The following is a 56,171-nucleotide window of genomic DNA, read 5'->3' as shown; positions in this document are numbered from 1 at the left end:
ACCAGATTCCTTCACGGGGGAATTCTATGAAGTGTTCAGGAAAGAGCTGTCATCAATTGTACAAAGACTATTCCAGAATATTAAAAAGGAGCAAACTCCTAAACTCATTCTATGGAGCAAGCATAATGCTCATGCCCAAACCAGGCAAAGGCCACACAAAGACAGAGCAACACAGACAAATATCCCTCCAGAACACAGATGCAAAAATTCTCAACAAAATTCCAGTCAATAGAATCCAATAACATACCAAAAAAATAATTCATCATGACCTGGTATAGTCATACCAGGCATGCAACGTTCTATAGTTCAGCAGTGGAAAAGCAGTCGATGTAATCCACCACATAAACAAGACAACGAATATGAACGACATGGTCTTACCAATATAAGCAGAAGGCATTTCATAATATTCAACAGTGGTTTCTGATTTTTAAAAAAAAACACTCAATAAAATAGGAATAGAAGGCAAATCCCTCAACATAATAAAGCCCGTATATGAAAACTCAATGGCCAATATCATGCTTAATAGGGAAAAACTTTTTAAAAATCCTCTGAAAATGGGAATGAGACAAGAGTGCCCCTTACCACCAATTTTATTCAGCATCATGCTGGAAGTCTTAGGCAGAACCATTAAACAACAGAAAGAAATCAAGGGAATACAACTAGGCAAAGAAGTGAAACTCTCACTATTTAAAGACAAATTGATTTTATATGGAGGAGATCCCAGGGACTCCACAAAAAGACTTGGAAACAGTTGAAGTATTTAAGTAAAGCAGGACACAAGATCATCAAGCAGAAATCCATCAGATTCCTGAGCATCAAGGAAACAATGCCATTTACAATAGACACCCAGCAGATGAAATGCCTAGGGACAAACCCAACCAAAGAAACAAAAGACCGATACAAAGAAAACTACAGAACATTGTTCTAGGGAACCAAAAGAGACCTCCACAATCGGATAGCCAAACCAACCTCATGGCCATCAAGTCCATGCTGACTCAGAGTGACCCCATAGGGCAAGGTAGAACTGCCCAGTGAGTTTCTGAGACTGGCATGCTTTACCAGAGTAGAAAGCTGCATCTTTCTCCTGAAGAGTGGCCCCGTGGTTTCAAACTACTGACCTTGTAGATAGCAGCCCAACGCATAACCACTTTGCCACCAGGGCTCCTCTGTTGATACTATTGAAAGCAATCTACAAATACAATGCAACTCCAATCCATATACCAACTTCATTATTTTAAAAAGTAGAATAATTAATTATTGAGTCCATCTGGAAAGGGAAGAGACCCAGTAAAGCAAAGAACTCAAAACAAAGAGCCAAGCAGGAGGCTTTGCACTACCTGACCTTAAAACCTAGGCCACGCAGCTGTGGCAACTGCTCCGATGCATTCAGGGACTCTTGGTCTCTGCTGGACTTGGACTCACAGATGGCAAACGGCAAGCAGAAAGCCAAGTTTATTTGGAAAGGAAAGAAAAGTGCCTGACACAGCAAGTGGGAACTCAAGTGAGCTGCAGCTGGATGAACTGTGGCTAGAGACTTTTATCAGATGTGAGGCATTTGGCCTGCCTGTGTCTCCAGGTTATGAACAGACTAATCTGGGTCTGGTCCTATTTCTCAGATCCATTCATAAACCTGATCAGCCCTGTCTTGGCTAGGTCTTGCACAGGCATGGATCAGCCAAAAAAAAAGTCTCCCGAGTTTGCTGATTTGGGAGTTTAAAATCAGCCTATCAGTCTGACATCTGCTGGCTTAAGATTTAAATTATCATAGGTTGTTGAAATCACCCCTCCCAAATATCCTGCCACTCACAGTGCTTCCCACCAGGCTTCTTTGCCCTCACTGCCTGCAGGCTCTTTGTCTTCTATCTCTCACAGTCACGTATGCAGAACAGCTTGGAAGTGATATGATAGCTACATGGTCCAATGGAACAGGATAGAAAACCCAGAAATAAGCACATTCATCTATAGGCAAATGATCTCAACAAAGGACAAAAAAAATTAAATAGGAAAAGGGCACAATTTTCGACAAATGGTGCTGGAAAATTGATCTCCATCTGCAGAAGAATTAAACAGAACCCATACCTTACCCCATGCACAGAAATGAACTTAAGATGGACTAGAGACATAAATGTAAACCTCAGAGCTATAAAGACTACTAACTATAATAAAGGAAGTGCATACAGTGGAAGACAACATAGATAACTAGGACCCATTAAAAATAAAGCATTTATGTATTTCAAAAAACTTCCATAAAAGAGTAAAACAAGAGTCCATGATTTGAAGAAAAATATCTTTAGCATTGACACAATGTCCACAGATCTATAGAATTTCAGAACACATCAATAAGGAATAACACCCAAATAATTGAATTAATAGATGAGCAAAGGAAATTAATTGATACTCACAAGGGACAACACTCAAATAGCTAACCAACATATGAGGAAATGCTCATGATCACTAGCCATCTGGGTGTTGCAAACTAAAACAATAATAGCCCAATTTGAAGGAAAAGAAAAAAAGAGAAAGAACAATAAATGCTGGAAAGGGTGTGGAGAGATTGAAACTCTCATACACTGTTGGTGGGTTTCCAAATATGTACAACCATTGTGGAAAATAATATGGTGCTACCTAAAACAACAGGGAACAGAAATACCATAAAACTCAGCAATACCTCTGTTGGGCATATACCCCACTAAAGTAGGAAACAGAACACAAACAGACCTATGCTCTTCCTGGTTCATTGCACCACAATTCGCAATAGCAAGATTCTAGAAGTAGCCCAAATGCCCATCAGTAGAAGAATAGATAAAGAAACTCTGGTACATACACCCAATGGAATACTATGCATCCCTAAAAACAGTGATGAACTCATGAAACACCTCATGACATGGAGAGATCTAGAAACCATTATATGAAACAATCACAAAAGAACAAATACTGTATGCATCCACTACTATAAACATAAACACAAACACACAGGCAGGTGTCTGCTCTCAGGTCATATAATCTACTATTCTGGTCATCCAAGCCAAGAGGTAGAGAGCCTGCCTAGTACCTATATCATCCCCTTTATATGTGCATTTTAAAGACCACTTCAACAGAGAAGACCTCACCTCAGCTAGGGTCAGTTAATCAACATGGGGGGAGAGGGAGAAGAACATTCAGTTGCTGCCATACAACATTGTAGTATGCTCACCCCAAGTCAACAGACAATCCTCTTAGAGAGAGAAATGAACTTTACTGGAATTTCAAGTCAAGATTGGGGCAGGGGGCATATATGTGCCAGAGAAGGCAATTACATTTATGTTGGTAGATAATCTAGGTGAAGCAACCTCCCACCAGGAAAGAAAAAAACTATTAGCAGAAACATGGACCTCGAGAATCAACTAGAGGATTCAGAGAACCGCATCAGTGACTTGGAGGACCGCCAAGAAGATTTTAACAAACGCGTACAAAATCTAATAAGATCATCAGAGAAGCTGAAGAAAACTTAAGAGCTGTGTCTGATACTATGAAGCAGAACAACATTAGAATTATTGGCTTACCAGAGGAAGACACAACAAAGAAGTCATCTGGGACAATGGTGAGAAAATTCTTAGAGGAAAAGTTCCCCAGCTTAATGTATGAAAGTCAGGCAACAATTCAGGAGGCTGAAAGAACACCAGCTAGACTGAATCCCAAGAAGCCACCAAGGCACATAGTAGTTAAACTATCCAACTTTGAGGGAAAGGAGACTATCATGAGGGCAGCTAGGGAAAAACAAGCAATCACATATAAAGGTTCCCAAATAAGAATATGCTCAGACCTATCAGCAGAAACTATGAAGAAGAGGAGAGAGTGGAGTAACATATTCCAAAAATTGAAGGAAAACAATGCTAACACAATAATACTCAACCCAGCCAAATTATAGATCAAGATATATGGGGAAGTAAGAGTCTTCCCAGACAAGGAAGAACTCAAAGAATACATTAGAAGAAACCCAGCCCTACAAAAGCTCCTTGCCGGCCCAGTATGGGCAGAAAAACAACACTGACCAAGCATAAATAAGAGACCGCCACATAACCCAGAGGGCAACAAAGATAAAACAGAGCCCAAGATAGCATTGGTTTAAGGATGGAGAGAACTCAAGGTCCCTGGGGTAAGCTTTAAAAAATAAAATGCAAAAGGGACATAGGGAAAAATCTACTGTATACTAACATTCCTAGGGTGAGGACCAGGTAATATGGCAGGGACCAGACCAAATACAGGGATACACATGGAAGACTAAAAAGGAGGTGAGGAGAGGAAAAAATAATAATAATAAAGAAATAGGTAGTAGAGGCACAGGGCACTAACCCACCCAAGGGGAGGGTATTGTTTATATCTCCACAGGTAAAGAGGGACCAGAATTCAACCCAGTGCTCCAAGATGTGAGTGCAACATGCTGGCGTGGAGTAGGGAACCAATGGAGAGGTCTGGGGGGTCGGCCCCAACCCCAACTACTAAGTGGACACCTGCCCCTCCCCCAAGAATAATTTATTTCAAAGGATGGCATTGAGTCTACAGCTCTGGGAGAGGGACATATCTGATTGGAGCGCGTGGGAACAGATGAAGGGGAGGAGGAGAGAGTAGAGTACATCCTGACCCATGAGGCCATGGGGACGATGTTCCTGATTAGAGCAGCCAGTCCACAGAGAGGACCACATGGCCAGCCCCACTATGAGACATGACGCCCCTCACTGACTCATAGCCCTAGATGGGACAACACCAGAGACACAGTGTGGTAATTGCACCCTATCTGATCCTGCCACACTGTGGCAAAACATTGAGGGGGTGCAACAGAACAGCAAGGGAATGGAGCAGCAAGATCCCCAGTGAATGCTGAAGGTGAACTTCGGGGCCAGAGGATGGTGCCCCAACAGACTGGACTGGAAAACACTCCTAAAGTCCAACAAACAGTCCTTGAACTAACTACAAGCTTTTCTTTCTTGTTGTGTTTTGTTTTGTTTCGTTTTTTGTCATTGGTTTGTTGTTGTTTTTGTGTATATTGTTGCTTGGTTTTGCTCTGTCTTGTTTTTGTGCATGTTATTATCTCCGCAGGTCTGCTAAATAAGATAGGCTGGATGAACAATCTGTAGGAGAAAACAATGGGACCAACAGTTCCTGGGGAACATGGGACAGGGGAAGGTGGGGGGAAAGGTAGTGGTGTTAAGAAACCCAGGGACAAGGAAACAACAACTGATCCAAATCGGTGGTGAGGAGGGTGTGAGAGGCCTGGAAGGGCATGATCAAGGGTAATGTAACCAAGAGGAATTGCTGAAACCCTAGTGGGGACTGAGCATGATAGTGAGACAGGAGGAAAGTCAAGGGAAATAGAGGAAAGAGCTGGAAGGCAAAGGGCATTTATAGCGGTCTAGATAAAGACATGTACATATGCAAATATATTTATACATGAGGATGGGGAAATAGATCATTGTGCATACATTTATAGGTTAAGTAGTAAGGTAGCAGATGGACATTGGGCCTCCACTCAAGTACTCCCTCAATGCAAGAATACTTTGTTCTATTAAATTGGCATTCTATGATGCTCACCTTCCCAACACAACCACCGAAGACAAAGCGGGTGAACAAGCAGATGTGGTGAAGAAAGCTGATGGTACCCGGCTATGAAAAGGTATAGCATGTGGGGTCTTAAAATTTTAAAGGCAAATAAGGAGCCATCTAGCTCAGAAGCAACAAAGCCCACATAGAAGTAGCACACCAGCCTGTGTGACCACGAGGTGCTGAAAGGATCAGTTATCAGGCATCAAAGAACAAAAAACTGTATCATGGTGTGCACTGAAGACAAATGGGTGCATAAGCAAATGTGGCAAGCAATGCTGATGGTGCTCGGCTATCAAGAGATATAGCATATGGGGTCTTAAAGGCTTGAAGGTAAACAAGCAGCCATCTAGCGCAGAAGCAACAAAGCCCATATGGAAGAAGCACACCAGTGGATGTGATCACGAGGTGTCGATGGGATCAGGTATCAGGCATCATCAGAACAAAAAATTTTCCCATATTGAATGAGGGAGGGAGTACGGGAGACCCAAAGCCAATTTGTAGGCCACTGGACATCCCCTTATAGAAGGGTCTCAGGGAGGAGACGAACCAGTCAAAGTGCGATGTAGCAACGACGAAAAATACAACTTTCCTCTAGCTCCTAAATGCTTCCTCCTTCCTATCATGATCCCAATTCTACCTTACAAATCTGGCTAGACCTGAGGATGTACACTGATATAGATAGGAACTGGAAACACAGGGAATCCAGGGTAGATGATCCCTTCAGGGCCAGTGGTGTGAGTGGCAATACTGGGAGAGTGGAGGGAGTGTGGGGTGGAAAGGGAGAACCGATTACAAGGATCTGCATGTGACCTCCTCCCTGGAGGATGGGCAATAGAAGAGTGGGTGAGGAGAGACATAGGACAGGGAAAGATATGACAAAAAAATAATTTATAAATTATCAAGGGTTCATGAGGGAGGGGGAAAATGAGGAGCTGATGCCAGGGGTTTAAGTGGAGAGCAAATGTTTTGAGAATGATGAGGGCAATGAATGTACAAATTTGCTTTACACAATTGATGTATATATGGATTGTGATAAGAGTTGTATGAGCCTCTAATAAAATGATTTTTAAAAATCAAAAGGGCAGCATTTACCCAAGGACAAAGTGCAAAACGGTTAGGCAAGAAGGAGAAGTGGGAACTCCAGGAGGAAATAGGATGACATTGCATTGTGGGGATTACTGTCAATGACATGAAACAACATGTGTATGACTTAATGAGTGGAAAACTGATCTGCTCTATAAACCTTCACCCAATTTATAATGAAAGGTTGGGGAGAAAACTTCATGTACCTTTATGGATATTTTGTCTATCTCTTCATCACAAAATTTGATCTTGTTGTCTGTTGATAGACATCTGGTTTGTTTCTACCTTTTGGCTACTGTGAATAATGCTGCAATGAACGCTGACATACAAGTGAGAGGGAAAAAAAGAAACCAAATGGTACTGGGTTATGAGAAAGAATAGTATCTGGGGTCTGAAAGGTTTGTCTTCGAACAAGAAGTCATCGAAGTGAGGCGTCAACTAAGTCCACATGGAAGAAGCATACCACATGAGTGATTCGAGGATCATAAATAATAAAACCCAGATCCAAAGTAGGGAATGGTACCAGAGCTTAAATTGTAAGTACATGGTTTGCAGAAGGCTGTAGATGATGGTGAGAGCCAAAAATCTGTTTGCAAGATCCATACTTGGCCTAACTTCAGAGAATCTCTCTGACCATGGTCTATAGTTGTGAATAGACTTGCTATCAGACATTGGGCAGTGTAAAGTCAATCATGTCAGACACAGTTAGGTAAAAAGATAATATCTTATTTTATCTCCTTTTTGACCCGGTTTTAAGTTGTTTTGGTTTTTTGATATTTTAAGCTTTCTTTTAGATTATTTTTTTCTAGTCATGGTTGTTGGGTTTTCTTTTTGTTTGCTTGCTTCCTGATTGTGTTTAATATGATTTTTTGTATATGAAATCCAGGATAGGGAAATCTGTAGAGACGGTAACTATATAATCACCTAGGAGCATGGCAAGGGAGCTAACCGAAATGAATAAGAGAAGAAAATGCTCTCAAGTTGATTATGGTCATGATTACCGTACTCTCCTTTAAAAGGACTGAATGATTAAATTGTATGCTATGTGAGGTATATGCCAATAAAATTATTAAAAATAAGTAAATTTTAGAATAGTCTATGTTTATAAATAGGAAGGCTTAATGTTTTGAAAATTTCAATACTACCCAAAGCAATCTACAAACAGAAGGCAATTCCAATCCAGAAATCCCATATGATCCAGCCATCTCTCTGATGGGTATATGTCTTTTAAAAATACATGTCATAACACAAACAGACTTGGGCACAACCATGTTCAGTGCAGCACTGTTCACAATAGGGAGAAGATGGAAGCACCCTAAATGCTCATCAATAGAAGACTGAGGAAAGGCCGGTTCAGACACACAATGGAATACTAGGCTCCACTAAACAGCAATGCCGTGTCTGGAAGTACCTTGTGCCATGGATGGACCTGAAGAACATCCATCACGCTGAGTGATAACAGCCAGTAACAAAAGGACATACATTAGATAAGACGCGTAAGCCCCACCTAATTCACGGTGAAAAGGTACAGTGATACACCTGCATTCGTTTCCTGGAGCTGCCATAACAAACCGCCAGAAACCTGGTGACTCCAAACAAGGAAAATGTCTCTCTGGAAGTTATGGAAGGTGAGGGTCAAAACGATGGTGTCAGTAGATCCATGTGATCTCTGAAGACTGAAGGGAAGAATTCTGCCTCTTACTAGACTCTTGTGGCTTCAGCAATCTCTGGTCCCTGACTTCACAAAACCACAGTCAAAGAAGAAGAAGAACAAGAAGGAGAAGAAAGAGAAGGAGGAGGAGGAAGAGGAGAAGGAGGAGGAGGAGATAAATAAAGAAATACAAATTAACATTAAGTATAGTTTGCTTACCAAATTAATAGAGATTTCAGTTGTGAGGGTTCCCTTTACTTCTGGGCAGATGGTTGAGACTCTGTAACCTCAAACCAAATCCACTCCCTTCAGGTAGAATCTGATTCAGTGACCCTAAGCTACAGAACAGAAGTGCTTAGTAGAATTTTCTTGACTGTAATCATTATGGACAGAGATAATGGCTGCATTCTTCTGTGGCAGTACTGGGAGATTCAAACCGCCAAAATTTAGGATAGTACAAAACCCAAACCTCACTGCCGTAGAGCAGACTCCAACTCACAGCGGTCCTGTAGTTGGTAGTAGACACCAACTGTTTGCACCCCTCCAAAAAATATACACTCGTACAATATAGTTCTTTGGAACAATTGGCATCCTGTATCAAAAACTTTAGATAATGGCATACATGTTTTTATTCAGCAATTCCTTGCCTGATAATCAATTTCATGAGAAATCTGAACTATGGGCAAACATTATCATGGCATCAATAAGACCATTAAAATCAACAACAGATTATAATCTGGTTGGTTACATAAATCATGGCACATTTATGAGATCAAATATTATGAAATCATTAAATATTATCCTTACAATGAATTTTAATGACATGGAAAAATCACTAGAGCATAAAATTTCATGTATAATTACATAAGAATATGTTCCTAGTGTTCTCTCAATTGCATAAATATGAATATATAACAAACTATTGACAATAATTTTCCCTGGGATATGAAACTATTGGGTAATTTTTATCCCTGATCTAAATTTTCCTTTATTTCTGACTCATTTTGTTTTTTAAAAAATCATTTTATTAGGGGCTCATACAACTCATCACAATCCATACATACATCAATTGTGGAAAGTGCATTTGCACATTCATTGCCCTCATCATTCTCAAAACATTTGCTCTCCACTTAAGCCCCTGTCATCAGGTCCTCATTTTTTCCCTTCCCTCCCCTCTCCCCCCTCCCTCATGAGCCCTTGATAATTTATAAATTAATATTTTGTCATATCTTTCCCTATCCAATGTCTCCCTTCACCCACTTTTCTGTTGTCCATCCCCCAGGGAGGAGGTCACATATAGATCTTTGTAATCGATTCCCCCTTTCCACCCCACCCTCCCTCCACCCTCCTGGTATCGCCACTCTTACCACTGGTCCTGAAAGGATCATCCACCCTGAATTCCCTATACTTCAAGTTCCTATCTGTATCAGTGTACGTCCTCTGGTCTAGCCAGATTTGTAAGGTAGAATTGGGATCGTGATAGTGTGGGGGGAGAGGGGGAGTAAGCATTTAGAGGAAAGTTGTATTTTTCATTGTTGCTACACTGCACTGACTGGCTTGTCTCCTCCCCGCGACCCTTCCGTAAGGGGATGTCCAGTTGCCTAAAGATGGGCTTTGGGTCTCCACTCCGCACTCCCCCTCATTCACAATGATATAATTTTTTGTTCTAATGATGCCTGATACCTGATCCCTTTGACACCTCGTGGTCACACAGGCTGGTGTGCTTCTTCCATGTGGGCTTTGTTGCTTCTGAGCTAGATGGCCGCTTGCTTACCTTCAAGCCTTTAAGACCCCAGACGCTGTATCTTTTGATAGCCGGGCACCATCAGCTTTCTTCACCACATTTGCTTATTTACCCACTTTGTCTTCAGCGGTTGTGTCAGGAGGGTAAGCATCATAGAATACCAATTTAATAGAACAAAGTATTCTTGCATTGAGGGAGTACTTGAGTGGAGGCCCAATGTCCTTCTGCTACCTTAATACTAAACCTATAAATATATGCACATAGATCTATTCCCCCATACTTATATAAATATATTTGCATATGTACATGCCTTTATTTAGACCTCTATAAATGCCCTTTGCCTCTTAGCTTTTTCCTCTATTTCCTTTGACTTTCCTCTTGTCCCATTATTATGCACAGGCCTCCTACACCCTCCTTACCACCGATTTGGATCACTTGGTTCCCTTGTCCCTGGGTTTGTTAACACCACTCCCTTTCCCCTCACTTCCCCCTCTTCTCCCCACCCCACCCCCCGGAACTGTCAGTCCTGTTGGTTTCTCCTACAGATTGTTCATCCAGCCTATCTTATTTAGACAGACCTGTGGAGATAATAACATGCACAAAAACAAGACAGAGCAAAACCAAACAACAAAAGAAAACAAAACAAGCCAATGACAAAAAACAAAACACAACAACAAGAAAGAAAAGCTTGCAGTTAGTTCAAGAACTGTTTGTTGGCCTTTAGGGGTGTTTTTTGGTCAAGTCTGATGGGCCAATAAGCCTTGGCCCCAAAGTCTATTTTTGGTATTCCCTGGAGACTTAGTTGCTCTGCTCTCCTTGTTGTTCTGTTCAACGCCCTTAGTGTTTTGCCTCAGTGTAGTGGGATCAGATCGGACAGAATTCCCACACTGTGTCTCCAGTGTTTCCCCTGTAGGACTATGGGTCAGTGAGGGATGTGGTGTCTCATATTAGGGCCGGCCCTGGGGTCCTCTATGTGGATTGGATGCTCTGAGCAGGGATATCGTCATCAAGGCTTGGTGGGTCAGGATGTGCTCCTCTGTCTTCCTCCCCCTTCATTAGCTTCCATGTGTTCTGATCAGATATCTCCCTCTCCTGGAGCTGCAGATTCAGTGCTGTCCTCTGAAATAAATTCTTCTGGGGGAGGGGCAGGTGTCCACATAGTTGGGATTAGGGCCAGCTCCCCAGACCTCTCCACTGGCTCCCTACTCGATGCTGGCATGTTGCATTCACATCTTAGAGAACTGGGTGGAAGTGTGGTCCCTCTTTTCCAGTGGAGATATAAACAATACCCTTCCCTTAGGTGGGTTAGTGCCCTGTTCCCCTGCTATCTATTTATTTTTTATTTTTTTTCATTCCCCACCCTCCTTTTTAGTTGGCTACCATATGTATCCCTGGTTGGTCTGACCCCTGCCATACTACCTGGTCCTTACCCCAGGTATGCTTGTATACAGTTGCTCTTTCCCTATGCCTTTTGTATTTTTTTGAGCTTACCTCAGCAGACTCATGTTGTACTTGTCTTTTGTGCTTAGCATGATTTCTTCCAGTTCTTCCCATGCAGCGATGTGCTTAATATGTTCATCACTGCTTTTTAGTGATGCATAGTACTCCATTGTATGGATGTACCACAGTTTTTTAATCCACTCATCAGTTGATGGAAATTTGGGTTGTTTCCAACTCCTTGCAATTGTGAACTGTGCCACAATGAACATTGGAGCACAGATGTCTGGACGTGGTTTGTTTCTTGCCTCTTCTGGGTATATGCCCAGTAGGGGGATTGCTGGGTTGTATGGTAGCTCAATTTCTATCTGTTTTAGATATCTCAAAATTGATTTCCATGATGGCTGTGCATACCTACATGTCCACCAGCAGTGGATGAGAGTTCCTGTCTCCCCACAGCCTCTCCAACACTTGTTGCTTTCTGATTTTTTGAATTGGACTATCTTTGAGGGTGTTAGGTGATACCTCATTATTGTTTTAATTTGCATTTCTCTTATGGCTAATGATCAGGAACATTTCCTCATGTTTATTTGCATTCGGATTTCTGCCAATTTAACAGAAACTTCTGTTCAGGTCCTTTGCCCACCTCCTCAGTGGGCAATTAGTTTTTTTTCTTTTTGGAAGATAGCAGAGTATTGTAGATATTAGTAATAAGACTTTATCTGATGTGTCATTGATAAAGATGTTTTCCCAGTCCATAGACTCTCTTATTACTCTCTTGGTGAATTTTTTCAATGTACACGGATGTTTTATCTTCAGTATATCCCATTTGTCCATTTGTGCCTCCTTTGTGTGTGTGTCCTTCCCTATTTCTGATAGCCTATGTATTCCCTGGGCCAAAGTTCTCAAGTTGGTCCCAATTCCCTCATTGATGGTCCTAATAGTTTGGGGTTTAACTTCAAGGTCTGTGATCCACCTTGAGTTTATTCTTGTGCATGGAGTGAGATAAGGATCTTGCTTCATTTTTTTCTGCAGGTAGATATCCATTTTTCCCAGCACCACTTGTTAAAGAGGGCATCTGCTTCCTATTTGATATTTTTTGGGCCTTTATCAAAGATCAGTTGTCTGTATGCTGATGATTTTATTTCTGGGTTTTCAGTTCTTTTCCATTGGTCTGAGTATTTGTCATTATAGCAATACCTTGAGGTTTTGACAATTGTGGCTGTAGAGTGTGTGCTAAAGTCAGGTAAAGCAGGCACCCCACTGTGTCCTTCTTGGAGGAGTCCTCTGCTAATTCTGGGCTTCTTCCCTCTCTATATGAAGTTAGTAATCAGTTTTTTTTAATTTCTTTGAAGAAAGATGAGGGAAACTGTATTAGGATTGCATTAAACTTATATACTGCCTTGGGCAGAACTGACATCTTTACTATATTGAGTCTTCAAATCCATGAGCATGGGATATTTTTCCATTTGTTGAGGTTACTCTTGGTTTCTTGTTATAGTGTTCTGTAGTTTTCCTCATATAGATCTTTTGTTCTTTTAGTCAGGTATATCCCTAGATAGTTCAATTTGTGCTTTGTTATTTTTGAAAGGAACAACCTTTTTGATCTCTTCTGTGGTCTTAGCCAATATGTATAGCAGATCAATGGACTTCTGTTTGTTGATCTTGTGTCCTGCCACTATGTCAAACTCCTCTACTGCTTCTAGTACTACCCTTGTGGAACTTTATGGATTTCCATATATAATATCATATCATCTGCAAATAACAATAGTTTCACCTCTTCTTTCCCCAGATGAATACCTTTGATATCTTTTCTTTGCCTTAGCTGTTAGCCAAAACCTCCAGTACGATGTTAAATAATTGTGGGGACAAGGGGCATCCTTGTCTGGTCCCGTTTTTCAGTGGGATTGTGTACGTCTTTTCTCCACTGACTACCATGTTGGCTGTTGGTTTTTTCATATATATCTTGTATTGTCAATTTTCCTACCATTCCTATCTTCTCAAGTGACATAAACAAGAATTGGTGTTGGATGTTGTCGAATGCTTTTTCTGTATCTATTGATATTATCATGTGGTTCTTATAGTTTTTCATGTCATTGTGGCGAATGATACTAGTGGTCTTTCGATTGTTGAACCATCCCTGCATCCCTGGTATGAATTCCACTTGGTCATGGTAAATTATTTGTTTTATATACTTTTGTATGCTATTGGCCAGTATTTTGTTAAGAATCTTTGCATTGGTGTTCATTAGGGATATTGGTCTGTATTTCTCGATTCTTGTGGAATCCTTGTCCAGTTTCAGTATCAGAGTTATACTAGCTTCATAGAAGGAGTTCAGGAGTTTGCCATCTTTTTCTGTGTTCTGGAAGAGTTTGTGTAAGAGTGGTGTGAGTTCTGCCCTAAATGCTTGGTAGAATTCTCCTGTGAAGCCATCTGGTCCAGGGGATTATTTTGTTGGTAATCCCTTGATAACCTTGTCTATTTCCTTCTATTGCTAGGGGTCTGTTGAGATTCTTGACATCCTTTGGGGATAGTCTATGGAGGGATTGTTTTTCCAAAAATTTGTCCATGTCTCCCAACTTGTTGAATTCATTGAAGTACAATCTTTTATAGTACTGTGTAAGTATCCTTTTTATTGCATTAGGGTCTTTTGTAATGTCCCCTCTTTCATCCCTCATTCATGCTATTGAAATTTGTTCCCTCCTTTGGTTAGGTTTGCCAGCGGTCTGTCAATTTTGCTTATCCTTTCAAAGAACCAACTTTTAGCAGCATTTTTCCCATACTTTTCTTATTTTCCTCTCCTGAATCTCAGCCCTGGTTTTTATTATTTCTTTTCTTTTGCTGTTAGTGGGATTGTCCTGCTGACTCTGCTCTCGTTGTTGTAAATGTTGTGCCAGCGTATCAGTGACAAGTCTCTCTTCCTTTCTCAGGTGTGCATGCATTGCTATGAAACTTCCTCTGGTGACTGCCTTTGCTGGGTCCCATAAGTTTGGGTACATCGTGTGCTCATTCTCGTGGGTTTCAAGAAATTTCCTAATTTCATCTCTGATCTGTGCCAGTACGCATTCCTTTTGCAGTAGAGATTTAATCATCCTCCAATTGTTTCCTCTTGTTTTCCTCATCTTCCTTTTGTGAGTTTTCCAACCTTATGGCACTGTGGTATGACTCGTTTTCAATGAAGCTATATTACACTTATAGTCATATAGATACTTTTATGCTCATAAGAAGTGACTATAATCATAGAAATTAATTGATGAAAAACCTCATGTTAATGTATATATCTTTGTGTTTTCCCTAATTAATTTGGCATGTGTGTTGGCATATACTCTTCAAAGAGCTTCCCTTCATAGAGTTTGTCTAAAGGAGCTTAAAGAGGTATTCTGATCAAGGTGATTCTTAGCTTGGTATAAAAATGGGAGTAATTACCAAGAGAACATGTCAATAAATTTTGAACTACTTGTTTAACAGGAGAAAAATACTTGCTGAAGATCAAATTTAATAAATGAACCACCAAAACGCTGAGTGTGTTTTTTATAACATATCCTTGTGCTTTCTAGGTTCTCCAGGGAAACTAAGAGATGGACATCTACAGAATTTTAAATTTACCCACCAAGTTACATCAGAAATAATTTCTTACACTTTCTTAGAAACCAACAGAGACTACCAATACGCTCTTCTTTGGAGGGATCATACTTAATTATGCATGATGCTCTCCAACTCTGATCTTAAAGTAGGGTCCAAACGTTCCACCTTCCTTTTTGTTCCCTGATGAGCTTAAAAACCAGTCACTCAAAGGAGGTGGATCTCATGCTGGAGATTTGGGCGGGACTTGAGAGAACTGACTACTGGAAATAGTGACAACTGCAAACAGGTGTCACATGTCTTCCACTAGTCCTGCAGCAACATGTTTCCGTGGGCAGGGATCAGCAGACAAAGCCAGTAAAAATATACGATCTTGGGTGGGATGTTTCTAGGCTGAACTGTTGTGAACCAAATGAAGCCACTTTAAAGAGACTTACCTAAATCTAGGTTGTTGGGGCGTCTATAACAGCCACCACAGTGCAGTCTGCTGTCCTCTGTGAAGAAATGCTGACCACACCCACTCCTCAGAAGAATCGTTTTCAAATACCTTCACTCCACCCTCATAAGTCCTGACCTGTCTTATTACATGCCTAATCCTCACCTCGCTGAATCATTAAGATTCTTCCTTATTATCTTCACTGAGTCTCTTTATTTGCCCAACAGAGCGTTCAAGCTAATATATGTGTCTATAGGTGAAAATATATCCTGTCAGAAAGATTAATAGAAAGTAACGACTAACAAGAAACTTGAAAAACCTGAAAGACTGGATTAAGGTAAAACCACAGAAAGCAGCCCAAAGTGTTTGTGTGTCTTTCATGACACCTCATCCTTCAAGGGAACTACAATTGAGAATCGGTGAAATATGACCAAAAAGGAAATCTTTCCAAACACCCCTCTATTTTTGCACGTCCAACAAGTAGTAATTGTATATTCTCCTACACTCTCTCAAATGCATGAGGGTCGAAAATTATGTGGCTGCCTAATATTTAGCAATGGCTGAATAAAAGCGGATGCCCCTTGCCCTTGCCTGGCCGACCCCTCAGCTAATTCTGTGGGCCTCCTTTCTAATAACAAGGAAAACAGAGGCACGCAGAAGCGACACCTAAAAGATCTCAGAATTCTAGCCCAACCCCGGAAGCCCACGGGGGGGAGCTCAGAATCATTAGCCCCAGCATCCTTCCTAGAAAATGAACTTTAGCTAGAAGATGCCTCAGCATTCCAGCTTGAAGCTTTATAATTACGTAGGTAGTTCAGCCCATGGTTTTTTGATGTCTGAAAAAGAAAAATGTTCCTAATCACAAAGCAGCCTTGATTTCTCTGAGAGCCCCACCAAATAACTTCAGGCTATTTTTAGAGAACAGCCCCAAATGTTCCACAAGTCATCACTGCAACCTTCAGAAGAGCCGAGGATGAATGGCCTTCAGTTCCCGGAATATGCCAAGTTCTCTAACTGAAGCCCTTCCACCAGTCATTTTCTTTGTCTGGCCAACTTTTCTCACCATTTTCCTCCCTCATCTCCACTGTAAGAATCACTGCACCCACATTATTCTTTCCACTATTCTTGAGTTCTCAGAAGCTGTTAATTTTGTTCTAAACACTGTCCCCACCACCACTTCCATCTAGAACTCACTGCCATCGAGCCAATTCCTACCTAGAGTGACTCTATAGGACAGGGTAGCACTGCCCATGTGGGTTTCTGAGAGTGCAAAGCTTTGTGGGAAATAGAAAGTCTCACTTTTCTGCCAACAACCTGCTGGTAATTTTGAACTGATGACTTTGACAACTACGCCACCCTGCTTATCTAAGACACAAGGAGAGTTCTTCATTTTCTCATCCTTTCTACTTAGTCATGCCAAGGGATAGAGCCACGAGCCAATGTGGTTGCCCAACTACAAAATGTGTGTTTGTGTGTAGTATTCAGATTCATGTAGAGAATAGGTCAGATGTACTCAGAGTCTTTCTTCCACATACACACAACAAATCCTAAAGGATTTGTAAGGCTACCGGCAGGATCACAACACTCTGGTCTTGAGCTAGTCCAATGCTACAGAAAGGAAACCCAGAAGCCTATATCCATCGTATAATAAGAATATGCTTTATCAACAATTTGGGTAGATGCTTACCAAACTAAGAGGTATCCCAGGCTCCAGGTTCTGGAAGATCCTTCAACTGTACACAGGCAAAGCTACTGAAGTTAGAGAGATGCCTCTGGATCAACTTGGAAGCAGGACCAGTCTTCGTGGTCTGCTGTTGCTTAACTTTTTGTCTATCATCACAACCCCTTCGAAGCCGTACTCAAGAGCTTCTGTCAAGAGGGCGTTAGCTAGACTACTGCTTCCGACTACTTCTGCTTCATTGGCTCTTGACTGATCTCACTTCAATACAGTTTCTACAAACTGAAGGTCTTGCAGATAAGACAGCTGTGAGTTAACTTCTCCAAATGTCTACAATCCTTTCTTGCCTCCGCACCCATTCTTGTGATTAAAAAAAAAAAAAGCAGACCATTTCAAATTATTCTAACACTTTGATCCTAATATACCCCAAAGCAAACCCACTGGAATTAATCAAATCTGCCTTATATGTAGGTTCTCTAAGGCTATTAATCTCTGCAGGTCCGGACAATCTCTTCTTTCTATGGAGGAGCCGCTGGCGTGTGAGAACTCCTGGCATTATAGTTCGCAGTCCAACACTTACTCCATAGTGCCACGGAAGCCTCTTTCCTCGTATGCAGCACACTTTCATTTCTAACTCACACAGGGCCGGCAACGATGGGCTCAGACACAATGCAGTTGAGTCTGGCACAGGACCGGGCAGGACTTTGTTCTGCTGTCCATTGAGTCCATGTGACTCAGATTCAATTCATTGGTACCTAATACAACAAGGCTTCTTTTATTTCTACTGATAACCTTCATGCCTTCTTCTCAAGCAACATATTTTAACCAATTGTTTCCATTCCATATGATTCTGAGGTTAGCCTATAGCAAACATTGGCTATTTGCCTATCTTAAATACAGGAATAATTTTTTTATCATTATGTATTTGGTCCAGAAAAAAAAACACTTATCAAATTGATTCTGAATAGGAACTGATAGCATAGAACTGCCCAAGACTGACTTTTTTATGGAACCTGATTACTACTTCCCAGAGGGGGTTACGAGTGCCAACGAGCAACCTTTCAGTTAGCAGTCAAGCGCTTAACATCTGTGCCACCAGGGTTCCTTAAAAGGATAACAGCCACTTTGAAGACATCATTGGTTCAGAGCATTCTAAACTGTGTTTAGCCCATAACTGTATGTTGGTGAATTAATAATTCTTGAAAGGCATTTGGTAGTAACTAATTATTTTATGAGAAAAAAAAGAGTGAAACAGTATTCAAGAATTACCTGCTGAAGGGAGACATTGGACAGAGTAAGGCATGACAAAATAATAATAATTTATAAATTACCAAGGGTTTGTGAGTGGGGGGGTCAGGGAGAGAGGGGAAAAAACTAGGTACTTCCCCTCCCTGATGTGATCACTGAAGACACATGGGTACATAAGCAAAAAATGGTGAAGAAAGCTGATGGTGCCTGGCTATCTCAAAAGAGATAGTGTCTGGGGTCTTAAAGGCTTGAAGGTAAACAAGCGGCCATCTAGCTCAGAAGCAACAAAGCCCACATGAAATAAGCACACCAACCTGTGCGATCACGAGGTGTCGAAGGGATGAGGTAACAGGCATCATCAGAACAAAAAAATCATAACAATGTGAATGAGGGGGAATGCACAGTGGAGAGCCAAAACCCATCTGTAGGCAACTGGACATCCCCTTACAGAAGGGTTGTGGCGAGGAGACGAGCCAGTCAGGGTGAAGTGTAGCAACGATACAACATACAACTTTCCTCTAGTTCCTAAATGCTTCCTCCTCCTCCACTATCATGATCCCAATTCTACCTTACAAACCTGGCTAGAGCAGGGGCTGTACACTGATACAGATGGGAACTGGAAACACAGGGAATCCAGGACGGATGATCCCTTCAGAACCAATGGTGAGGGTGGCAATGCCAGGAGGGTGGAGGGAGGGTGGGGGAGAGAAGGGGAACCGATTACAAGCATCTACATATAACCTCCTTCCTGGGGGACGGACAACAGGAAAGTAGGTGAAGGGAGATGTCTGACAGTATAAGAGATGACAAAATAATAATTTATAAATTATCAAGGGTTCATGAGGAAAGGGGAGCAAGGAGGGAGGGGGGAAATGAAGAGCTGATGCCAGGGCCTTACGTGGAGAGCAAATGTTTTGAGAATGATGAGGGCAATGAATGTATAAATGTGCTTTACACAATTAATATAAGTATGGATTGTGATAAGAGTTGTATGTGCCCTAATAAAATGATTTTTAAAAATCAGGAGCTGATACCAAGGACTCAAGTGGAAGTAAAATGTTTTGAGAATAACAATGGCAGCAAATGTACAGATGTGCTGACACAGTGGATGGATGGATGGATTGTGATAAGAGTTGTACGAGCCTCCACTAAAATGATTTAATAAACAAAGAATCACCTGTTCAGCCAACCTGTGCAAAAGGAGCATCCTACTCACCCACATGTGTGGGCTCCTGCAGCCCAGCCTACCTCCTCAAGGGTACTCACCATGGCCCACGCTGTTTCATGGTCACCAATGATGGTGACTTGTTTTTCACTTCACTTTGTGGCTTTCACCTAATGAACAGGTGATGTCCCCTGTGCTGCCTCCATTGATTTTATGTTTATTTCCTAACAACTGAAATTGCTGCTCAGCGAGAGGCTGCATCTGCAACGACTGTCGGCATAGAATGGAGAGGGACCAAAGATGTCAACATTGTCTTATAAAATAAAATCCTGCTCATGAATCAGGGAGATCGGATGTGCACTGGATATCAGATGGACGTTTGGAGGCATTGTTCGTTGGTTGTGGTAAAGGGTATTTGGGTTGTTTTTCGGTTTTCGTATCATAGATCTAGACTGAGGTATTTATGAATAAAGTATGTGAATGCTTGGATGTGCTTTGAAAGGACCCAGGGAAAAGAGCAGACTGGGGTTGGGGTAGATCGAGGTCAAGCAAAAGCAGCAGAACCTTCCTCATAGGTGAATCTAAGTAATAGGTACGAGGGACCCATGATGCTGTCCTCTCTACCTTGTATTTGAAATTTTCCATAATAAAAATTACTTACAGTGCAGTTAGTCATTATTAACTAATGAGCCTTGTGTTTGATATCATGAACCTTGCAATAAACACATTGCTGTTCATTCCGTAACACCGCTGGTCTGAAATTACGGAACCATAAGCTGTGTCACTTCTTCAAAAGAAAATGTAGGTGACTCATTATCCTGTCATTTTGTTTTTTGTTTTGTTTTTTAATATGTAAGATCCCTGAGCTTAATTGCTTCATCCTCCGAAGTCCATCACACTTTGTACAGACCTCCATGAAACAAAGACATTTTCTGTACATATCAAGGTCAGTCTTAAACCTGGGCATGCCCAGTGCATGCAGCAGCCCCAGAATGGTGGCACCACTAAACAGTTTCTATGAACCTCACCCAGGCCAGTGTTCTTCCTCAAGCACAGAAATGGCTGGGTGAAAGATTAACTATCTTGACTTGAATTTTGGAGCTGATATTATGGTGGCGTTATCTCAACGATGTTTGGGCAGGGGCGCGATTTCAGCATTTGCCATAGGAGCCATTCGCTGTCGACACAACACTGGCCATTCGGGATTCATAGAATCCGCTCCAGGGACCCCACAGTGAGGGCCAGTGCTACGCTCTGTACTTCCAAAACAAAAGCACCAAACTCATGGGTTCAAGTAGGTTCCTACTCATAGCAACCCTATAGAAGAAGGTAAGTTGGTGTAAGATATGAAAACAATAGTAATTTATAATTTATCAAGAGGGCACCAGGGTGGGAGGTGGAGAGGGAAGGGAGAAAAGAGGCTCAGATAGAAAGTAAATGTCTAGAAAATGCTGGTGGCAACATATGTACAAATAATACTTGATACAATTGATGTACAGAATGATAATAAGAGCTGGAAGAGCCCTCAATAAAATGATTTAATTAAATTTTTAAAAGAACAGAGTAGAACTGTCCCTGTAGATTTCTGAAACGGTAATTCTTTATGGGAGTAGAGAGACTCATCTTTCTCCCGCCCTACACCTGCTATATCCTAAGGACACCTCAGTGCACCTCTACTGGTTTAGGAGCCTGTGCATCTTCAACGTAGAAGTCCATTTCAATTGTGTGGACTCAGTCATTAAAACATCCGCAGCCAAACCCTACTTTCCATCCCTTACGGGTCACATGGCCTGCAGAACCTGATCAAGGTGTCTACCCTCTCCGGGCTTTACCTTTCTCACCTGTGTAATGGGTCTCCTCCTGTGCTTCCCACGAGGGTTAAAGGAGTCACACACATTATGAATAAAGAATTTACAAAAGTAACCCATTTTAATGAATCAAATATATTTCTTAATAAAAATGCCACACTAACAGCTCATGAAACTTTTTCTTAAGCCACTTAGCAGAGCTGGACTAGAGGTGACTTCACAATCATATTGAAAGCAAAGCTCTTCTAAGGTAGGGCGTCAGTCCCTACGGAACCTTGCTCTAAACAGACTAATGAGACATCCTGTGAATGTGGTGGAGTTGGTGCCTCAATGTCCCTAAACTTCTTCCATTAAAGAAGAAAGGATGGGACTAACACACATGCACTACCAAGCACTTGAGGCAAGACTTGAAGAATACTTGGGTCTTGGGCCTGTTGCTGTGTCAACCTATCGATTTAGCAAGGCGGTTTATTTCCCTGACCTGTTTTTCTGTTCACCTAGAGCCCCTGAAGACAATAGCACTGACACACCCCACTGCATCCTATAGGCTTGGCTACCAACATTCTTGCTGTTGTTCAAACCTGTGGGTCCTTGTCCTACTTTATTAGTTCATTGCAATAAAGGGGACACTGCATGCAGAAAAGACAGGGATTTGTATTGTCTGTACAGACAAGGAGCAGAGTGAGGTCTCCTGACTGAAATGCCATGCGACCCCCAAAATGGGGAGTACCTGGGTCCTTTCTCTCTTCTAGTTTCCATATTCTGACTTCTTCCCAACCCTCTTCACCCACTAACCCACTACATCCACTACACCCTATCCACAGCAGAGCTCTGATTGGTGAATCATGTTCTCCTGGCTGTTCCCTAGACTAACTTACTGGTGGAGACATAGGCTCATGTACAATAGTGGGTCAGGTAATGTTCCTTCCAGTAAGGCCTGAATCCTAGGTGACATGCAGGATACTGATGTACCAACTTTACATGTTCCTAGCTCCAGTTCAAACTGGGAAGACGAACACCTATTCTTTATAGAGGGTTCATGAGATGAAATGTACAAGACGAAAGATTTAGCTAAGAGAGGGGTAAGCTACATAAAAGTTTGTGGGAGGAAGGGCATGGTGAGTCATAGAAAAGGGGATCTTGGTCTTGGGGTTTCACTCTGTCCCACGTTCATGTCTCAATAAATCAGTAATGCTGCCTCTGATGTAAACTATATAATAAACCTTAGATATATGGATGCATTTTTGAGCTCAGGTTTAATCATAAACCCTAATTTGAGAACAATCCGTTCCAATGACGTGACCTTGCTCTCTGTTTGTGAGTTGTCAGGTGTCATGGAATTGTCCTTGATGGCGCAGGCCTGTGCGATGTCTTGTTCTGTTGGACATAGGGATGTTATGCGTCAGAACCCACTTGACGGCATGTAAAAGAGCAAGTATGACCTGAAGGCAAAAGCGGAGACTTGTGCGAAGGGGAGAGCTAGAGACCATGTAGGAATAAACTCAAGGAGCAAATAAGGACTCTAGAATGTGCAAAACAAGTGACTCAAGAGTAAGAGACCCAAAGGCACCTAACACCAACAGCAGCAAAGAGAGTCACGCGTCTCCACCCAAAGATTGCCCTACCTTTAAACCCTTCACCTTCTCTGTGTCTAATTCCTTTCTTGTGTTCTTTTAACTTTTTAAATTTTTCACTTCACCTTCTGTGAGGTCTTTCTCTTGCCTTTATTTTTCTCATCATTTCATTTTTATTCCTTCCTTCCTTCCTCTCTGGTTTTGCAATCATTTTCAAATTATAAAATGTCCAACCAACCCTCAGGATACCATCCTCCGCTCCCAATGGAATTAAGACAAAAACACAGCCCTGATTTCTCAAGAAAACGACTCCACCCTGACTTCCTTGGAGCTTCATGATTTCACCCATGAGGTCAGAAGAGAGTCTAGGAGAACACGTGTGAGTGCATGTCAGGAAGACAAAGACAGCAGTCATAAGCACAAAGCAAGCCCAGATCACTCTTCTTTAGAAAAGACATAAACTTGGCCCAGGTATTGACCAGGCACTCTCCTCAAGACATAATGCATATATCAGTGTTTGCGACCTTGGACATTTTCTGGATGTTGTTGGTGGGTGCTGTTGAGAACATTACAACTTATATTGATCCTATGTACAACAGAATCAAACATTGCTTCGCCCTCTATCCTCCTCACTAACGTTGCTATGTTGGAGCTCATTGTTGTAACAATGTATCAACTAATCTCTTTATGGTTGACCCTCTTACTTCATTAGCATAAGATCCTATTCCAGGGACTGGTCTCTCCTGATTACATGTCCAAAGTAAAGGAGATGAAGTCTTGCCATCTTTGCTTTAGATTGCTTCTAAAGAGGATTCTGGCTATACTTCTTCTAAGACAAATGTGTCCATTCTTTTGGCAGTTGTGTTAGGCAAGATTGACTAGAGAAACAAATCCAGAGACACTCATATATGAGGAAGAGAGAGCTTTACATCAAAGAGCATGTGTATATTGAGAAAACATCCCAGCCTGGTCAAGATCAAGTCTGATATTAGCCCATGTGTCCGATATTAGCCCATGAATTCCTTTTCAGACCCACACAGCACATGCAGTGATGACAAATGCAAGAAGATCACAGGCCAGTGGGTGGAAAGTCCTGTGGATCCATTGACAGTGGAAGCATCCACAGGCTCTAACTGCCATCATGTGACTCCACGTGGCTAGTCAACAGGAGTGTGCAGCAGAAGGAGAGTGCATCCCGCCTCCCGGGATGAAGAAGTTCCCAGAATCCTCATGAGAAGGCCACATGCCCACAAGTAGGCATCAGGCTGTGACCTGATTGACAGGCTAGACTCCATCCCTTCACTCTTAATATCCTCAAATTGAAACCAGATTATGTAACTACCACAACAGTCATGTCATATTCAATATCCTTTACTAACATCATAATTCACACAGCAATTCTTTTCTGGTCTTCATTATTCAGCTTTCACATGCACATGAAGCAATTAAAAATACCATGACTTAGTTCACGCATAGCTTTAAGTAGGCTTTTGTAGATTTGCCCAGTGCAGTACATCATTTGATTTTATGACTGCTGTGTCCATGAGCACTGCTTGTGGCTCGAGTAAACTGAAATTCAATGACAACTTTAATATTGTCTTTGTCAGTGTTGATTATTGCACCAGTCTGGGAGGATTTTTGCTTTGTTTATGTGTGATCTTTACTGAAAGCTATCATCCTTGATCTTTATCACAAATGTCACCTGCACATCACAGGTTAGCAATGAGCCTTTCTCTAACCCAGCCTCTCAAAATATTCCCTCAGCACACAGATTTCTTAAATATGGATCCAACCTTGAACATCCCTTTTCTAATTTTGAATCATTTCCTTTCCTGATTTTAAACCTGTTATTCTGTTCAAATACTTGTCTTTGTCTATGAAGAAATTCTGCATGAACACAATTAGGGATTCTGGAATGCCTTTTCTCAATGTTATCCACAATATGATGGACACAGCCTTTGCAGGTTAATAAAGCACAGATGGACTTCTGTTTTTCTCTCCTTTCAGTCAAAATCCATCTGCCATCAATAATTGTATGCCTTGTTCCACAATCTCCTCTGAGTCTAACCTGAGATTCTGGCTATTCCCCCTTGGTGTATCACTGTAAACATTTTTCAATTATTTTCAGCTTACTTACTTGCATGTAATATTAGTGAGACTGAATATACAATAACTTCCACATTCTACTGGATCGCCTTTCTTTGCCATGCACACAAATATGGATCTCTTATAATCAGTTGGTCGGATGGCTGGGTCTTCCAGTTTTCTTGACATAAAGGAGTGAACTTTCCAGTGTTCCATTGGTTTATTGAAATATCTCAGCATTCTATTAATTCCTGGAGCTTCGTTGTTGTTATTGTTGTTCTTTTTGCCAATGTTTTCAATGTAGATTAGACTTCATACTTCAGTAGCATTGCTTATGAATAATCAGCTTGTACCCTTCCAATCCTTGGACTAGTAAGCTTCTTATCACCAAGTGCTGTGATCTCACTAAGTGCCACTGAGTTGATACTGACTCATAGTGACCCTATCATTCTGGGGCAAAGTCTATGAAATCTAGTCAAAAGTACTCTTGATTGATTTCTAGGAACTTAGAGGCAGGAGTTTGCTGATTTAGTATCTTTGCCTAAGAATTAATTTTTCTTCCCAAGTGCAATGAAAAGAAGCTTAGCAAGAACTAGTTCTGTAGGGAAAGTAGAAGAGAGATGGTAGATTGTCTTTCTTAGTAAAGAGGAAATGAATTTGCTCTGTATTTGGTTTATCCAGTACTAAATGGCTTTCTGGGAGACCTGTGTCTTTTAGCTGTCCCCATGTTTCTCCCCACTTGACAAGTGACTCATCTTCAAAATCTAGATGAAACACATCTAGCTAGTTTCATACACGTATTACAACACAATCATGGCACCCTTAACTGAGAAGTTGTGAGACAACCTAAGTGAAGCCCGGGACCATTGGAAGTAATGTTCGTTAGCCAAGGACAGTGGTGTCCCCTGGGTATATTTGAAAGAAGCATTGGTAGCATAGTGGGTTATGTGCTGAGCTGCCAACCACAAGGTCAGCAGTCAGGAGCCTCAGCCAGTCTGAGGGAGAAAGAAGAGGCTTTCAACTCTCATGAAGATGTGTAGTCTTGGGAACCTACAAGGGCAGTTTTACTCTGGCTGTTGAGTCAGAATTGATTTGATGGCAGTGGGTTTGGGTTTGGTTTAAGGACATTGACAATATCTGGAGACATTTTTCATTCTTACCACTTGGAGATGCTCCAGGCATCAAGTAAGTAGAAACCAGAGATACTGCTAAACATGCTACAATGCACAGAAAAACGCAGACACATACAACAAGGAACTATCTGACCCAAAATGACAACAGTGCTGCAGTTGAGAAATCTTGCTGTGTTAGTCTGGGTAGATTAGAGCGACAAATCCACAGAAACTCACATGTATAAGAGAGAGTTTTATATAAAGGGTAAGTGTACATTAAGAAAGCATCCCAACCAAGTGTTTCCCAAGCCCATAAATCCAACATTAGTCCACATGAATAACATCCATCTACAAAGTCCTCCTCAATCTCACAAAACACAACCAATGATGCCAACTACAAGAGGAAAGCCTAATCAGTGAGTGTGTAAGCATCTCAGCACTGGCAGGGGTCTCCACGCGGCTGCTCCAGCACCCAGGGTTGTATCAGGGTAGGTCCATGTGGCTTCTCCTCAGAGATGTCTTGCAGGAAGTGAGCCTTGCCAGCTGAAACAGGGAACTGGCTAAGGCAGCTGCATCCTGATCTGACCATCAGAAAGCAAGAGACCCAAGAACTGGAAAGGCGGAGTCCACCAAGCCATTTATCTCTCTGCGCTTCAATTAACCCCACATGTGTTTAATGGCCAGGTTGGCACAATAAACCTTAACTATCTCAATCCATCCCTTGCCAACTTGGCATCTGTACACAATCCTTTAGCCTAACAATTGCAGTTAAGTAACACCTACACCTTAATCCTATAATCCAATGAAGATATTCCTCCACCTATGAAAGGTTGTAAGTCACCAACCATTTCATGCCTTTATCCCAGTTTTAGGTATGAAATTTCTATACTGCCCATCTACATCAACACAGTGTTCTGAGGAAACAATCATATTTCTCAACATGAAAAATCTTCGTTCCAGTTAGAACCTTGTGAAGCCCATATCTATAAGCAAAGTCAAATCAGGACAGGCCATCCATGAAGTCTGCAGCAGTGTGCACCAGTTTACAGGTTCAAATAACTTCTCTTCATATGGTCGGGCTCTGGTCAATTCAGTGTGGGCTGCCTCACTTAGTCCCTCCCCACCCACCACGGTGCCCATTGGTCACCTTGCCTTTAGACCATGGGCTATCACAAATACTCAACAATTTTAGCCCTCTCGTGCTAGGTCATGGAAATACTAAACAAGCTCAGCCCTCTTGTGCTAGCTCACCAGTCAACCGGCTCTTGTCCTCTCCTCTTCTTCTTGTAAACCAAGTGTGGTAGTCACATAATCTGGTGTCAGTTTAAGGATTAAGAATGTAGGGGTGGAGTCTAGCCTGTCAATATGGAGATAGCCAATGAGACCTCTGTGTGGGCATGGCCTTCTCCTGAGAATTCTGGGAAATCCAGTTTTCCTTCTTGCAGGCAGGAGACACTGTCTCTGCTCACACCCTGGGAAACATAGCAGCTGACAAGACACACGGGCCCACCCTGACACAGCCCTGAGAAGCCATGCAGAGACCCCTGCCAGCGTTGAGATGTTTCCATTGGATCCAAAGACTTTCTACCCACTGGCCTGTGGTCCACATTCAGCACCATTGCATGTGTTTTGTGAGTCTGAAGAGGACTTTATTGATTGGTATCGGACATATGGGCTAATATCAGACTTATGGACTTGATCTGGACTGGGCTGGTATGTTTTATCAATGTTCAATTGCTCTTGTACATAAATCTCTTTCTTATATATGTATGTGTGTCCATGGATTTGTTTCTTTAGTCTACCCAGACTAACACACCAAGTCCACAGGTGTCAGTGGCCAAACTCAACCTGTCTCTTTATTGTTACATTCCTCCCACTTTCACACAAGTGATTCCAGGTGGTCACCGAGCAAGCATTTCAGCCTGCCCACAGACTCCCTTAACTATCTCACTTGCTTTGGGGAAACCTGTCATTATTAAAAGGGAAGGATAAAAATAGAAGAGGAGAAAGAGACAAGGAGAAGATCTTCAATGACTAGTTCTCATTAAAAGTCCTGTCTATGATAGTGGAAACAAGGTGTCTCCAAATCAGGAGTCTCAAACAGGGTGATTCATGCAAGTAATATGAATACAGAAAGTAGCCCGGGGGGATAGGCATGGGAAAGTTAACAGGCAAGAACATTACAAATACTTCAATACTTCAATTCCCTTTTATTGTAGGATATAAAAAATAGCTGCGCACATACAACAAAACTGGTATCTGCTACCCTATCTTGAGTTCTAGAAGCACTGACAACAGGCTCAACTGGTGTTAGGCAGAGTTCTCTAGAGAACCCAAACCAGGCCACTTATGATTAGATAGATAGATAGATAGATAGATAGATAGATAGATAGATAGATAGATAGATAGACAGACAGACAGGTTCATACCGTGAGAAGGAATATAACAGCTAATTATTCCACACAGCAGTACAGAGAGCTCAATTCAACTCACTTTTGTGGAACAGTTAATTTTTTTAAACATTTTATTGAGGGCTCTTATTAGCTCTTATAACAATCCATAATGGGATAGTTATTGTATTGAAAGTCCTCCAACTCACAGAGGGAGATTGGTTCCAAGGTCAAAAAAGCAGACAGCAGGGTCTTCCCTCAGGCCAAACAAGCAAAGTTGGCCACAGGCAGCAGACTGCTTGATGGGTCGGCAACAGTTCGTAGCACAGGAGCTGAGTGAAGCAGGCCCAGATGGAATACTGAACTCAAGAACTGCATGGCCACAAGATCCACCAGCCTCGAGCCCAAGCCATGTAGAAACAGCAGCTACAAAGAAAGTTGTTAAGGAGCCTCAAGCTCTAGCTACACAATATGTGGGTTGGCTTGGCCCACAGGTACTGTAGCACACAGGCTGCGGCAGAGAACTGGCTAAAGCAGCAGCATGCTGGCCTGATCACCAGAGAGTAAGAGAGAGGGGCGGGCCTTGCAGAGCCATTTATCTCTTTTCCCTCCAATCAAACTGCAACCTAATTAATCTCCGCCCACATGTTCTTATTGGCCAGACTGGCACAATAACCCTGTCACAACTGGAAAGAATGGATAGCCGCTGTTCACTCCTACTGGAAGTTTCCATTGACATAGGACTGAAGGGAGCAGGATGTTCTCTGTTCCTAAAATACAAGCATATCTTATTTGATTTTGCTTTGCTTTGTTGTGCTTCACAGATATTGCGTCCTTTAACAATGGAAGGCTTTTGGCAGCCCTACAAACCTGTTGACATAATTTTTTCCCAGCAGCATGTGTTCACTTCATGTCTGCACTATATTTTGGTATTTCTCACATTTCAAACTATGTCAGAATGCTATTGGACACTTAATAGACTACCAAACCAAACAACCAAACTCATGATCTGGAACCGAACTCACACTCTCTCCGAGGTGTGCTTGTATTCTAGCTGATGAATGTTAGCAACTAATGCAAATTTGTTGTGGACAGTAGTGAGCACCAACATAGTGTGAAACCTATGCTTTCAGCCTTGCTTCTTGTCATGTTTAGAGCTCTACCAGCAAAGAAAGTAAACCGAATCCCTGTGGCATAGTTAAGTTGGCAATTACCAGGCCAGCAGTTCAAGCCCACCAACCTTTCCTCGGGAGAAAGATGAGGCTTCTGTTCCCATAAAGATTTATCACCTCAGCAACAAAGGAAAACACTGTACTAGACGCAATCCTATAAAAACAGTCTTTTCCAAGTGGGTGCAGGGATATATATGCAGGCTACATGGGTGCAGGAAGGAGGGTGGATGAATACCCACAAGTGCATATAAGTTTGACAGAGGATATTTGTACATGAGTACTTTCACTACAATTCTGTCTACCAATGCGGTAGAGCACACAGAGGGTAAAATTATGAAAACTTCTTAGTCATAAAAAAATACCTTGAAAGAATGGATCATTGGGTATGGGGACTCAGGAGCATGGTCTTGGGGGGCACTCAGGTCAGTTATCATAACATAGTCCACAAACGCAAGCTTCTACACCCTACTTTGATGAACAGCAAATAGGATCTTAAAATCTCGTAGGTGGCCATCTAGGTTGCAGCTCTTCATATCTTTCTACCCAGAGGAAAGACAAGTAATAATAATCAAAGACACCTTGAAACAAATGGACTTATGGATCACTTGAATGCCAGTCTCCATCTATCACCCTGAGACCAGAAGAATTTGATCGTGACCAGCTACTACAACTAACTGTTCTCAAACAGGTCACATTAGAATGACAGAGAAAATGTGAAACAGCACCCAAAATCACATTAAAAAAAGAAGAGGCTTAATGGTCAAATAGCGATTGGTGACACCCCCAAGGTTATAGCTCTTAGTCTTCATGTCTGACCACCCCATGGGTCAATTTTCAACCAAACACTGCACATGCCTATCAGGAGAAAATACACACAAAGAGTCAATGTTAAAAAACAAGCAAACAAACAAAAACTAGTCAGCATTCTACCATTTCAGGAGGTAGTATATCAGCAAGAACATATGGTGCAGAAAGGAGGAGTCTAAGCTTCCCTGAAAGCATTAGCCAAAAACAAGACCCCAGGAATTGATGGACTACCAACTGAAATGTTTCAACAAGCAGATGAAGCACTGGAAGCACTCACTCATTTATGTCAGGAAATTTGGAAGACAGCTACTTGGCCAACTGACTGGGGAAAGAGATCCATTCCAAAAAAAGATGACTCAAGAGAATGATCACATTATAGAACAGTATTATTGATGTTACATGAAAGTAAAATTTTACATGAAGATAATTTTTTTGAATTTCATCCAACAATAGTTGGAGCGGTACATTGACAGAGGTCTGCCAGAGGTTCAGGCTGGATTAGGAAGAAGGCATGAAACAATAGATACTATTGCTTATATCGAATGGGCCTTAGCTTAAGGCAGAGTGTGCCAGAGATCTTTACTTACATTTTACTGACTATGCCAAAGCATGTGATTGTGTAGAGCATAACAAACGATGGAAAGCTTTGAGGAGAAGGGGAATTCCAGAATACTTCCTAGTGTTCCTGCAGATTAAGAGGCAGTTATGAGAACAGAACAAGAAAATATTGCATGTTTGTTATCAAGAAAGGATTCCTCGGGGTTATTTCCTCTCACAAGGTTTATTCCATCGGCACGCTGACCAAATCATCAGAGAAGATGGATTGTATGAAGAAGAATGTGGCATCAGGTTTGAAGGAAGACTAGTAACAGCCTGTGCTATGTAGACGACACAACCTAGCTTGGTGAAAGTGAGGAGGGCTTGACATACTTGTTGATGAAGATCAAGGATTGCCGCCTTCAGCGTGGATTGCCAGCGCATTGTAAAATAGACCCAAATCCTCACAATGGGATCAACAGGTAATATCATGATAAAGAAAAGATTGGAGTTGTGAATGATTTTTGTCTTGCTTTGATCTACAATCAGTGCTCATGGAAACAGCAGTCAAGAGATTAAACAATGAGTTGTGTTGTGTAAATCTGCACAACTGTGCAAGACCTCCTCGGAATATAGAAAATCAAGCATGCTACTTTGAGGACTAAGGTGAACCTGACCCAAGTCACGGGATTTTCCATCGCCTCATATGCATATGAGAGTTGGACCTGGAATTAAGACTGAAGATGAAGCGGTGCATCTGAATTGCAGTGCTGGAGTCTATTGAAAGCACGATGGATCACTAGAAGGACAAACAAGTGTGTCTTGGAAGAAGTCTGGCCACAGGGCTCCTTATGGACAAGCATAGTGAGCCTCCATCTTATTTACTTTGGACATGTTGTCAGGAGAGACCAGTCCCTGGAGAAGGACATCATGCTTGTGAGTATTAGGAGCATCGACAAAGAGGAAGGTCTCAAAGAGATGGATCGACAGATGACTGCATCAATGGGTTAAAATATAGGGTCACACAGGACTGGGCAGTGTTTGGTTCTGTCGTGCATAGGGTCTCTAAGGATGGGAACCAACTTGACAGCACCTAACAACAACAACAACATCAGGGAAGAAATAACACTACAGAGCATGCACAATGCACTTTAAAATAAGCCATTTGAGATAAAAAGGAAGCATGAAACACATGAGTTATATGAGACCCCAATAAAATGATTTTTTTTAATGTTCAAAAGGATGAGGAAAGAAACCCTGTTCTGTAACTTTCACTTTGCAATTTTAAAAATGACTTTTTTGTTTTTTTAAATATTTACACTCTTAGAAACCTTATATAGCATTGCTATGAGTTGAAATGCAATGGGTGGGATGCAAATGAGGTCAGTGGTTTGAAACCACCAAGGACTCCAAGGATCAAAACTGAGGCTCTCGACTCCCAGAAAGACAGAATCTTAGAAACTCACAGGATAAATTCTATTCTGCCTATAGAGTTCTATGAGTCAGAATAAACTCAGTAGCAATGAGTGAGTTGTATGAGTTGTGATCAGCTCAATAGCAGTGGTTTAATTTTTTTTAAGAGGCTCTCTCTTATACGTAAACATGGAAGGTCAGAATGGAATACCTTCCTCCGCTAGGCGAGGCTAGTGGAAAAAATTGGAGAAGCAGACCCTAGGGGACAACTGACACAATTCCACAACAAAAAAATTCATTCTATGAATATACAAACTACCAGAGGGTACCCAATAAAACCAGGATTGCACTGAGCATAACTAAACTTTCATAGTAGCATTTTTCTGCTAGGCAAGCACTGAGCAACTCTCTGTGAGTGCACACAGTGGCATCACCTGGGAAAGTTCTCTCTGAGCACAGTGAATTTTTCATGAAAGCAGTTTTACTTGAACCTCATTTTTTGTGACGGCTGATTTAAGCGAACAGCACACGACTCTGAAATGCTGTTTCTTGCTTGGGAAAAATGCCACAGAAACTGTTGTGATGTTCAACATAGCTTACAAGGACAGTGCTATGGGAAAGACTCAAGTGTGTGAGTGATTTTCTCATTTCAAAAAAGGTGAAATGTCAATTGATGACAAACCTCATTCTGGATGTCTGTCAACTTCCCAAATGGACAAAAATATCGACTCATAGTGTATTTGGATTTCATTCCACCAGGTCAGACTGTTAAAAATCAAGCTTTCTATTTAGAGGTTCTGAAAAGATATTGGAACCATGTGTGATCCAAAAAAAGGCCTGATTTGTAGCAGATGGGGCACTATTTTTGCCACCAAGACAATGCACCTGCTCGCACAGCCATATCAGTGCACAAGTTTTGACAATAACAAACAACAACAACAAAAAAAATGCCTCTCTTGTCCTACACACCATACTCACCTGACCTTGCTCCTGAGACATCCCAAGTGGGACATAAAAGGGCAGCGATTTGATAACATAGGAGAGGTGAAGAAAAAAATGAGGGAGGTACTGTCAGCCATCCAAACAGATGAGTTTGAAAAAATTGTTTCCAAGACTGGAATTGAAGATTTGACAAATGTATTAAGTGTAATGGAAAGTACTTTGAGGGTGATAAGATTGGTTTGTTAAAAAAATTATACGCATAGCTTTGAAAAAATATCTGGGTTTTGGGGGGTACCCAGTCGAATACTTCATACTTCCAACTTCTTCTAATGCTCAGAGGGTAGGAAGGATACCTCATTCCTAAGAGGTCTGACTGGGTGTATATAAAAATCCAAAGGAGGATCTTGCTGTTTTGTTTTCTTGTAAACCAGCTACTTTTGTTGTCATCATTGTTCTGAGAAAGATTTGGAAAATGTTGATCATGGACATATAGTTGGGGGTTTTTCTTTCACTAAATTCTTAGTAATGACAGATACCACATGCAGACAGTGTAAATCACTACTGTATTTTAAGGCCAATCAGCTGAGAATGGATTTTTATATTTGAATACAGTTGTATAAACAAACAAAGCACAAAACCTATAATATTGAGCAGAAAAAAATAAATTCTGACACCTGGCCTAATTTATCAATGTGAAATTTCTGCGCCTCATAAATTATTAGGATACAATAGCAAAGTTCAGGGGATCTATCTCTCATAAAAGCAAATTTATAATAGGATTAAGATTTTTATATTTTTCTCAATCTGGTCAAAATAGCTATTTCAAAATCCTAAATGAAAATCTCTTCCGTCCACTTAGCAGCAGGTTGCCTGCTTCTCACTGATGGTTGGAGGAGAAGGGGGAAGGAAGGCGTGACAAGTACTGTGATAGGAGGATCAGTACAAATTTTGAATACAAGTCCCTTAATTTGCTACCTCTTGGCCACAAGCCCTGACATGCCAGTGCAATTAAACCCCAAGTCAGCCAAATTCCAGGTTCTGCGTACGCATGTTTAATGACATCATAGAGAAGCTCCCCTGTATTCCAGCTAGGAGCCGGAGATTGATGTAGACAGATACAGTGGACCAACAGAACCAACCAGAGAATCTCATCAGCCATTCCTAGGTGTAAATCATGATAGAGATTATTAAAAATGCGGCAAGTATTTATTTGGCTTCATTGGATATTTCAAGAGACCATCTTAAGAAGAAATTAGATAGATTTTAATAATTGTCTCCTCGATTCAGTAATCCCTTGTTGCTCGACACCAAGGGTAATTTAACTTTTTTCTTCTTCGTGTTGGTCCTTCAGTAGCCAAGGGACAGATTGATCACAAAGGCCTGACGCCTCCCTGATGGTTATTCCCAGCTCGGATTCTACCTGGCTCCAGGCCAGCTGCTAAAATGTGCTCTACCGAATCTCATGCGTAATACTTTAGCTGCACCCAGAGAAGCCTTTAGAGTTGAAAGAATTCAGGCTTTTTCGTACCAAGTCTAAAAAAAAAAAAAAAAAAAAGCGGAACTCCAGCCATGCCTATAGACTTGGGTAGGAAAAAAATGAGTAGCCAGTAATATTATCAATTCCTTTGATAGATATTTTATAAAATTGCTTTCTACCCATTGCCTGATATTATTGCCCCAACAAATGTAAATACATATATGGTACAAGTAACCCCTTATTTTACAAAGAATGACATTGCCTCTAAATGATTCCTAATAATTAAATTGCCAGCTAAATTCTATGTAAGAGAAACATTTTCTTAAATAATATTAACAGAATGTACAGACTATGATATCAAAAGTCAAAGTACATATCCAATTAAGTTTCCAAATACATATACTTATATTAAGTCACATTTCCTTGTAAGTGTGTATCTACAAATTCAGAATTAGTTCTTTCCTGTGCTAATGATTAATTCTTACGACATGCTTCTTGTAGTGCATTTGTAGGAAATTTGCATTAAGTGGATTGTGAAAGAGACAATTGCCTCTAAGAGAGGGTAGGCCTCACCTTATTTAAGGGAAAGGAATCCTGGTGACAGAGGGGTAAAGTATTTGGCTGCTAATCAAAGGGTTTGGCAGTTCAAACTTACCCCTGACTTCCCAAGAGAACAGACCTGGTAATCTGATCCTACACAAAGGTACAGCCTTGAACACCAGATAGATAAGTCCTAGTCGGTGTTTTGGATCACTAAGAGTCAGAAGTGAGTCAATGACAATGGGTTTTTGCGTTGTTGGTTTCAGTTTTTCCAGCTAATAAGCAAGTGTGGATTTACTTGTGCTAGCTGACTAATCTCTAATGAACAGTTTCAGATTTTTTTTTTCACCACATCAAAGATTCTGCTTCTAGGTACGGCAGGCATCTGTCTGTCTCTCTCAACCCCAGAGCACTTTCCTGCAGAAGTAAAGCCTCTATTCAAATTTACAGTCCCTGACAAGGAAGGACTACCTGGTAAGCCAGGTAAAGACAGGCTTACTTGCACTTACATACTGATCTCTAATGAACCATTTCACTTGGGTTTCACATTGGAGAAAACCACGTGAAATTGTTTCCTACAGGATCGTACAGTACACACAAGTGAGCCCATCTGTAGTGAACCTCATGCAAGCCTGTTCACTGCAGGTTGGTAAGTATGCACTAGTAAATTGGAATTTGCCTTACTTACTGGATAATTCATTCCCGTTTAAGGGATAAAGTAGGCATTAGCATCCTGACTTTCTGGTGCCAAGTCACATTAAAAAAGAGGGAGAGGAGTAGAAAGCCTGAGTCTCAATCACCATGAATAGTTTGAGAGCTTTGACATGTCCCCCAAATGCAGCCATAGCTAAGATTGCAAATATAACCCTGACCAGACTGAAAGAAGCAAGCAACATAACTTTGAAATGAGAAATGAAGCTTGGCATGGCTCTCTGAAAGCTGAATTTCCCGTTAGAGACATGTTGGTAAAAGAAGAACAGTGTATAATGACTTTAGTAATTGTTCTTAGTCATTAGTTCTACCTACTAGAAACAAAATTAAATCAAATGGCAACCTTCCTATTGTAGCAGGTAGGCATGTATGGGATTGATCCCACCCCATGTCCAGTGATTCGTCCTGCTTGACTCAATCCAATTAGTGGGATTCTTGCCCTTCCCCTACCTTTTTGATTGGATAAACTCCTGATGCAGTTAGGGCCAATGAGAGTATGAGTGACCCCATTATTATGAAGAGCTGAAGAGATCATCTTGGGTAGTGATGAATGGATTCTGGAGTCAGAGTGATAGATCCACAAAAGCAACTATGTCACTCCCAAATGTGTTGGTCATGAGATAGTTATTAACTTCAGTTTTCTAAAATAGTAATATTAGTACACATTCCATAGGGTACTCGTCATCTGCTTCTGTCAGAGTGTTGTCGAATCATGGAGTTGTTTCTGACACACAGTTCCCTCATGCTGTAGAGAAGAGCATCTCCATGTGGGCATCTTCACTGTAACAGCTGAACAAAAGCAGATCTCCAGGCCTCTGCTTCCATTTCACTGGGGGCTCTTGAACTTTAAGCCTTTAGAGTGGCTGAGCCTTGATTATAATAATTGAAAAACCTTTGGAACCTAATTCCATTCTGAAATATGCTGGCTCACTGTGAGTTGGAGTTGACTGGACACCAGTGGATTTGGTCTAGTGAATAGACACTTAATTTTTATATGTATTTATAGTCATTTTTATGTACTTACAAGAGCCTGACTAGATGAAATCCACATCTCTGGCCATTCCAAAGAAAAGTCACCCAACAGAATGGAGAATTTATGAAATAATATCATTACTACTACATGAAAGCTATACTGAAGCAGTACATCAGGGAAGAACTGCCAGGAATTCAAGCTGAATTCAGATGACACAGAACAGGGGATATCATTGCTGATGTCACATGGATTGTGCCTGAAAGCAGAGCATACGAGAAAGGTGTCTATGCTATATTTGCTACGCAAAGACACTCAAATGTGTGGATAACAAGAAACTACAGAAAACGTTGAGAAGAATGGGAATTCCAGAACATTTCCTTGTGTTCATGTGGAACCTGTACATGGAACAAGAGACAGTCATTTGAACATGAGGACATCACGTGGTTGGTCTAATATCAGCAAAGGTGTGAGTTAAGGTTGTATAATTTCACCATAATTGTTCCATCTTACTCTGAGCACATAATCCACAAAGCTGGACTACGTGAAGAAAAACTCGGCATCAGGTTAAGAGGAAGATTCATTACAACCTGTGATATGCAGATGACACAACCTTGTTTGCTGAAAGCAAGGAGGACTTAAGGCATTTGCTGATGAAGATTTCTTAAATACTGCAGCCTTCGGTGTGGTTTACAAATCAGTGTAAAGAAAACCAAAATCCTCACAACTGGACCGAGACACATGACAAAGAAAAGACTGAAGTTGTCAAAAAGATTTCGTTGTGTACGTGAATTCACATTCAACACACTCATGGCCGCAGGAGTCAAGGGCAAATCTGCTGCAGAAGATGTCCTTACAGTGTTAAAGAGCAAAGCTGTCACCTGGAAGACTGACTAAGGTACATCTGACCCACGGTGTGATATTTTCAATGGCCTTTTATGCATGTGAATGCTGGACAATGAAATTCAGAAGAAACACCAGAAAATTTCGATGCATTTGAATTATGGCATTGGCAAAGAATAATGAAAGTGCACAGCGGACCAGAAGAACAAACAAGTCCTTGTTAAAGGAAGTATGGCCAGAATGCTCCCTAAAAGCAAAAACAACCAGGCTTTGTCTCGTGTACTTTAGACATGGTATCAGGAGGAGTCAATCCCTGAAAAAGAACATCCTGCCTGGTAAAGGGTCATGAAAAAGAGGAAGACCCTCATCTTGATAGATTAGCACCTTGGCTACCATATTGAACTCAAACATAGCAATTGTGGGGATGGCACAATACTAGGCAGTGTTGTATTCTATTGTGCCTAGGGTGGCAATGAGTTAAAACCGCCGGGACTACACCATAAACAAGGAGCCCTGGTCGTACAGTGGCTAAGCACTCGATTGCTAACTGACAGGCGTGTGCTGTGAGTTTTCGGGTAGTCTGCAAGAGACATATGGGACAGTCTGCTACCATAGAGATGTACAGCCTTGTAAACCCCATGGAGTTCTACACTCTCTGATGGGGTCACTGTGAGTCAGGGTCCACTTGACCACACAAAACAGCAACAGATATCTTTACCAAGATAAATTTAATCGATCTTGGACATTTAACAAAGATAGTGTCAGCTGATGAACAATGGGGTTGGTCCTGGTTCAAACATCTGGAAACTAGCCTGTCATTGTAGCCTCGTCAACACTTCATGAGATTCTGTGGTTTTTTACATTCTCATGTTTATATTCTGGTTTCAGGAAGAACTGCAGGCATTTTTAGAAGCAGCTGGACGAAAACTTGTGGTGGTGAAGTTTTCAGCAAAATGGTGTGGTCCCTGCAAGGTTATACAACCTCTTATTCAAGTAAGCATGCTCAGCATCCACCCTACGTTTATAAGTGGAATTTAAAGTCCTCAGATATTTTGCCTAATCGTTCTAAGTTTGACATTTATGAAGCACATTTCTTGTTTTATTTAAAGCATTCTACTAATTGCTATTAATAAAAACCAAACTCAAACTCACTGCAATCGAGTCGATGCCAACTCATAGTGAACAGGGGAGAACTGCCCTTGTGGGTTTCTGAGACTAACTCCTTACAGTAATAGAAAGTCCTGCCTTTCTCATGAGGAATGGTTGGTGGTTTCGAACTGCTGAACTTGCAAATGGCAGTCCAATGCATAACCACTAGACCACTAGGATTCCTATGAAGCTAATGTATTACGATCTAATTAGATATCTTGTATATACACCAGACAATTGGTGATACTTTTCTGTGGTTACTTCTACAAAGAACATCAAGAATTCACCTCTTTTTTAATGGATTATTCATAGCAGAAAACTGATATTTGACAGAGTTTAAAAATTCAGAACTTCCAAATATTTGAATATTCCAGGTAAATATTTTAGTTAAACAGCACTATAATATTTATTCTAATTAAACAGCCCTAGTCCTTTACTATAGCAAAGGAATTGGCTGACAGTCAACCATTTCAGGAGTTCGTATATGATCAAGAAGCAAGAGTACAGAAGAAGGAACTCTGAGCTGCACTGAACAAACAAAACTAAGCTCACTGAGATGGAGTCAATAGCAACCCTATGAGAAGAACTTCCCCCTTGGGACCTCTGAGACTGTCACTCTTTACAGGAGTAGAGAGCCCCTTCATTCCCCTTGAGAGCAGCTAGTGGGTTCAAACTTCAGACCATTCCGTTAGCAGCCCAATGTGTAACCACTGCACCACCAGAGCTCCCTGCTTCACTGAAGGTATTGCCAAATAGTCAAGTTTCAAAAATGGACGTAATGCCAATTGAGATGTTTCAATAAGCAGCTGCAATGCAGGAAGCACTCACTCTTCCAGTCCAGGAATGTGGTTACCTAGCTAGCCACCTGGAAGAGATTCTTGTACATGCCCATTCCAAAGACATGCGATCTAATACAATGTGGAGATTAAGGGGCAATACTACTAATATCGCATGCAAGTAAAATTGTTCTAAAGATAATTTTTAAATGGTTGCAGCAGTACATCAACAGGGTAGAGTCAGAAGAGCAGGTGCAATAAGGGGTACCAGTTGTTGATAACAGGTGGCTGTTGGCTGAAAGAGAAACCAGGAACATGTTTACCTTTGTTTTACTGACTAAGCAAAGGCACTAAACTGTGTGGATCAAATTAAGGATGACCTCGCAAAGACTAAGAATTCCCACACACTTCATTGTTCTCATGTGGAACATGTGCTGTGGTGTCAGGCTCAACTAGCAGCCTAGATGACCTATGAGGTCTGAATGACCCATCCCTATGATCCACTCCACGGGTCACATGCAAGTGACCCATCCCAACCCCACCTCTCCTGATCTGTCCCACTGGTCCTGTTAGGGTTAGCTGGAGATCTGATTGACCGTCCCAATTTGCCTCACACAGTTCATTCCACAAGTCATGACCCAAATGCTGGAATACAGACCAATCAGGATGCAAGAATAAGGATCAATAGGGGCTGAGACAAGCTGATAAGATCCTGTCACCTGACTCCCATAAAGTTCAATGGTGTCATCAGCTTCCTCTCAAATCGTGAAGTAACCCGCTTAGTGAATGAAGCTTTCTGTGCTTATTAAATATCTTTGTTCCGATGCATTGTCTTTGTCTTCCTGTCTCACGTGTGTGACTCCCTCAGTTTTGGCAAACCACTCCGGAGAAACTTGCTAGCTTTTCTCCGGAGAAGAAAAGCCAAGCAACACTGACTTTCAACACACAGCACTAGACCAAGCCACAACCACTCGATCGAAACAGGTGGATAGTGCATGGCTTAAAACTGCAAAAGGTATGTGTCACGGTTGAATCCTTTCCTCCGCAGGCTGAACAAATCTGAGAAACTGGTCTATTTGAAGAAAAATGTGGAATCAGGATTGGAAGAAGACTCACTGGCAACCTACACTTTGCAGATGACACCACTTTCTAAAAGGGAAGAGAACTGATGAAAACATTACAACTTATTGTAAAGAAAACAAAATCCCCTCCCAACGGGATCTATAAACATTATGATCAATGAAGAAAATATTGAAATTGTTATGGATTTCTTTATTTAGATCTACACAATTAAGAAATTAGATAATGTATGGCATTGGACAAATTTGTTGCAAAAGAGCTCTTTAAAGTGGAAGACAGAAAAGAATTGATACACTTGAATTATGGTGTTGGCAAGGAACACTGACTATGCCATGGACTGCCAGGAGAAGAGGCAAATTATCTTGGAAGGAATACACTTGGATGTCAGGATGGTGAGGTGTAGTCTGAAGGAGTTGGGCCTAATATTAGGAGGAACCAGACCCTAAAGAAGGACATGACATCATGCTTGGTAAAGTAGAAGGTCGAGGAAAGGAGACTCTCAACAAGATGGATTGAGACAGCCACTATAGCAATGGGTTCACACATAGCATTGACTTTGAGGGTGGCACATGCCCGTGACCAGGCAGTGAATGTTTCCTTCTGTGCAGTGACTGTCAGTCAGAAGCTAACAGCAACACTGATCTAACCTTCCTCTCAGAACCAGTCCTATGTCCCACATATGCCTGTCTTGCCCTTGTCCCATTTAAAATATCAAAGTAAAATATTCTATGTCATTTTCCCGTTTATATTAAGATCTTATGTGCACATTGGCTTATGTTTTAATAGTCTTTAAATGATCATTTTCGTCACTTTATCTAGCTAATTTTCTATGACCTCATAAATTCGGGTTTGTTTGTTTGTTTGTGGCCCAACATACTCTAAAAAGAATCTCTGGATATTTTCTTTTCATTTTTTTTGCACTTATGTCAATTTTATAAAATCTATTACTTCAAATCTCAAGAGGTTCTGATTTCTTGACCTAACTGAAAATACTCTGGTTTATTTTCACTGAAATTTCTAAAATCTCACCTTTAAAAATATCACTATTTTTTGTTGCTGTTAAAATAAATATGTGTAGAACATACAGCAATTTAACTATTTCTACATGTACAATTCAGGGACATTGGCTACTCTCTTTTAGTTGTGCTATCTTTCTTATGTCTTTTCAGAATTTCCTTCCTCTCTTGACAGAAAGTGTGGTGCTTAACTCACTGCACCACCAGGCGAGCTCCTTCCACTAAACTTTCTATGTAACCTTTACAATTACTTCGTGAATCCGATCCCGTACTGATCGTTTTGGAAAATAAGACAATGCTCAAGACAGATATTCTATGCTAATTAAGCGAAACTATCATTTGGCTTAAAGAAGATTTTAGGGGGATATTTCTGGTTAAAGTTTAAAGAGGATAGAAGGGCAATCATCTGGGGTTTCATCCAACCTTCACGGGTCCAGAAAGGTTGGATTAAATGAGAATATGAAATTCTACTCATATGTTGCCTTCTTGATCAGAATTCTATCAACAAGCCAACTAATATGTCAACTTTTAAAACTTAAGCTCTTGAATCTATCTGAATCAATCCCAAACCTACCTGTACTTATTAAAGCACACAATGTTGATCCTTAAAATTAAATTATATTCAAATTGATTCTATTCAAATTTAGTTATTTTAAATGTAGTAAACATAGCCTTTTTAAATTTTGCCAAAAGGCATTATTTAGTACTGATATCAAGGTAACCGGGAATTTTTATTCTTTTATTTTGGAGGCAATGTCTCTTCAATACCAAAACGTCATGTTTGCTAATGTGGATGTGGACGAGGCTCAGGTAAGAACCAAACATTTCTGTAGATTCTTAAGTCGCAAATGCAACATGTTAGAATAGCACTTGTATATGTGACTAAACAATTTAACTTATAAGTAGAATTTCACAACTCATTCCACAAATTATGTATCAAAACCCTTGATAAAAGTTTTGGATGCTTCATATTAGAAAACAAATGGTAGCAAATACCGATACGTGTCTCCACTGTTGCTCCCTCCCTTCTCACAAGGCAGCTAACTTTACTGACCAATCCCATTCTTGGTCTGGACCCAGCCCCAGAATCCTTCTCAGCAGAGTTGCTCTACATAGCTGATGCTAGTCGGTGAAAATGGAATTCCAAGTGAAAAATGTTTTTTTGTCCCTTGCAATTTTGGATTTTGAATCAATTGCTGTGTTAGAAAGGGTTCTCTAGAGAAACAAAACCAGGACACTAATAATTTCGTAGATAGATAGATAGATAGATAGATAGATAGATAGATAGATAGATAGATAGATAGATAAGAAATAAACAGTTAACTAATCTATAAAGCAGCACAAATGACTCAGTGCAACTCACGTCCATGAGACAGCTACTAAACCAGCAATCCTTCAAGTCTTGAGGGCCGCGGGGTAGTCCTCCGTGGAGCAGTGCAGGCTATCCGGCCACAGGCAGCAAACAGCAAGCAGGTCACCAACAGTCAGCTAGATGACAGGATCTAACAGTCCTCCGTTCAAGAGATGTACCTTCCAGTAGCTTGGCGAAGCAGGTCTTGAAGGAACCTCAAGTTACGGCGACACAGTCCATGAGTAGGCATCCCTCAGATAGTGTAGCTTGCAAATTGAGGCACAGAAAGCAAGGCAGCTGCACACTGGTCTGATGATCAAAGAGCAAGAGAGAGAGAGGCGAGGCTTGATGAGCCATTGATCTCTCCACCCTTCAACCAATCTCACATGTGTTCATTGACCATGTTGGCACAACAAACCCACCTATCAAAATCTACCCCTTGCTATCAAAATCTACCCCTTGGCATCTGTACACAATTATTTAGTCATATATAATTTCCAGACATTAATGAAATCACACTTATACTTAACATCAAACATCTATCATAACTATATATAAAAACACACTGAGTCCAATTGTATCTGATATATCATACATGAACAAAGGAAAGATATGCCATAAGCTCATATAAGGGAAATACACTAACGATTACAAACCTTGCTTTTGCAATTGATCACAGTTAGAACTGCCTATTTCTGCTACCCATTCTGTATTACCTTTGCCCTCAGCAAGCACCTCAGCTGGCTGCGGGTTTTTGCCTGGTGTGGTGACCCAGACCTTCATTCCTGAGGGGTCTGTGTCATTAGACATCCTGTCAGGATTGGGTTGCTGTAATTTACCATTTACTTTAATCACAGGTCATGGTAACACTAACAGTTGACCTATGGGATCTCCTGGATTCCAGGCATATTCTTCTTTATCTTCCTTATGTAACACCAGTCCAATTTCTCCTTGGTAGTCAGGATCAATTACACCACTCAGTACAGTGACACCCTTCTTAACCTGTTGAGCCAAGGACTTTACTCCAAAATCCCAATGGTCTACGCTGTGATTCACCAATAGGGGTCTGCCAAAGACTCCACACTGCATTTTTATCTACAACTGACACGTCTAGCACCATTGGGTCAGCTGGATCATATGGTCCCAGTAGCAAAGCAGCTTGCCTGAACCTGTTGAGCCTTTTCTTGTTCTGGGCCTCACTCAGAATTGGAGGCCTTTCATGTTATGTGATAAATAGGTCGAAGTAGAACACCCAAGTGAGGTACATGTTGCCTCCAAAATCCAAAGAGGCCCACTAGGTGTGTGCTTCCTGTTTAGTTGTTGTGGGGGGAGGGCAATGCAATAGCTTATTCTTCCCTTTAGTAGGAATATCTCGACATGCTCTACACCACTGGACCCCTAGAAATGTTACTGATGTGGAGGGTGCTTGAATCTTCACTGGGTTAATTTCCCAACCTCTTGTACACAGATGTTGTACCAGTGAATCTAGTCTTTGATACATCCTCCTTAGTGGGTCCAATCAGCATAATGTCATCAATATAGTGGACTACTGTGATATTTTGTGGAATAGACAGGTGATCAAGGTCCCTTCAGACTAAATTATGGCACAGGACAGAAGAGTTGATGTAGCACTGGAGGAGAGTTGTGAAACTATATTGTTGCCCCTGCCAGCTGAAGGCAAACTGCTTCTGGTGGTCCTTCAAGACCGGTATTGGGAAGAAGGCATTGGCCAGAACAATAGCTGCATACCAAGGACCAGGAGAAGAACTGATTTGCTCAAGCAATGAAATCACATCTGGAACAGCAGCTGCAATTGGAGTCACCACCTAGTTAAGTTTAGCATAATCCACTGTCATTCTCCAGGATCCATCTGTCTTCTTTACAGGCCAAATATGTGAGTTAAATGGGGATGTGGTAGGAATCACCACTCATGCATCTCTCAAGTCTTTGGTGGTGGCACTGATCTCTGCAATCCCTCCAGGAATGCGGTACTGCTTTTGGTTTACTATTTTCCTAGGCAACGGCAGTTCTAATGGTGTCCACTTGGCCTTTCCTACCATGATAGCCCTTATTCCACATTTTAGGGATCCGATATGGGGGTTCTGCCAGTTACTAAGTATGTCTATTCCAATGATGCATTCTGGAACTGGGGAAATAACCACAGGATGGGTCTGGGGGCCCACTGGACCCACAGTGAGGTGTACCTGAGCTAAAGCTCCATGGACAACTTGACCTCCATAAGCCCCCAATCTGACTGGTGGGTCTTTGAAACACTGTGGGTCTCCTGGAACTAGTGTCAGTTCTGAGCCAGTGTCCAGTAATCCCCGAAACGTTTGAATATTTCCTTTCCCCCAATGAACAGTCACTCTTGTGAAAGGCTGCAGGTCCCTTTGGGGAAGGCTAGAAGAAAGACTAACAGTATAAACCTTCAGTGATGTAGCAGGTCCTCCTTCAAAGAGACCCGGCCTTCCCTCATTCAAGGGGTTGTGGGTCTGTAAACTGACTCAGGTCTGGGAATTGATTGAGTGATCGTGACTGTCTATTCTGCTGTTCACCTGATCTAGCATTCTTCTGCCTGTACAGATCATGTAAATATTTAGCAGGTTTCCCATGTATTTCACTCCTAGTGACACTGTGACTAAGTATCCAATGTCATAAGTCCACACGAGATAGTTTGATTTGATTGCTACGGAAACCTTGCTGTTTATTATAACCACATCCACTTTGTCTCTGCTGATTCAGTGCTGACACCTTCCCTCTACCATCATGGGGCCCAATCAGCCCCATTGTGGGCAAATGTCAGAGTTTATTTAGGGCAGTTCCCACTGTTAATCCTGGTGCACATAAAAGAGCAATTACAGGAGTCTTCAGAGATGTTGGTGCCCACTTCAGGAACTTGTTCCTTATGGTTGTTGTGAAGGGTTGTCCTCAGGACACCCCCTTTTTGGGTCTATGGGAAATCCTGATAGATCCATTCCAACATACCAATTTCTCTAAGCTTTTGGATACCTTCTTCTACAGTGTACCAAGGTAGGTCAGGCACCTCAAATTGGTCTAATCTAGGCCATCTGGCAGTCCATGCTTCAGCAAACCATCCAAATAAGGAATTAGATCCTCTCTTAACCTCGCTCACTGAGACATTGAAAAAAGAATCTGTGCTTAGGGGTCCCATATCCAGATATTTAAACCCGTCTAATATTACATTTCGCGCAGCAGTATCCCACACCCTTAGCAGCCATTCCCAGGGACATTCCCCAGGCTTCTGCGGGTAAGTATTCGAAAGCTCGGGCAGATCTTGGAGTATAGCTCACTTCTTGGATAATCATCTCAACCTCACCTTTAGGAGCTTGCTGAGACTTAATTTTGGTGACAGGTCTAGAGGAAATAATGGGTGGTGAGGGTGCTTCCTGGGCGCTCTCAGCAATATCTTATAAGGCATTCCCCTCAGGCAATGCTACAGATGCAGCCCCACCTGGCATTTCAGCTTGAGCAGTTTGGTTAATCTGCTCAGGTGTGGCTTGTTTTATTGACAGTGGATTAATACCTTCAGGTGGGAGGGGTGGATCTATTGACTGGGGTGGTTTAATTGTTTGCAGGGGCTCAATATCCTCCTCTTCTGGATCATCAACCCATATATTCCCATCCCATGTTTCAGGGTTCCAACTTTTTCTTATAAACACCCTCACTTTGGTATCAGACACTGCTCTAGATCTGCAATTCAGCCGACGTTGTAATTCAGCCACTCGCATGAGACTCTGGACCTGCTTCTCAGCAATGTCAGCTCTATTGCTAGAGAGGAGGCGCTCCTTTGTAGCACAGGCGGATGCTTTTAAGGCTGTACGTCAGTTCCTGAGGCCCTGAGACCATCCCTCTCCTTAACCACACTTTCCATTGTAGGGGGGGCCAGCCAACCAGCTTCCCTATACTTGCCATCCTGACAAAACTGCTGGAAAATATCAAACATACGTTCACCCAGAGCCTTGCCTTTAACCAGCACCTCATCTGTCCGGGGTGTTACTGTAGATATTAGCTTTGCTATTTCACACCATGGATTAGTCAGAGTGGCAGACTTGGCCATGCCTTTAGGGGTAGAAATAGCATTATTAATGCAGTTAAAACTAATCAAGCTGGAGAGTCAATTTAAGAAGCCCGTATTTATGATTTTATTTCTCTAGAAGCACTCCTGGTACCAGTGTGTTAGGGTTTTCTAGAGAAACAAAACCAGGACACTAATAATTTTGTATATATTTATATAGATAGATAACATAAGAAATAAACAGTTAATCTATAAAGCAGCACAAATGACTCAGTGCAACTCACGTCCATGAGGCAGCTAGTACAGCGGCAGTCTTCAAGTCTTGAGGGCCGCGGGGTAGTCCTCCGTGGAGCAGTGCAGGCTATCCGGCCACAGGCAGCAAACAGCAAGCAGGTCACCAACAGTCAGCCAAATGACAGTATCTGACAGTCCTCAGTTCAAGAGATGTACCTTCCAGTAGCTTGGCGAAGCAGGTCTTGAAGGAACCTCAAGTTACAGCGACACAGTCCATGAGTAGGCATCCCTCAGATAGTGTAGCTTGCAAATGGAGGCACAGAACAAGCAAGGCAAGAGCAAGAGAGAGAGGGGTGAGGCGAGGCTTGCTGAGCTATTTATCTTTCCGCCCTACAATCAATTTCACATGTGCTCATTGGCCATGTTGGCGCAACAAGCCCACCTATCACAATGGCTAAAGCCTAACTCAATGGATTACAAACACTTTATTACACCTCACTTTCCTCTTGTTTTGTATCATGCTTTTTGTGGGATTAAAAAAAATCACAAAGAATTCCAGGAAACCCCTCCCTCCTGTCCTAAGAGTCGCCACTCTGTGCCAACATATATACAAAGAATAATCAGGCTCATTCCATGCATCCAAATGTGTCTTACAATATACAATGTTTCCACAAAATTCTCCTGGTTAATATTTGTTCATTTGTAATGCAAAAATACCCTACAACAATAACAGTGGTGTATTCATAGGAAAGTATAGGGAACCCCGGGAGCACAATGATTAAGCCATCAACTGTTAGCCAAGAGCTTGTCCGTGTGAACCCATCAGCTGCCTCACTGGCGAGAGATGGGGTCTTCTGTGCCGACAAAGATTGGCAACCTTGGAAGTGTTTGGAGCAGTTCCGTTCTGGTCAGTAGGATCGCTATGAATCAAAATTAACTGCACTTCAATGGGTTTGGTTTTCAGCATTCATATATTAAACTGAATTTGAAGTTTAGAATGAAAAAAAAAACCTGTTCTTCAACCAGCTTTGCTTTGTAATACTTGTGTGACCTGTTATCATTTAATCTCAGTAAGCTTCATTATGATATTACACGAGAAGATAAAATGCAGTAAGATACATAAAATGCATGGCAGTGCCAGGAACCTGCTAGAAGTTCCCTTTCTCAGTTTCCTTCAGGCTTTCTTCAAGTGTGAGAATGTTTGGCAGTCCCTTAAACTAAATTATATACTCTGCCTTCAGAATACGTGTCTAAGGATCATTATCTTCTTTTTACTTTTAATTGCTTCATTAAAATATAATTTCTTAGCAATCACACACTTAACCCACTATGCCACCAAACTCAAACCAAACTTGCCGCCATTGACTCAATCCCGACTCATAATGACCCTGCAGGCAGGGTTGGAAAACCCCTGTGGGTTCCAAGACTGTAGCTCTTCAGAAAGCAAGTCTTTTCTTTCTCCCAGGATTGACAACTGGTTTCAAATTGCTGGCCTTGAAGTTTGCAGCCCAAAACGCAACCAAGGTTCCTTAATGCCTATATTAAACAAAGCAACAACCCAAAATAACCCACCACTGAGTTGATGCTGACTCATAGGGGAGAATTGCCCCTCAAGAAAGCCTGTATTAGCAGATCCCAAATCAATGGCTGTCCCCAGACCATGGAGCACAAAGCTAAGCACATAAATGCCCAATGGATAGTCATGGGACTGGATTTCTCCAAGGCCCAATCCTGTCCCTAGGTATGTCTGGTGTTACATAATTTCACATCAACTTGAAAATATAAAAGAGTAGTGATGGAGTCTAGCCTGTCAATCAAGTTGAAGCTAGATGATGACCTCTCATAAGACAGGTCCTAGGAACCTCCCCCCGACACACACACACACCTGCCTTCACCTTCCTATTGATTAGCCATGCTGAGACCGGCAAGAGCCCTGGAGATGTGCTCACCTCCATTGGATCCAAGAGACTTTGCACCCACTGGCCAGTGATGTTCCTCCTGCATTCTGCATCATTGCATGTGGCTTCGTGAGTGTGAAGAGGGACTTATGGACTCATATCAAACATATGTACTTGAGTTGGACTGAACTGGGATGTTTTCCTGTTATACAATTATTTCTTGATAAAAACTATTTCTTACACATTAAAAAAAGAGAGAGATCATTTTATCTAAATTAATATTTTATCTAAATGAAATCATGCAATATGTGGTCTTTCGTGACTGACTTGCTTCATTTATAGTATTTTCCAAGTTTCATCTGTGTCAGAAAATCATTTCTTTTTCTTGCTGAACATTATTCCATGGTGTGGCTATTCCATATTTTGTTTCATCCTTGGTCAGTTGATGGCCCTTTGGGTTGCTTTAGCTTTGGGGTTATTATAAATAGTGTTATTACAAGCATGCACGTCTTTTGTATGGGCATGTGTGTGTTTATTTCTCCTGGGTATATACCTGGAGTGAAACTGTCAGGTCACAAATGTAGTCATGTTTAACCTTTTCGGAAACTCGCAGATGAATTTTAAGTGGCTTCCTCTCTTGTGATCCCACCAGTAGCACATGGGGCTTCAGTTTCTCCACAACTTGCCGCTATTCGCTTCTTTCTGTCTTTTTTACTATAGTTCTTTGCCTTTTGTGGTGAAACAAAATGGCTATTTTCTTTCTTGTGTTTCTAATTTGTTGTCTTCACTGTGACAATGAAATTTCCAGTGCATGTCTGTGTACGTGGACATACATTGAGATGGTGGGAAGACAGAAATTAAAACCTTAGGTACAGTAGAGAAAGAAGTTCAATTCTATTGAAATGATAGGTCGCTAATTTTCTTTTGACTCCTAAATAAGATAAACAGAAACTGACCCTTGGCAGCATATTGGAATGGATTAAAACAACTCAGATTTGGAATGAGTTTCTTATCCATTGGTACCAAATCGTTCACAAAGATGGACAAAGAAACGGTTCAAAAGAAAGAACTGCGCGGGCTTCATTGAAAATACTTGGTGAGTCTATCACCCTGGGTCATAACAAACTATAGCTAGCCCGGAGAAAACTTGGAATTCCAGAACACTTAATGGTGCTCATGCCGAACTCGTACATGGATGAAAATTCAGTGAGGAGAATGAGGGAATGCGGCAGGGTTTAAAATCAGGAAAAGTTTGCACCAGGGTTGTATTCTCTCACCATATGGATTCAATCTGTGCGCTGAGCATCTAATCAGAGAAGATGGCGTATATGCAGAACGTGGCCTCAGAATTGGAGGAAGGCTTATTAACCACCTGTGATATGCAGATACAAACCTTGCTCACTGCAACTGAGGAGGACTTGAAACACTTGATGAAGATCAAGGATTGCAGCCTTCAGGGTGGATAACCGCCCAGTGTAAACAAGACCAACATTCTCTCCACTAGACCAATAGGGAAGATCATGATGAATGGAGAAAAGGTTGACGTTGTCATGAATTTCACCTTGCTGGTATCTGCAATCAATGCTCACGGAAGCTGCCGTCAATAGATTAAAAGATGAATTGCATTGGGTAAATCTGCTGCACAAGATCTCTTTAAAATGCTGAAAAGCAAATGACCCAAGCTATGGTATCTCTCATTGCCTCATATGCATGCAAAAGTTGGACATTGAACATTGAACAAAGGAGACTGGGAACGAATTGATACTTTGGAATTTTGGTGCTGGAGAAGAATGTTAAGAGTACCGTGGACTACTCAAAGGACAAGCAAATTTGTCTTGGAGGAAGTCCAGCCAGAATGCTCCTTAGAGGCGAGTATGGTGAGGCATCTCATCTTACGTACTTTGGACATGCTGTCAGGAGAGACCAGTCCAGGGAGAAGGCCATGGTGCTCGGTAAAGCAGATGGGCGGTGAAAGAGAAGAAGGCTCTCCAAAGAGAGGGGTTGGCATTGTGGTTGTGACAGTAGGCTCAAGTACAGGAACAATTGTGAGGATGGTGCAGGACCAGGCAATGTTTCATTCTGTGGTGTCTAGGATCGCCATGGGTCAGAACTGGTGCAATGGCACCTACCAAAGACAGTAGTGACGCATCACCCCATGTGCCAGGTATGATTTGTAGTAAAGATACCTTTGCTCTTTCCAAGAGCTCTCGTGCACCGTGGGCTATGCCTCAGTCTGTTAACTGCAAGGTCATTGGTTCAAAATGACCAGCCTTGCGAACTGCTCCCGGCAAGGTTGACAGCCTCAGAAATCCGATCTCCTTCCACAATAAGTTGGAATCTGCTTGGGGTCGGTGTAAGTTTTTAGTACTCTTTCCTACGTTTTATAACATGCGTTCTTGATACTGAGTCCCACTGGGGAATCTCAACATCTTTATCTCAGATAAAGCCCACTCAGCCTGTCAGTGCCCTTTCTGTCCCAGCCTCAGTCACGCATCCTTTCCTTGAGCACTGGAACAGAAGAATCCAGCAATCTTAGGAACCATCATCTTCCACTGTAGCGTATGTAGAGGGTGTGGTAGAAAAACTCTGGGCAGGAGAATCCATAATGAGTCAGGTCTTCCTGGCCTTTCAAACATGCCACCTGAAAAGTCACCAAGCAGTATCCTTGGACCAGAAAGAAGGACATCCAAAACTCTGACCTCATGCCAATTCTTTTCTTTCCCAGGAGTTGGTCCAAACATGTCACATCAAAGTGTTACCCACATTTCAGTTGTTCAAGAAAGTCAATAAGGTAAGTTTCTTTGGTACCTGGCAGGACAGAATTGATTATAGGACCGTGAGCATCTAAAAACAACAACAAACATGCTTAGAGTATCCTAGATGGATGAAACAACTGCAATTTATTTAACCCTTGGCAATGTAATACATAGTTCCTGAACACTAAATACTGACAAGTGGTTAAAAAAAAACACAAAGACCTAAAAGATGGGTAATAGTGATGGTTAAGCCATATGATGAAAATAAATGTCCAAAACCTTAAGAATTACCAAAAAAAAAAGAATTATCTCACTGCTATCCTTACTCAAAAGCACAATTTTCAAGAAGGAAGCTTACAAAAAAGAACATAGTGAAATTCTCACTTGAACATATATATGCATCTGTTAATGCAAAATATTAAGCAAAAACTAACACAAGGGAAACTTTGTTAACAGATATGAGTTGAACAACATGATCAACATCATATAGTTGAACTGTGCATGTAAAGATTGTTGAAATGGTAAATGCCATTTTATTGCATAGATATTTACCACAATAAAAATATTAATGTTGATATGCATGAATATGATTCTCTGCTAATGTATAATTTAATACACTAGTTAAATGACTATAAGCTGTTATAGAATAGTTAAGCAACTATTTATTTAATTAAATAACTATAAGCTGAAAACATATTGCAAGGCAGCATAGTATAATGGTTGAATAGGCAGGTCCTGGATTCAGATTTGGCGGGTTCAAATACATGTCTACACTTCCTAGCTATGGAACCGTGAGTAATGCACTTAACCTCTTTGCCTTAGCTTCAGTGTTCATCACAAGGATTTCCCTCACACAGGCTTTGTGAGAGTTAAATGAAGTAACATGCAAAAAATGTTTACACCCATCCCAACATACCTCAGAGCTCTGGGTGTGAAAGCCCTTGTTATTTTGAAGATAAGAATAGGATGGTAGGTTTTACATGCTCCGTACGTGTTGGAATGAGCATTCCCGTCTATTGCCAGAAGCACTGACACTTGGGCAGCACTTAATGACGGGATTGGACAGCTCAGTTAGCCACAAACTCTTCCTTCTTTTTCACACAATTATCTCATCCCTGGAAATTTTCCCTACAGGCATATTTCGGGGAAAAACAAACCACTGTATGTGTAATCATTTGAACATTCTTTTTCCATAAAATGAAAACAATCTAAGTGTCTTTTATTAGTAGAATGGTTAAAGGAATGTTGCTATTTCCATGCAATAGCATACAATTAAAATATTATGAATTATACATGTGGAAATTTGAATCGGTGTGTCATTGCTGTGTGTATTCTTTTTCCATTAAAAATTATTCCTTGGGAGTTAATACATATATCATATCTTTCCATAGTTCAATCTCATCAAGCAGAATTGTACAATTGTTACTACAATCGGTTTCCAAATATTCTTTTTCTTCCTGGACTCCTTGACATCGTCTCCCCTTTACCCTAGTACCACCACTGTACCCACCCCCCAAAACCCTTATTCCACTTGCCGTCCCTGTAGATTCATCAATCCTGGGTGTCAAATACCGAAACACTGAGAAGCACATAACACAACGTCCAGAGGGTGACTTCCAATGACATAACACCTCTGAGATACGCCCTATCAAACAAAAACAAAGCAAAACAATCCAAAATTACAGAAAATTTTGAAAACGTGATCAGGTCCAGCACCCATCAGAGGGGGATCAACGGACAACGTTGTAACTGGTCAAGTCAGATTTGTGCCTTTGATCTTCTACAGCGGCCTCTCCAATGCTCTCAGTTTAGGACTCAGTCCCTCCCGCCCTCGATCTGGATTCACCGGAGGCTTGTTGCCTGTGCAGTTCCCTCAGATGAGTCCTGGGCTCCCGCTGTCTTCCTTAGCTTTCTGCAGACCACATGCTATGTGGATTCTTAACAACAGCAAAACTAAATAAACGACCTTAACGAAGTGTTATTGTAAAGATAGGCCAGAGCACATGCTTAAACTCTGTCAACATTGTATGTGGAATGTGAAGAAAGAGAGCATGTGATATGCTGGCAGTAGGATTATATCTTCCGTTTGTTTTTATTTGCTATAAATAAGACAATAGATCTAAGTTATGTTAAAATAACTACCATCGCATATCCCAGCCCCTGAGTTGTGGCTTGCAAAGCACAGCAGTGCAAACCTGCCAACTTTCCTGCAGGAGAAATCTGAGGCTGCCTGCTGCCAGGAAGAATCACAGTCTGGGAAATGCAAAGAGGCAGCTGGACTGTGTCCTGCAGACCCTATGCATAGGAAGAGACGTGACAGTAGTGAGTACACAACAGACAATGGACAGAGAAATGGGGAGGGGAGCCCCACAAAGCCAAGGTTATAGCTATTTTATCTCTCCTAATACAACACAGCATTTGGAATCGGCCTCTGCCAAACCCCCATTTCCACCATTGCAACCAAAGCTACAGTCAAATGGAAATGCCATTAAAAGGCATCATCCCCACCATGGGCAACACAGAACAATCCTGGGAATCATAGAAGGCTCAATCGGGTTGGCAAGCAAATAGGCCTGCTTCTGTTCATTTTCTTCTTGTTCCAATAGGCTTGACTAGGAAGGCTCTCATTGGCATCCACAGTTGTCCAGGGAGTAGAAAACATTGAAGTTCGCTTCTTTGAGACCATCTTTCCAGAGATGTGCGGCCCTTTTTTCATCCGGGATAGCACAACTGAAATCGACTTACTAAAGGGGACCAGTACTGTGATCTTTAACAACAAACAAGGTCCCTGGTGGGACAGCTTGCTGTCAACTACGGACCTAAAGAGGGGTGGTTTGCGTTTACCCCGGGGGAATGCAGAAGAAAGGCCTGACAACCCGCTTCTGTAAAAACGACCGCCAGGGGCGCCCTAGGGAGCAAAGTTCTGCTCTGTGTCAGGGGAAGCCAGCCCCTAACACATCATTACGGGTTAGGCGCAATTGTACAGCGATAAGTCAGGATCATAGTAAAGTTATAGAGAGCATGAGAGATAGAAGAGAAGTATTGAAATAAATGGAGTCAGACACGACCCATGGCAGCATGCTCACTTCAGCTCCACCCAATGGTCCACGTGGAGGGAGAGAGAGAGATTTAATGCTAGCCCAGGCTTTTTATATTCTCTGGGGACCTGCAAGCCCCCTAATTACGGTGAGGACCTACGTCACAGGAAGGGGCTGTCCTATGGGTAATACAGTAATGAGAGGGGGTGGTCTAGGGACATGCATGCAATAGGAAGAGGAGGGATTGGGGGTATACATGTGACAAGATGGGCGGATCCTAGATTTAGGATGGCAGCTTAACTTTAACCTGTTCTCTAGATCTCCATAGGAACCATTATCAGTAGGGTGTAAAGCCCCACCTTCTGGAACCAAATAGATGACTGCAGGCGTCCAGTGTCCTTAACAGTAGGGTGCGGGGCCTATTGCAGTCTGGCAACTGATGGCCCTCAGGGAGGATGCCTGTGAGCATCTGACCTCCCCCCACAGCTCTGTACCACTGGGGCTGCCATGAGTCAGAGTTGACAGGATGGCAATCCATTTGTTTCTGCGGGAGGCTAAGAAAACCCCACTACTGAGTCGACTTTCTACTGAAAGCTGTGGTAAGAAATGTGCTCATATTCCTGGCAAAAAAAAAAAACCCAACAACATCTGGCCAAGAGCCAGTGTCCATTATGCCATTTTGAATGCACACTGCATCAGACATCTTAATGATACTTTTCCCAGAACACAGAGCTGGGGGAACATGTTGCTCCGTGCACCCGTCAGCTATGCGAGAGAAGCCCGGGGCTTACTCATTCTGCTTTTGCTGCCAAGCGTCTCAAGATGACTCCCGTGCTCAGATAGAACCCTTTT

The 56,171-nt window shown here is 41.7% G+C and overlaps 1 protein-coding gene across 1 annotated transcript; it reads left to right on the top strand.

The window, feature by feature from the left end:
- Positions 1 to 34,618: 34,618 nt before the first annotated feature.
- LOC142458506 (thioredoxin domain-containing protein 8-like) lies at positions 34,619 to 54,893 on the top strand. Its single transcript, XM_075559517.1, has 5 exons — positions 34,619 to 34,642; positions 38,874 to 38,978; positions 42,757 to 42,816; positions 52,251 to 52,316; positions 54,888 to 54,893. Exons 1-5 carry the CDS (start codon positions 34,619 to 34,621, stop codon positions 54,891 to 54,893), a joined length of 261 nt encoding a protein of 86 aa, XP_075415632.1.
- The last annotated feature ends 1,278 nt before the right edge of the window (positions 54,894 to 56,171 follow it).

This window comes from Tenrec ecaudatus, chromosome 10 (genome assembly GCF_050624435.1).
Source record: "Tenrec ecaudatus isolate mTenEca1 chromosome 10, mTenEca1.hap1, whole genome shotgun sequence".
NCBI classification, from domain to species: Eukaryota; Metazoa; Chordata; class Mammalia; order Afrosoricida; family Tenrecidae; genus Tenrec; species Tenrec ecaudatus.
This window is presented reverse-complemented; position numbering and strand designations above follow the sequence as displayed.

What these genes read in the sequence shown, in the direction of transcription:
- LOC142458506 (XM_075559517.1), top strand. Translation starts at nt 34,619, where the DNA reads ATGATAGAGATTATTAAAAATGCG. An exon ending in TAGAGATTATTAAAAATGCG is followed by an intron (nt 34,643 to 38,873) that starts GCAAGTATTTAT and finishes TTCTGGTTTCAG; the next exon opens with GAAGAACTGCAGGCATTTTT. An exon ending in TTATACAACCTCTTATTCAA is followed by an intron (nt 38,979 to 42,756) that starts GTAAGCATGCTC and finishes TTTATTTTGGAG; the next exon opens with GCAATGTCTCTTCAATACCA.